The sequence below is a fragment of the Acomys minous genome (assembly GCF_964271855.1).
Source record: "Acomys minous genome assembly, chromosome: 5".
Taxonomy (NCBI): domain Eukaryota; kingdom Metazoa; phylum Chordata; class Mammalia; order Rodentia; family Muridae; genus Acomys; species Acomys minous.
The window spans coordinates 116,578,579-116,649,044 of NC_140494.1; the positions used below are offsets into that span (position 1 = coordinate 116,578,579).

The 70,466-nt window shown below is 50.5% G+C and overlaps 2 protein-coding genes and 1 pseudogene across 9 annotated transcripts; 1 reads left to right on the forward strand and 2 right to left on the reverse strand.

Annotated features, from left to right (window-relative positions):
* Positions 1–6,562: 6,562 nt before the first annotated feature.
* LOC311598114 (large ribosomal subunit protein uL3-like) lies at positions 6,563–8,023 on the reverse strand (annotated as a pseudogene). The gene is made up of 2 exons: positions 7,661–8,023; positions 6,563–7,470 (listed from the first exon to the last, which is right to left on the reverse strand). The product of its transcript is annotated as a large ribosomal subunit protein uL3-like (transcript).
* A 10,582-nt stretch (positions 8,024–18,605) lies between these two features.
* On the forward strand, positions 18,606–26,626 carry LOC311598451 (taste receptor cell protein 1-like; the record flags this gene model as incomplete). Its single annotated transcript, XM_084783489.1, has 11 exons — positions 18,606–18,648; positions 19,365–20,770; positions 21,841–21,902; positions 23,316–23,467; positions 23,615–23,745; positions 24,111–24,175; positions 24,516–24,655; positions 25,765–25,889; positions 25,981–26,039; positions 26,124–26,269; positions 26,484–26,626. The coding sequence occupies 11 exons, from the start codon at positions 18,606–18,608 to the stop codon at positions 26,624–26,626; spliced, it is 2,472 nt and encodes an 823-aa protein (XP_084639615.1).
* A 4,317-nt stretch (positions 26,627–30,943) lies between these two features.
* On the reverse strand, positions 30,944–53,103 carry LOC311597820 (uncharacterized protein C15orf39 homolog). 7 transcript variants are annotated; one of them, XM_084782253.1, is made up of 4 exons: positions 45,010–45,139; positions 43,511–43,600; positions 34,180–36,928; positions 30,944–32,182 (listed from the first exon to the last, which is right to left on the reverse strand). In XM_084782253.1, the coding sequence occupies exons 3-4, from the start codon at positions 36,875–36,877 to the stop codon at positions 31,815–31,817; spliced, it is 3,066 nt and encodes a 1,021-aa protein (XP_084638379.1). In that variant the 5' UTR covers positions 36,878–36,928; positions 43,511–43,600; positions 45,010–45,139; the 3' UTR covers positions 30,944–31,814. The 7 variants fall into 7 exon arrangements, with proteins under 7 accessions (XP_084638379.1, XP_084638382.1, XP_084638380.1 ...); XM_084782256.1 differs by lacking the exons at positions 43,511–43,600; positions 45,010–45,139 and adding an exon at positions 52,914–53,103; XM_084782254.1 differs by lacking the exon at positions 45,010–45,139 and having other exon boundaries at positions 43,511–43,618.
* Positions 53,104–70,466: the final 17,363 nt, after the last annotated feature.

The following is a 70,466-nucleotide window of genomic DNA, read 5'->3' on the forward strand; positions in this document are numbered from 1 at the left end:
TCTTTTGTTCTTGCTGGTGTGAGATTATTTATTTCCTGTGTTTTCTTGGATGTAGTTACTCTCATTTGGATAGAGTTTTCCTTCTAGTACTTTCTGTAAAGCTGAATTTGTGAATAGACATTGTTTAAATTTTGTTTTGCCTTGGAATATCTTGTTTTCTCCAACTATGGTGATTGAGAGTTTTGTGGGGTATAGTAGTCTAGGTTGGCATCTGTGGTCTCTTAGAGGCTGCCAGACATCTGTCCAAGCCCTTCCAGATTTTAAAGTACCTGTTGAGAAGTTAGGTGTAATTGTGGTAGGTTTGCCTGTATAAGTCTCTTGGCCTTTTTCCCTTGCAGATTTTAATATTCTTCCTTTGTTCTGTACATTTAGTGCTTTGCTTATGATGTGGTGGGAGGATTTTCTTTTCTGGTCTGATCTATTTGGTATTCTGTATACTTATTGCATGTTTATAGGCATCTCTTTCTTTAGGTAGGGGAAACTTTCTTCTGGTGTATGATGTACGTGTTGTGGGTTGTGTACCTGTGTGTGGTGGAGTGGTGGGAATGTTGGTGGTGTCTGCATTGTGTAGAGTGTATGGTGTGGGTGTGTGGTGTGTGGTGTGTAGATGTTTAGGTATATGTAGACTTAAGCTACATAGCATTACTGGCTTCTCCAGGAGCTTCCTGGCCGAACTTCTGAGCTTTCTCAGTTACAAATGAGTCTCATATTATGGTCAAATGTAACAGAAACAAGCCTGGCTGCAGGCAGAGCTGGAGCAGGAGCAACAGGAGGCTGAGAGAAGGACAAGGTTTATGAGGAGCTGGCAGGGCACAGGGAGCAGGTGAAGGCCATGAAGAGGGGTGTGTTGGAAATGATTCTGTTAGGATGGGGTGGCATTTAATAATAACAAGTCACTGGATGTCCTTGAGTGTTCCTCACTGGAGCCTGCTCCAAGTCTACACTCGCTGTCACTTTCTTTCTTTCTTTCTTTCTTTCTTTTTTTTTTTTACTGTTTTGTTCTCTATTTTCTTTTTTAAATATTTTATTAATTTATTCATATTACATCTCAATTGTTAGCCCATCCATTGTATCCTCCCATTCCTCCCTCCCTCCCGCTTTCCCCCTATTCCCTCTCTATGACTGTGACTGAGGGGGACCTCCTCCCCCTGTATATGCTCACAGGGTATCAGGTCTCTTCTTGGTAGCCTGCTATCCTTCCTCTGAATGCCACCAGGTCTCCCCATCAAGGGGACATAGTCAAAAATGGGACACCAGAGTTCGCATGAAAGTCAGACCCCACTCTCCACTCAACAGTGGAGAATGTCCTGTCCATCTACACGGAGATTCCATCTTACACCCATCAAAATGGCTAAGATCAAAAATTCAAGTGACACCACATGCTGGCAAGGATGTGGAGAAAGAGGAACACTCCTTCATTGCTGGTGGGAATGCAAACTAATACAACCACTTTGGAAATCTATCTGGTGCTTTCTCAGAAAAATGGGAATAGGGCTTCCTCAAGAACCCGCTATTCCACTCCTTGGAATATATCCAGAAAATGCTCCACCACACAACGGGGACATACGTTCAACCATGTTCATAGCAGCCTTATTCATAATAGCCAGAACATGGAAACAGCCTAAGTGTCCCTCAGTAGAAGAATGGCTAAAGAAACTGTGGTCCATTTACATTATGGAATAGTAGTCAGCTATTAAAAACAAGTAATTCCTGAAATTTGTGGACAAATGGGTTGAACTAGAAATTATCATAATGAGTGAGTTCACCCAGAAGCAAAAAGAGTCAAATGGTATATACTCATATCGAGACATTAGCCCAAAGGGCATGTCCCATGAAAATCTTCACATACCAGGAAAGTGGGTCAGAGGGGAGGACATCCTATTGGGACTTTAGGTGAGAAAAGCATGGGAGAATGGGGAAATAGAAGGATCCAGAGGGTCCTAGAAACCTACAAGAAGAACATTATGATGCACAGATCTGGGCCCAGGGGTTCTGCTCAAACTATGACACCAGCCAAGAACAATACATGCAGTAAACCCAGATCTAGCCAGTGGACAGGACATTCTCACTGTCACTTTCACTCAGTGTTTGCTCTCACTACCACACTGCTTTCTTTCTTTCTTTCTTCTTTCTTCCTTCCTTCCTTCCTTCCTTCCTTCCTTCCTTCCTTCCTTCAATACAGTATTCTGCCTGCATTGAGCCAACAGGCCAAAAGAGGGCACCAGATCTCATCATAGATGGTTGTGAGCCCCCATGTGGTTGCTGGGAATTGAACTCAGGACCTTTGGAAGAACAGCCAGTGCTCTTAACCTCTGAGCCATCTCTCCAGCACTCTGCTCTGTCTTCATCAAGTCTTTCTTCCAAGACACACAGAACTTGGACCCCACAGCACGGAACATCCATGGGAGCCTTCAGTAATGCAAGAAGACTGAAATGGGAGCCAGTCAGTAAGTTTGTCTGCCTCCTCACCCCCACATCAGTGAGTAGTAAAAAATAACAGCACCATTAGCAGAACTAAGGAATCATGTGCAGTATTCTAGGTAAGTTTGATAGGGCCTGATGGCCTTCAGATATTTGGTATTGTGGTTACTTCTGCTTAAGAATTGTAATCGTTGTGGTTATTATGAGGGAAGGCCATTAACAAGAGACCAGTTGGACCCCCATTAGAGAAACTTCACACACACACACACACACACACACACACACACACACACACACACACAGTTCAGGAATCCCAAACTGCTAGTTTCTGACTGCTATACACTGCCAGCACAGAACTGCAACCCAGCACCCTGGAACCAGACCCTTGGACCAGGGCTGCTATTGTTTGCATGACCTGATTTGCACAGCCCTATTTGCATGGCAGAGGTTGCACAACTGGAAAGTACGTGCACAGTGGCTCATATCAACCTCTTAGAGCTGTGTACCACTCAGTCTAATGAATTACATGCCAGGAGGCTGTACCCAGAGAGCCTCACCCTAACTGTAAAGAGGATTCTTCCCAGTGGAGACCCCCCTCCCCCTGGGGTAGAACTCTCCTTACCACTCACTCTGATGGCCTCTTGTTGTATACTTATAATCTGTTCTTATTCTAAAGAATGAATTCACTTATTGTCTATCAATACTTTCTCCTTTAAGAAGGGACTGTATTGTAAGTGCATGGTAGTTATATCATTTTTCAGAAACAAACAAACAAACACCTGAAGTTCTCAGAGAAGTGAAGCTATGTCTATAAATATCCTATAAGGGAGGAGTTGTTCAGGTTTTTGGAAGGATCAAAGTTCCTTTGACTATGGCAGCTAGACTCTGAGACCGTGAGGGTTATTATTATTCCCCAGCTTTGTGTCAGTGCTGACAAGTCACCCATATGGAAACATTAAATAATAAATGGCCATTTTCTGTCTAGGTCCTGACCCAGCACTGCTTCCACTGCAAAGGGGAAATCCAAGGTGGATCATGGAGCCTAAGTCACTGAGCCCTCAGGGGAGAGCACAGAGAAGCACTCAGGACTCCACGGTAGCTGAGGGTCCATCTTTTCACCTCACAGGTCAAGATGAGGCCTCTTACCAGGACAGAATCTTATGTCTTCCAACACCAAGACTCACCTCACCTCTGTCTCCTCCTGCCTGCAAGCTAGCTAGGTGTTCACAAAGATGTCTCTCAACTGACAGAGGGTTGCAGCATCATTTCCAGAGCTATAACGGGTTTGGCTGGGGAAGGTACAGGAGGACTAGCCATATCACACAGCTATAGATGGGGACACACACCTAATGCCAGCCCCATCACAATCGAAGCGTGTCTCACAGTTCACCTCCCCAAGCTAGCAGAGCCCTGGGCTTCCACACCCTACCAGCCAACTCCTCCTACCTGGCTTCCCTGACTAGCCCTCATCCCCACTGGTGGGAAAAAAGGAATTGGAGAAGGGTCTTAGGAAATCCACTCCAGAGAACTGAGCTCCCCTTTGGTTCACTAATCCCTGAGGGGTGGACACGGTCTGCTCTTCCAGCCTGGTTTTGTAGGTGGGTCAAGAAGAATCCCAAGATGTGCCCTCTATTCATATAAAGTTTGACTGGTAGTCTGAAAGCTGTGGGTGGAGTTTCCCACCATTGGGTGCAAGGGCGGTCCCACTGCAGGAGCAGTGGCTGATGTGAATGCAGAGGAGGTAGAGGCAACTACAGGGTGGTGTATCCTGGCACTAGGCTGCCAGGTGGGACAGGCAGTCTCTGCTTTGTCTGGAAGGCTCCCTGGGAATGCCAACTACAGCTCTAGCTGGGTCCCAGGCTGAGGCATCATGCTGCTTTTTATGAAATGGCATATTTAATATATAACTAACCCGGGATGGTATTGTGTGCTTGTCATCCCAGTGCTCAAAGCAAAAACAAGGGGATCACAAGCTTGAGGACAGTCTGCGTTTTGTTTTGTTTTGTTTTTTACATAGTGAGTTCCAGGCCAGCCAGGATTACATAATGAGAACCTCTTGTCAAAAAGCAAAAACAAACAAACAAACAAACAAACAAAACATAGTGTAACTAATTGTGTTTAGTGTGGGAGGAAGGTCCAACTGTGTGTGTGTTTCTTCCCCCAGGCTTTCACGTGATTTTACTTTCTCCCTTCAGCCATAATAATATGATATCCAAATTTTGTCTTAAGTGGTAGGTCTGTGCACACAGGCTTATCCATTCTACTTACGGGCAAGGCAAAAGGCATTGCCACCACCTTTAGGGCCCTAAGATTTCTTTTTTTACAAATATATTTTATTTAATCTTTAATTTATGTGCATTGGTGTGAGGATGCCAGATCTTAGAGTTACAGACAGTTGTGAGCTGCCATGTGGGTGCTGGGAATTGAACCTGGGTCCTTTGGAAGAGCAGGCATTGCACTTAACCACTGAGTCATCTCTCTAACCCCCGGCCCTATGATTTCTTGTCAGGACAATCACTCCCAGAGCCTGCACCTCCTTTTCCCTCCTTTTTCAGGTCCACTTTTCCCCTGTGGTGGCATCTCTTAAGCTTGTCGTTGAATACTCAACTTTTCCCCCAACTGTGTTCTTAAATGCTTGATTTCAGTGCCTTCAGATCTGGTTACCGCCCTGTTGTGAGTGTTGTTATGAATGTTGACCATCTCCTGTAACCATGTGATGATAAGGAATGTTCCAAATTATCCCTGATTGGCTGAATAAAGATGCTGAAGCCTATGACTGGGCAGAAGAGAGGGAGGTGGAGTTTTAGGTGCCTGGGCTTGGATTGGAGGGAGGAGGAAACTGAAGAGGAAGAGGAGGAGAGAAGGAGAGTGCAGCAGAGCATCAGGAGGGGAGTAAGCCAGAGAGAGAGAGGAGTTGCCATAAGGCAAGATGGCACTGAGTACATGCCTGTAGGAACAGACTGACGGAGCAGAAGCTGTCCTGGGGGTCTTCAGATTGCCAAGTAGTTGGTTTTTATATGGGTTTTAAAAGTCTTAGGATTAGAGTGGCTCAGAATCTGCCCATCATAGTGCTTACCGCTTAATAATAAATCAATCTCTCTGTGTCAGTCATTGGAAAACTAACTGGTTAATGAAAACTACTGCCTAAATAATTTACGGTATGGATTAATATAGAAAGACTAATTCATCTTTCTGCAGTTTGGTTTGGTTTGGTTTGGCGGCAGGTTCCTACATCAGCTCTTGCTGGTCTGGAGCTCACTGTGTATTCTAGGCTGGCCTTAACATAACCCTCGTGTCTCAGTCTCACAAATTCACATGATTACTATTGTAAAACTGACAAAACTCTCATCCCTCTTCTGCAAAGATCTGCTTCTGCAACTAACTTGGCAAGAATGATACTTAAAGAGCACTCACTTCCCTCAATTTCAGCTACAGACTACTGAGACAGTGGGCCGCAGAGCATAGACACTTCCCTAGGAACCTCACGCTGAGAGAAGGAAACGACTGAAGCTTGGTACTACACAGAGACGGGAGCTGCCTCAGTAAAAGACACTTCACGGAGTGCTAACAATTCAGACCACCCACAGAAGAGCCTGGAACAGCCACAATGATGGGCATCAGCATTCCCTGACCAGGACCATTACACCTACACACACACACACACACACACACACACACACACACACAACACTGAAATAGTTTTAGTTTTGTTTCTACTAATAGCTTTTCACTGTTGTTTGTGAATAGCTCTCTCATTGCCTGTTGAGGACTAATTGCTAAGCTTGGCACGTTAGAGCTACCAGGGCACAGGCAAACTCTGACCTTAACAAGGCTGGTAAAATGCCTACCACTTCTTCTTGCAAAACTAAACACACTAGATGGCTCCCAGAGTACTATGTATCATAACCTTGTGTTTGGTTATTAAAAGACAGCTGTAGAGAGATGGAAGGCAGAAAGAGAGGCTTGGTCTTATAGCAGGTCCCGACCTTAGCACAACTGACTCCATGATGGAAGTGCCATTCAGGCTGTATCCCTCAATGTCCATAGTTCTGAGAAAGTCTCTAACTGTACTAGCCTTGCTTTTTTTTACTTCTGTAGTTCTGTTTCTGACTAACTGTTCTTGTTAACTGAAATTTGTCAATCCAAAATATGATATTTCCCCCCACTGGAAAAGTTTTTATTGAGACTCCACCAGCTGCACAAATTGCTTCTGTCATTAAGCACCTTCCTCCTTGGCAATGCGGTCTTTTGTGAGAGGCCCCATGAATGCTTTCTTCTCCTCCACGGTCTGGAAACAACTGTGGCCAAACTTGGAAGTGGTGTCGATGAACTTCAGGTCAGTCTCCAGAGCTCGCCATTTGGTCTGCTCCAGCAAGGACTTGCGAAGAGTAAACACTCACTTCATGGGTCTCACCACACAGCCTTTGGGCATGACGAAGCCATTGGTCACCTCACCGGAATGCGCAAAGCCACCCAGTGGGTTGATGCTTTTGTCAGACACGTCACAGTCAGTAGATGCATTGTTCCTGATCAGCTTACCTTCCTTGATGAGGTAGCCTTGACCAATCTTGTAAATCTTCTTGTTAATCTCTGTTCCATGGTGGTAGCCTTTCTGCCCAGCTCGAGCCACAGAGAAGGCCACACGGGCAGGGTGCCAGGCTCCAATGCAGGCAACTTTGCACATCCCTCTGTGGGTCTTCAGGGTAGTTTCTTCTAATGCTAACAACTGGTTGCCCCTTTGTACCTTTTGCCTTTTGTCACCCCGATGACATCGGTCATCTCATCCTGTCCAAACAGCTGGTTCACAGGACCCTGCTCCTCCAGCCTCTCTCTGGCCCAGTCTTGCTTCTCAGCCACAGTGCCCCCGGTCACCTGAATTGCATCAAGTGTGCCTTCTTCTGGCACAGAAGAAGCAGACACATCTGAGTGTGAGCGATCGTGCAGATGACCTGGCAGTACTTCATGCTGTTGAAGTCCTCCTCCAGCTGTTTCTTGCCCATGTCATCCTGCCATTTCTTCGGTCAAGGCCTTCTTCTTGGATTTGTGCCAGTTTTTTTTTAAAATTTATTTATTTATTATGTATACAATGTTCTGTCTGCATGCCAGAAGAGGGCACCAGATCTCATTACAAATGATTGTGAGCCACCATGTGGTTGCTGGGAATTGAACTTAGGACCTCTGGGAGAACAGCCAGTGCTCTTAACCTTTGAGCCATCTCTCTATCCCCGGATTTGTGCTAGTTCTTATAGAAGTGCCTTTTACACTCATTGCTGATGTGCTCAGCAAATACTGTCATAAAGGTCTGGAGGCCTCATGGGGTTTCTACATATCTCACAATGCCCGCAACCACCATGGGTCGGGTTTCCACAATGGTTACAGCCTCCATGACTTCCTTCTTGTTCATCTCAGATCCTGGCCTGTTGACTTCCCAGATGATGTGGGTCATGCCAGCCTTGGAGCCTAGAAAGGTTGAGAGGTGAACAGGTTTGACAGGGTCATCCTTGGGGAATCTCTTCACTTTCCCATGATCCCAGCTGTTGCGTTTCTAAGGTAAGAAGCCCACGGACCTGTGCCTGGGAGCAGAGAATTTCCTGTGAGACATTACGACCATTGCACACCGATAGAAACTAAAACAAGATTTTTTTATGCTTAATAGCTTACCCCAAGAAAGGCTCAGGGCTACACCAGAATCCTGAACACCCAGTGTAGTCACCAGCCAGCCAATAAAGACTCTCTACCGGCTTAAACCCACCTCTGAGCAGTCTTCTCTGGTGGACACCCCACAAAAGTCTGACCTTTGATGGGGCAGTGTCTATTCCTGATGAAGCAGCATTTTGTCACCCATGTGTGCATATGGCTAAAACACCTACACGGGAAGATGGGGTGGGGAACCTTCTAGGAGTGGAAACGCAGAACGACTTCTGTAGTCCTCAAGGGGAGCTGAGAAAGGCAGTCTTTCAGCAGGAAACTATAATTCCTAACTCTTGAGAAGCTATCAGAACGAAGGGCAGGGGTGTTAGCGTTATAGCTGTGCTCTGTGAGGAAGGGCTGGTTCTGAGTCCAGTGAAGAGGTGAGTGTCTTAACTTGATTGGCTGCAGTGGGTCATGCAATCGTCATCCATGTTGGCCTGCACGCCGCCATGCTTCCTGCTGGGGCGATAATGGGCTAAACTTCTGAACTGTAAACCAGCCCCAGTTAAAGGTTTTCTTTTATACAAGCAGCTATGCGGTCGTGGTGTCTCTTTACGGCAGTAAAACACTAAGACAGAGCTGACTCAGGGAGACAGTGACTGGTCCCACTGCCAGGACTGCTGCACCAGAATGAGCGAGCAGAAGTGGCAGGGAGCTCCAGAGCATCAAAGGAAGGGAACAGGAGAGAATAGAAGACTAACAGAAAGAATTGTATCTGGCCCGGCATGAAAGAGACGAAGGTCCCTTTCAGCCAGATTTTCTCCACAGCTTCTAAAAGGTCTTTTTGCAGATGTATCGGGAACAAGTGAAGCTCTTGTAGGGTGCACGCTACTTGGGGAGGGGGAGGGAGAGAGCTTGTGTGGTACATTTTGTTTGGGTATAAAGTGAAGCTCTCGTAAGCATGAGGAGAATGAGGAGGAGTGAAATGATTGAAGGGAGGAAGCGGAGCACATCCATCCATGAGGAGGCTTGTTGATGCGTTTCTGTTTGGATCCCTGACTCTAAGCATCATCTCAAGCCAGTTAGGATTTGATGGCACGAGAGCAGTATTGCTCATGGAGAAGGGCACAATTCTTGGAGTAGCACATCAGTCAAGGAGGCAGGCTGGTCCTGAGGATGTTAAGCTGTTTCGGGCTGGTGAGATGGGTCAACTGATGCCAAAGAGATTCAGACTAGCTGTTTCAGCTCTGAGTCCCCAAAACAGTGTCCAGATGGCAAGAAGAGGGATGCGTTGCACGGCCCATGGCCCATCAGTCCCCTTTCAGAGGTCGCCTGAGCGCTCTTGGTAACTGCCTCATGGAGGAGCGATGAGGGGAGCAGCAGTTAGAGTGTCTCAGAAGATAAAGCTTGACAGTTGGCAAAGATCCGGAACCTAAGTCAGGAGGTAGTGACTGTACAACTTTGCGGGGAACAATAGAGAAAAGGTTATGTGAGGAAAACTCTCACCAAGATTAGCATGAGTTGAGTGCAGCTGTACACTGGCTGGACCACACCCAAGCATGCTGTAGAGGGATAGAGAAGTGTAAGCAGCCAGACTCCTGCACAAGGAACAAGCACTTGGAAGCTGTGTCAAAGTCAAGCGAAGCCAGCATCCAAGGAAGGACTCTGAACAGAAAGTGTCTTAGTGATAGTCCTTGCTTTTACATAGAATGAACTCTGTACTTTTGTTTCACATATTAACAATACCAGCTATTATTTAATGAACAAAAATAGAGCATCTCAAGTAAAACACAATTTTTGGTTAGAAATACTAAAGTAAAAGATTTAAAACTGGGACTATTATCTTAAATGACCATATCTAGTACTTGAAAACATGACAATACATATTTTCCTTAAAATCAAATGTTATGCCTATATCCCAAGAGGCAATTTAATTCTTAGTAATATTTCCCAGTTAGCCTCTAGGACCAGCATTGGCACCACTTGGCATCTTAACAGAGATGGGGACTCTGACTTCATGAACCACTGAATCGGAACGTTTGGGGCGGAGCCAACACCTGTGCTTCCGGGCCCTCTGCATGGGTCGCAGCTGGATGACATCTGCAAACACTGTCAGTAGCTGCGGTGAGCTCTTCTGATCAGTACTGGCATCTACGTTTCCAGACAAAGCGTCTCCTGGAACCATTTAGAAACAAAGCCAACAGCAGTTTTCCATGTTTCTTCATCCATAACAAATACATCTTTAATTGTTTTAGGGGGGTGGGTTTGAAGCAGGCTCTCATTGTAGCCTCAAGCAGCCTTGCCTATACCTCACCAATGTCCACAGCAAGTGCATCCCTGCGTCAGCAAGCAGCACCTCGGTGGGGTTGGCGTTCACCGCCATCTGATAACTGAGCTCCAGAATCCCGGTCCAGCGCTATTTCTATATTGCCGGCTTCAGATTCCCTCAGAAGAGCCCGCGATAAAAGCTGTGGGTTCCAGCAGCTTGCTCTCCCTTCCACCTCGGGTGAGGTGGGGAAGATGGTACCAGGGATTGAACCAAGGGCCTCCAACATGGTGATACTCCTTAGTGAGCTACAACCTTCTTCAGGTTTGAAACAAGGGTTGTGCTAAGTTACCCAGACTGCGCTGAAACTTGCGTTCCTTCTCCCTGCACTTCCGTCCTAGGCTCTAGCAGCTTTCTGAGGGATAAAATCAGAGGAATGAAGAGAGAGTCAGAGACAGCAAGGAAGGAATGGCAATGCCGGGAGTATTGAAATCAGTCCTGTCCCATGGTGCCAGTCCTGTCAGGGTCCTCTAAGGAACAGCCTTACACTTCAGAGTGCCTCTTAACTAAACACATATCCATTGCTTCCTGGCCTTCATTGACTCTGAGTTACCCACAAGGCCACCTGGTTCTCTGGGCCACCTCGCCATATGTCGCACCTCGCTTGACCGGCAAGAAAGACGCGACCACCAGTTCTTCTCCTAAGCAGCTTTATTCAGGCCTTTCTTCTTCACTTCGGTGAAAATCCCCCCAAGCCACTCCCCTCACATTCATTTATAGCACTCAAACAGCCAATCACACCAAGACACGTCTCACGCTCTGATAGGCTCGCGAGCAGCGGCCTTTTTCAAATAAGGGGTTGTTTAAATCGAAACGGCTCCAGCTGCATGCCCGGCGCCCTGTGGAGGCGGGGGTCCACAAAGGGCTCCGTGGCTCTCCACAGCCATATACTCTCTCCTCCACTGAGATTTCTAGGGCACACCTGTTCGCAGGCTAAACATGCTTTCCCAGCTTCGGACCAACCCCCGAGGAAGTCTAAGATCGCTGTAGACTCAAGCAAACCATGCAGCAGACAGAGCTGACTCTCACCACAGCCATATCGGGAGTCAAACAAGAATCAGGAACATGCTTTCCATGAACAAACGCGATCCCCTGGGCACAGGAAAGGCATCAGGAGCCCAGCTTTCCTGTATCAAACAAAAAGATGCACATTTAAACTACAGCTGCTTGGTTTAAAAGAAAGCTTGCCGGGAATGTTCACACACACACACCTTTGGTCCCAGTCCTTGGAGGCATAAGAGAATGGATCTGAGTTCAAGGCCAGCCTGCTCTACACAATAAGAACATGTGTCAAAAATAAATAACTTTGCTGGGCAGCGGTGGCACACGCCTTTAATCCCAGCGCTGGGGAGGCAGAGGCAGACAGATCCCTGTGATTCTGAGGCCAGTCTGGAATCTACAGAGTGATTCCAGGACAGCCAGGGCTACGCACAAAACTAAACTAAATAAATGATTTTTAAAAAACTAAACCATAAAATGTGCTTTTTTTTTTTTTTTTTTTTTTGGCCAGGCATATGGTACAGGCCTGTTATCTCAACCCCTGGAAAGCTGAGGCAGAAGGAAGGCAGACCGGGATCACACTAACATGTAATCTTGAGGCTTGTTTTCTTTTGTTGAAACAAACTCTTGCTATGTAGTGCTTGGATGGTCTGGATCTTCCTATGTGTAGACCAGGATAGCCTCGAATCTGCAGCTATCCTTCTGTCTCTTCCTCTCACCTGCTGGGATCACAGGCCCTGTGCCCGCCACTTCCAGGGAGCTTTAAGTTTGAAAAATATGGCAAGGGGTGGGAAGGCATGATTAAGAGTCTTGGCCAATGTGTCATACAGTGGATCACTATCTCAGATCCGCTTCCCCGTGGTAGTTTGAAGAAGTTAGCACTGCTGTCATGTGAGAAGGACAATTTGGTTCCCATAAGAAGATGACTCACTTCTGCCTCAGCATGGTGGCTCATGCCTGTAAAAATTCCAGCGCTCGGGAGGCAGAGGCAGGCAGATGTCTGTGAATTCGAGGCCAGTCTGGTCTACAAAGTACAAAGGGAGTCCTGGACAACCAGGGCTGTTACACAGAGAGACCCTGTCTTAAAAAAAGGAAAAAGAAAAAAGAAAAAAGGAGTTCTAGGCAAACCTAGATGTGTGTGCTTGTGTGTGTGTGTGTGTGTGTGTGTGTGTGTGTGTGTGTGTGAGAGAGAGAGAGAGAGAGAGAGAGAGAGAGAGAGAGAGAGAAACAGACAGACAGACAGGTAGACAGACAGAGACAGAGACACAGAGACAGACAGACAGACAGACAGACAGACAGACAGACAGCACATTGAGCAGGGTAGTACATACCTTTGATGCCAGCATGATGAAGGCAGAGACGGTCTGAGTTAGAGAGACACAAGGAGAGACTCGGTCCTGCTCTGGGGTCATCTCGCCATAGAGTGACATGTTTTTCAGCTTCAGTGTTTTGCAATCCAAGGTAACTGCAGGATTAAGACAATGACTAGGCAGCTTCAGGCGCATTTTAGGAGTCCGGAGCAAGACACTGTAAACGCTGACAATAAGGGACCTCAGGTCCTCTTCTTGCTCTGCCTTTAGCCTTGAAGTAGGATGAGACAGCTTAGATAACATCACCGAGTGATTAGCATGTCTACACGCACGGGGAAACAAGTGACTCAAAGTAAAGGAGATGCATAAAACAAAGGAGGAGGTCCTAGGTCCTATCTTGCTTTTTGTCACATGCAGGCCTAAGAGGTATTGATGCTGTTTACCAAAAGCACCAAAAGTTTCTAAGTATATTTCAGGAATATCTGTGCTTCGCAGAAGGCAAGGAAATTATTAAAGACTCCTTGGGGGTCATATCAAAACTCAAAACCAAGGCCAGGGATAGAAGTACAAGCTTGTAAGCCCAGTACTTGAGAGTAGGCTGCTGTACTGAGGTCATTCTGAGTACATAGCAAGTCTGAAGCTAAAAGCAGATACACAAGACCCTGTCTCAAAACAAAACAAAAACTCTCAAACACAGCCAGCTCGGCCTGTAATCCAGACTACACAGGAAGGGTAAGACTGAAAGTTCAGATCTAGCCTGGGATATAGCATGAGTTCAAGGCCAGCCTGGGCAGCTCGGGGAGAACATGTTTCAAAAATAACAAAGTAAACCAGGCGTGGTAGCGCACACCTGTAATCCCAGCACATGGGAGGCAGAGGCAACTGAATGGCTATGAGTTCAAGGCCAGCCTGGTCTACAAATTGAGTCCAGGAGAGCCAAGGCTACACAGAAACCCTGTCTCAAAACAAACAAAATAACAAAGTAACCTGGGTGAGACATTTCAGACTTGGAATCCCTGAACTTGGGAGATGAAGGCAAGAGGATCAGGCGTGCAAAGCTATCCTTAGCAACATTTTGAGTTCCAGGCCAGTCTCGACTACAAGAGAACTACGCCAACAAAAACAAATTTCAGTTTTGGGGTAGGGTCTTAGGTAGCTGCGGCAGTCACTGAAGTTCGGATTCTCCTGCCTCTGCCTCCCAGTTGCAGGCACCACCATGCCCAGATCAGTGATTACATAATTCCCTTCTCTTTCACACCCAGGCAGTAAGGGGAAGTTGTCAGGCCAGGTGCCAGCCTGGAAGAAAAGAGCAGGAAGAGGAAGCAGAAGCACCTTTGGAGGGAAGATGCAAGTCTTGGGTTGGAGCCCCAGCAGGGTACCATTATTCCTCAGGAAGAGGAGCAGCATCCAATGAGTCTAGGGATAGGCCAGGACATCCTGATGAGAGCCAGACAGACTATCTAGTTCAGTAGAACTAGCCGATTGACCTAACTGCTGGCAGGGCTCACAGAATGCTTCTAGCTCTCACAAACAGCTTAGGAGATGGACGATGAGCCAGGAACCTGGATGAGAAGATAACAGGATGTTAACCACAACCTTTCCTAGACCCTGGAGGATCTATGACTTGAGCCGTGAGATCAACAGGGAATCAAAGATTCGGGAATCCTGGGATTGTGTCTTCCCTCATTTGTATATACATACACACACACATACACACACACACACACACACACACACACACACACAGTGACCCAATTCACCCTTTTACCTGTGGGGCCTCATTTTGGCTGTTCTTCCTGCCTGAAACTCTTGTCCTGGAAGCATTGTATAGGCAAGTGATGAGGCAGTCTCTCTCTGTAGCATAAACATGGCCAGGATATGTGGGAGGAGTCAGGCTGGTTCTGGCCTGGAATTGACCCAGTACTGAGACCTCTAGTGCTACATGCAGAATTTGGAATTAGAAAGAGACTGGGAGTGCTCCAGTGGCACAATCAATTAGTGCGAGGTACTTATAGAAAGAGACTGGGGGGCTGGAGAGATGGCTCAGAGGTTAAAAGCATTCTTCCAAAAGTCCTGAGTTCAATTCCCAGAAACCACATGGTGACTCACAACCACCTATAATGAGATCTGGTGCCCTCTTCTGGTCTGCAGGTGTACGTGCAGGCAGAACACTGTACACATAATAAATAAATCTTTAAAAAAGAGAGAGAGAGAAAGAAAGAAAAGAAAGAAAGGCTGGGCAGGGTCCTAAGCACCCCAGTTTTTCTACCTGGTCTTCATAGGAACCTCTAGTCTTGTCCTTGCTGGGCTAAGCCTCATAGGGCCATTTCTGATGACTAAGATGACACCCATGCACTAAGGTCTTGAGAGTAGTGAAAGGTTCCATTCTGCTCTTTCTCTAGGATGCAGGAAGAGGGTATCAGGAAGGGGAGCCCATCTTAGTGCCCCATCCCTGCAACCAGGAAGGTTCCTGTTGGAAGATACTTAGGCAAAGCCGAGCATCTACTGGTCCAGCTGCCCGTGTGTCTAGGCAAATGTCTACCTGGCTTAGAACCCACCCCCAGGAGGCTCCACATACCTACTAACACCTCTCAAGACCCTTTGAGTATGTGCACACTCTGTCTTTGAGACAGGAACACAGGAAGACTGTGCGCAGCATCCTCCTGCCAAGGGTACCAGGTAGGACACAGCCTACGGGAATCCATAACTTGGCCACCAGAGTAAGAGGTCTCCCCAGCACTTGGCTGTATTAGGGTCAGGGCTAGAATGTGTCAGGAATAGGGAGCATTAAAGAGAAGAGAGCCCTGCTAGAGAGCCGAGAGAGTCCTTACCAGAGGATCAAAGCTGACTCACAAGAAAAATATTATCAATATTATCAAGCCCTTGAGCTAGACCTTGGTACAGTCTAGCACTTACAGATCTCATTCTTACTTTGTTGACATTTTGTGACATTGGTACGAGGCCAGATTCCGTTTAATTTACTCCAGGTGTGGGTGGGATGGGATCTAGCCAGGGACTAGAGTAGGTTGGGGGAGCAGGAAGTGCAACCCCCCTCCCAAGCCAGGTGGAAACTTGCCTAGCCCTGAGTCCACAGTGAGCCCAGACACATGTCACGGCCTGAGCACCGATTCTGGCTATAGGTTAGCTCGCATCTTTCAGACATGCTGAATCCTGATCTCATTCCCTTCCCACTGGGGCTTGAACCCAGAGGCTTTGCAAAATTCCGGGCGAGGACTCTGTTACTGACATTCACCCCTAACCCTCTCATTTACTTATTTTTGAGACAAAATCTTGATAAATTGCCTTGGCAGGTCTTGAATTTATCATCTTCTTGCTTTAGCCTCCTGAGTAGCTACGCTTCTGAGCCTGCGCTATCCAGGGCTGGCTTGGTCTCATTTACTTATTTACTTACTTTATCTATCTATCTATCTATCTATCTATCTATCTATCTATTTATCTATCTATCATCTATCGGCAGGGATTCACTATGTAGACCAAGCTGGCTGTCCTCAAACTTGTGATGATCCCTCTGGGCTCAAACTGTCAAAGTGGAGAAGTTCATTTGTTGAAACTACAGTGGGAAAAGCTGTAGCCACTGAGGGGGCCAGGCATATGCTATACACTTTCAGTCCTAGCACTTAGAAGTCAGAGGGGATCATCATAAATAAATAAAAGGCTGGGAATATAGCGGGTAGATAGTACAACAGGGCAAAGTCCTGCTTCCATAGTCTGTTGAGCTGAGCAAACAGACAGACAAACGAACACCTCCATTTGGGAAGAGGTGTGCTCAAGTACAAGGAGCTGGGGGTTGGCAGGATCCTAGCTGGGGCTCCCCAGGCCCAGTTGCTATGGAGGAGTCTCTCCTTCGGGGTTCTAGTTATTTTTCTCCTCAGCAAGCCTCCACTGACCAAGAACAGTAATGACCCCTGGGGCAGGGCTGATCCAGTGACAGCAAGGAGCCCTGAGGCTCAAACCAGGAAGAGTTAGAGGGCAGAGGCATGAGCCTGCTCCCTTTTATCCCTGAGCTGGGAGGGTGCTAAGGGGTTCAAGGCTGCTTAGGCCAGACTCCTGTAGCGTGGGTGGGCATTCCTTAGGTTTCTGTCACTATGACCAAAAGCAACCTGGGGAGGAAAAGGTTGATTTGGCTTGTGGGTCACATCCCATCATCAGCTAATGAAAAGGCAAAATTTAGAGCAGGAACTGACGTAGAGGCCATGGAGGAGGCTATGCACTCACTGGTTTGCTCTCCATGGCTTGTCAGCTTTTCCTTTTTTGTTTTGTTTTGTTTTGTTTTTCAAGACAGGGTCTCTCTGTGTTAGCCTTGACTGTCCTGGACTCGCTTTGTCGACCAGGCTGGTCTCGAACTCACAGTGATCTGCCTGCCTCTGCCAGCCAAGTGTTGGGATTAAAGGCGTGCGCCACCACGCCTGGCGCTAAACCTGCTTTCTTATACATCCCAGAACCACCCGCCCAGGGGTGGCGCCACCCACATCAATCATTAAGCAAGAAAATGCCCACCAGCCCGACACAGTGGCACACGCCTGTAATCCCAGCACTCAGGAGGCGGAGGCAGGCGGATCTCTGTGAGTTTGAGGCCAGCCTGGTCTACAAAGCTAGTCCAGGACAGCCAGGATTACAAGAGAAACCTTGCTTCAAAAAAACCAAAAGAGGAAAAGAAAATGCCCATAGACTTGCCTATAGACTAATATTATGGAGCTATTTTCTCAGTTGTGATTCCGTCTTAGATGACTCTAGCTTATGTCAAGTTGACAAAAACAAAACAAAAACAAAAACTAACCAACACAGGGCATGACCCAGAGCTGGAGCTTGAAAGGGGGGTCTTCTACCCAAAGCCCCTGCCACCCCCACTTACCTAGTACAAGGCTCTGAGCAGAACTCTAGGTAGGGCAGCTGGCACGAATGGGGCTGTCTCCTCTGATGTGTCTAGTCCAGCCCCTCCCAGTTTGGTGGAATGGAACAGTAACCACGCTGAAGCAGAGCTGAGGCAGAGCTGAGGCAGGGGCAGGGTGAAACACGCACAGCTCCCATACTACAGTCAGCACCTGCTACCCTCAGGACCCCTGTCTGACTACCACTGTCACTGCATCCCCCACCACCAGAACACCACTGGAAAGGATGCACTGCATCCTTCACAGCTCCAGCAACTGAGCTGATGGGGGTGGCAGAGGAATAAAGCAACGACAGACATACAGTCACATGCACAGGAAAGCTGGGATCGGATGGCCTGGGTTCTCTGATACAGAAGCCAAAGCACTCTGGAAAAGCAGCACATTTATTATGTACCGTTGAACATGGAGGTGGGCGGGGTTATTACCTACAGCTAAACAAGGAGTTCAGCTTGGGGCTAATACACACAGATAAACAAGGAGTCAGAGCTATTATATGCAGCTGAACAAGGAGGCGGGTTTGACAAATCCCACTGGAAGCAGTCTGTAGGGGAGCCTTGCCATTTCCCATGGGGCAGAGGCATTTGCATCACACTCACTCGGGACTTAACTCACCCAGGGCTCCCTCCATGCCCACAAGGACACTTAACTATTCCTCAATTTAAAAAAAAAAAAAACAAAACATAATGATCTCCAGGCTGTGAGAAAGATATATCTGTTCCCACTTGAAGTCTGCAGCCCCACAAGACAAGGGCTTTTCAGGAGGCCCCTTGGTGACTAGGGCAGCTTTAGGGCACCTTGCCATGGAGACAGAACTCTGGACAGCTAGTGACAGAAGTGGACAGCTGGATGATGTGGGTGGAACTCAGGGCCACTGGCATTTTAGGCAAGAGCTATACACTGAGTTCTATCCAAGCCTGTTGACTCCTTTCCTGAGGGGACTTGCAAAGGGCATCACGGTGTCTGTCGCCTGACGCCACATCCTTGGAAGTCTTGGCAGGAGCCTGCAGCATGGACAAGCAGTGGTTTCCTGCAGCTGGAATTCTCTTGGCTGGTAAGTGAACGTGGATGGGGAAGATGAGCTGAGGTGCCTTCTTGTAGGGAAGGGCGGGATCCTTCTCCTCAGTGAACTCCAGGACTCTCACTTTCCTTCACGGTCCTGGTCTTGGTCAGCCAGAGGGATGCTAGGGAAAGACCTCAGGCTCCTTGAGGACCCTCAAGATCACCTGCTTGGAGCTCTAGACACATGTAGGTGTAGGTTCGGCATTAACCCCTTCAAAGGTTGCCCCAAATATATGTTCTACTGTCCAGTCTGCCCCTAGTAAGAACCCTGTATTCAGGGAACATGGTCCAGTCACAGTCTCATCATGGAGAATCAGACAGACTTCCAGCTCCATCAAGTTAATCTGAGATGGTTTGAATAAAGTAGGCAAGACTCTTGACTCCTGGCAACCACTTGGGTCTGGGAGACTTCTCTTTGTGGGGGTCCTTGACATGGGGGTTGTTAGCATGGAGACAGACAGACACATCCTAAAGGCATTTTCCTTTGTCCTCACAGTGTCTATATCTGGGTAGACGTGCGGGCGTCCCTGTGTTAGTTGGGCTAGACTCAGAGAGGGGAGATGGCTTGAGTGAGGAGCTCTGTGGTTTGGGGTCTAACCAGCTCTCAAGAACGTAAGTGAGCAAGATGTAACATGGTGAGATCTGAGAGGCTGGGGGCCAATCCTTCCCGGCAGACATTGGAAAACCGGGCCTTTCATGTTTTTACAGCCTTTCTAACAGGCTCTGCTTCTATCCTTCTTTCTACTCATGAAGACCGTGACCAGTTTCCTACAGCCTCTGGCACATCTGCTCGGCAGAATAACAGCATTCGACTTGTTGTCCTGACAGACACTTCTGGTGGTATCAACTCCATTGAGAGGGAATTGGAGGCCCTGGGGAGGAGGAGGGCAGGAGCCCTTTCTACGGAAGCAGCTGGGGGTCGGGAGTCCCCTTCAATGCCTGGCCCCTCAGGCAGAATCAAACCTGAGCCAGCTGCCTCAGCCCTGACCACATCTGCAGCCCACCCGGCTGTTGAGTCTCAACCAGTGTCCTCTGAGGCTAAACCTCTAGAGGAAATCTTGGCCCCTGGAACTCTAGAAGCGAATGCTATGTCATCACCACAGCCGTCTCCTGAGCGTGGACCTGAGCGGAAGTTCATCAAGGCTTCCACGTTGCGTGGGACAGCCCCTGCCTCTGCTACACTGGAGAAAATCGTTGCTGCTAAACCAACACAGCGTTTAATTAGAACTTCCCTTTACCCCATATTTGTAAGACCTCCATGCCTGTTATGTCACACCTCTAGTCCCACTGTCCAGATACCAGCACCTGGCCAGAGGGACGGCCACTCCAGGCCAGAGGCATCCTCAACTGTGGCGTTGGCTCCAAGAACCTCCTCAGGACTGCCTACCTTTCCATGTACACCTAACACACTGAAGGCAACAGAGCCCCTGTTGCTTTCATCTTCTGGGAGTTCGGGGCTGGACCTCACCTCCCAAGCCATTACCATGGGCTCCAGGTCATCTGAAAACACTATAGCTTTGGGCACACACCCAGTATTCAGTGGTACTTCCGTGCTGCTGTTGCCCTCGGCAACATCGCCTTCACATCCGTCCTCCCTCTACTCCCCACCCCATTTGTCAGCATCGCCTCCGTCTTCATCCCCACCACCTACCTCTTTTTCATTCTTTCCTCTACCATCCTCAGTACCGGTCCCAGGTTTCCCAGTTGCCAGAGGAGCCAGGAACTCTCCTAAACCTTCCGTGTCTGTGACTGCATCCTCAACTACAGACTCTTCCATCAGAATCTCAAACCTTGCACCCCTTAGGGCCCTACAACCCAGCCGCCCCGGGCCTTGGCTTCCTATCGGCCCAATCCACATGCCCAACCTCTCCCTCCAACACTTCTCCAAGCCTCCCTCTGCCCCACAAAGCTTTACAAGGTCATCTGGGGATCCTGATCCTACCCAGTCCTCTCCCCTGCCTCATCCTGGCCAGGATGTGTCTTTGCAGGACTTGAGTTCCTCCGCTCCAGGACCTAGTCACGTGATCCACTCTGTGAGCTTCAGGATCACAACAGCTGTCTGGAACCTGGTACCCATGGAGCGCATGCTGTTGAATAAGCTTATCTGCTACCAGGTGCGGCACCTACCGGATGGGGAGAGGGATGTAGATGAAGGCAGTTCCTCCTGCTCTGCCTTCACAGTACGCCAGGCATAGCCATGACACACACTCTACAGGCCTTGGCTCCTAACAGCAGCTAGACACAAAATAGGAAAATCTAATGAGTACCATGCTGTGCTCCCGGGAGGAGTCTGAAGAAAGGCTAGACAGAAATAATTCTTTGAAATCATTACAGAGGGGGGGGGGGGAAATCTCACAGTGGGGAAGAACTCACCTACCAGAAATGGAGCAGGCTCTTGCTGTGCAGCTGCCGGCTTTTTATCAGCACACAGTACACAGCAGGACCTAGGAACCCTGATACCCTAGTAAAGTGAAGCCTGGTTCCTGCCTCCATCCCGGAACCAGGAGCAGGGCGGCCATCTTTCACTTGTCATAAGGGGCACAGTTTCCTCTCTGCTTATTGAATGACTCATTTCTATGTGCAGCTCAGAAATGAACAAGAACCAACAGGAGCTCCTGCCATTGGAGCTCCAGTCCTCGGGTCTAATCCAGACCAGTTTATAATCACAAACCGTGGCGAGGAGGAAAGCAAGCTAGCCAAGCGCTGGGTGAAGTGCTGTGCACACACTAGGTGGCCACTTTACCACGGCAGTAGATCCTCTGTCTCTTTTTCTAAGTTTTTGGCCGTGGGCTGGTTCTAACTGGAATAGACAGAGAGTAGCCACATCAAAACCTAGGGATCCCCAAGCACCGGGGCAGAGAGAACACGGTTTAGTTGCAGAGGGGCTAGCAAAGGATTCGGTGGCAAATGAGGGTGGGGCTGGCAGCCCAGGCTGGTGGCTGTTGGGGTGCAGAGCCCAGAGTACTGGACTGCGGAGGTAAAGCCAGCACATGCGCAGACCCTGGACAGATGGATCCCAGTTATGGTTTTCAGTACAAAGCAATCACAAACCTCAGGCTGCTAGGACCCAGGAAAGGCCCAGCTGGACCAGGATCAGGGATGTGGACCACTGCAGAGGCCAGGACAGATGTAAGGACACAAGGCAGTGGTGGCGGGCAGACTGACCCTCATGCCTCTGCCTCAGCTCCAGCTCACCTACCATGAGGCCTTCTCCAGCTTCAAGAATGTCAGTGCTCTGCTGTTTCGGTGAGTGTATGCGTTTCTCAACTGACCTGGGCCTTCACAGCACAGAGCCCCAGCCTGCACTGCTCAGCCTCGCCTGAGTGTCCAGGAACCCCTTTGCCCAGACTCGGGGTGGGGGGGGGTGGGGGGGGAGGAAGTGTGGGGGAGGTCAGGAGAGGGTTATAAGAGGCCCACATTTGGTTCTGCTACCAGCTGTGCTGCATGACCTCAGTTGGCCTTCCTGCTGTTTCCTGATTCCAGCTGTTGTGTCTGGACAGGATTGTCTGAGTGCCGTGAAAAAAAAAAAAAAAAAAACAGGCAAAGAGAGCATCAAGCTACTTATTCTGGGAACACAGTCATGTAAAGGATATGTAAATATATGTAAATCCTTGGGTGGGACTCTCTCATTCCAGGCTGCTGGGAACTTGAACTACTTCTAGGGTTGCCACAAGGCCATGGCCCTAGCTGCTTCAAAGCTGTTTTCCCTTTTAATAAACTGAAGTCCCCTTCTGTGACTTCCCCCGGTCCCGGGCCTGAGCTAGCTTATCTCCCCAGGCCTGGGATGGCACGGGTGCTCACAGGCAGAGCAAGTGTTATTTTAGGTTCTGAGGCTGTTTATTTGCAGGTCTTGCCATGAGCGCCGCCTGAAGGCTGCCTCCCTCAAGATGTGAGCTCCAGCTCCTTTAGGCTTCCAGAATTCCTCTGGCCTGCCACTTCCCTCTCCCCAGAGCCCCTGACTTCTTGAACTGCAGCTGATGCTATTTTTCTGTGTCTACTTGACCTCCTGAGAGCTCCCAGCCAGCTGTGACATTTTTGCTTTTGTTTTTGTTTTTCAAGACAGGGTTTCTCTGCCGGGCGTGGTGGCGCACGCCTTTAATGCCAGCACTCGGAAGGCAGAGGCAGGCGGATCGCTGTGAGTTCGAGGCCAGCCTGGTCTACAAAGGGAGTCCAGGACAGCCAAGGCTAACACAGAGAGACCCTGTCTTGAAAAACCAAAAAAAAAAAAAAAAAAAGACATGGTTTCTCTATGTAGCCTTGGCTGTCTTAGACTCGCTTTGTACACCAGGCTGCTCTTTAACTCACAGCAATCCGCCTGCCTCTGTCTCCTGTGATCTTTGAATAACACCTTACCTGAGTCTTTCCCTGGATGACTCCCAGTGTCTCTGTGAGAACCAGCTCACTGAGGAGTCCAAGGGAACTTACTTTAACCAGGCACCTGCCAGGTGCAATCCCACCCGCATCCTTCAAACCTCCCAACAACCTTCTAGGAAGAGTATTTTATCCCCATTTCCCAAGGAGCCCCAGCACTGCAGGGGTCATGTGACCACTTTAGTCATGCAGGGAAAGTTTTATCTGCAGCCTGGAGCTGCCCCTGCACGCCTCTCCCCCTCAGTGCACCCCCTTCTGCACCCTTGTCCCCACTGACCTCTCCTGCAGGCCTGGTTCTACAAGAGTGAAAGCCTCCCTCGTGTTTGGTCTGCCTGATCCCTCAGCCCTAGAAATCCTCTGGGTTTTGTATCGCAAAGTGAAGTCCTCCAGATGGTCGCTTGGGCACCTGTCCCTGGCTGACCACAGCCTTTCCTCTGATGGTGAGTCTAGATCAGTGCCCATCACCCGCCCATGGAAGATGCTGGCTGGGTTCCGTGAAGGATCCAATTGGGTCTGCTGAGCAGGCCGTGATGAGAAAGGCAGCTGAGCTGTTCCAACTCCCCAGCCTGTTGCATGTGACTCTGCAGGGTACAACCTGACAGACCTTATGCGGGAAACCATCAACATCAGTTTCACAGTCATGAGGCCCTTCCTGCCTCAGCTGCTGCTGCCTGGCTCTCAACCTTTTATCCTGTTGGAAAAGCACGTCCTCCAGCTGGTGAGGTGTCCTCTCCCCTGCTTCTGGGCCTGGGATGTTCTCTCTGCCTCCCTTGTCAGAAGGCCTCTCTAGCGTCTAGTGATAGCTACAGTGATGCCCAGTGGATGGACGCAGCACCAGCTTGGCATATGTGGGAAGGCAAGAATGGAGGGAACCCAGCCGTGCCCTGAGGGTAAAGCTGGCTGAGAGAGGAAAAAGCTCTGAGGAAGTCAGTGGCCAGCCTAGCACCAGATGCCCCTGCCCAGGAGACTGCCCTGGAGAAGGCTCTCCAGTCCTGCCTTACCTTGTCTGGCACCTGACTCACCCTATACTGGGCCTTGGGACAGGCAGCTCCCAGCCAACCTGACCTCCAGGACTTTCTATAGGTCACCCACGAGGTGTCAAGATTCTACAAGGCTGATCCCCAGGACCGGCCCCTGCTCCTATTCAGGTGAGCTGACTATTCCATTCAGTTTCCCAGGCAACCCTCGCTCACCCCCCCATCCCCCCACCCCCCACCCCCCCTGTTTACCTAGCTACTTTCTTGGAGGTATTTCTCTAGGGCAACTCCACCCTTGACCGAAAGCCCAGGGGGTGGGGGTGGGGGGGGTACAGATGAGGGTTGGAGAGCACCAGTAAGAACGTTGTCTAAACTGGCTAGATCCAGCCTCACAGAGTTCTGCCCTTAGAGGTAGGAACCTAAGAGTGTATACTTAGGCGCTCAATGCTTGCTTCTGGAAGCATGTACGGGCAAAGAGCCCACACTGCTGCACTCTCCCATCCTCTCCTAGCAACGTGAAGGAGTGGGTGAGCATTTACATGGAATACAAGTTCAAGAGGCCCATCCCCACCCACCTGCAAGGCCTGGCCAGTCACCTGGCCCGTCGAATAACAGATCCCACCCTCCAGAAATCCAGCATGGTAGCAAACGGTGAGCTTTGAGCCCCCACCCCCACCCCCCACCGTCCATGTATGGCTCTGGGCCAGCCACTCTCTCTAGACCTCACTGTCCCCTCAACAGCAAAGCTTGCGTGCGAGGCCTTAGGGAGGAAGTGGGTCCAGAGCTCTGTGGGAAACCTGGGCTCAGTGATACAAGATGGTCCGGTCCCACTCTCACTGCTCACCTTAATCCTCTGTCCCTAGAGAGGAGACAATAGTCGTCAGCCTCTCACTAAGGTCAGAACTGCATCTGCTTCATGAGGCCCTCCCTGAGCAGGCTAGTACATCCATACTGGAGAAATCCAAGGTCTCTCAGTCCCCAGAAGCCATAATCTGGGGCTATTCTTCAGTGGGCCTTCAGCCCCCAAAGTCCTGATTCATCAAGGGCTGTCCCAGCCACCTCCCCTCTGCAGCCTCTCAGGTTGAGTGTTACCATCCGGGAGCTGTGCTCGGTAGCTTCCAGAGACAGGGCCTTGGTTTGTCTCTCAGAGCACCAGCCTGAGAGGTGTGCATGCCCAGTCAGTGTTGGCCTCAGCATCCCCTTAACAGACAGCAGAAGCAGCCAATCCTCTTTCAGTAAGACTGTGTTATGCATGTCTGCACGTCATTACAGAGCCCCTCCTGAGAGATCAGGAACAGTAAAGAACGCAAGGCTTTCTGCTGTCAAGTCTGTGTGAACAGGCCATTGCCTCACTCTTAAGACAGATTAGAGCATGGGCTGTCAGGTTAGCTTTGTGGCTCCTAGCTCCTCCCTTACAGGGAGAGGATAGCCAGCCCTTCAAGGTATGCCACAGCAAGAGAGCTGGCTGCGGTCCAGTACAATTTCATATATAAATGTGGAAATTGTGTATCAGATTCTTTTTGTGCTATACAACTTCCTACTGCTGATGTTTTTCATGCATTTAAAATATAATTCTTACCTCACCAGTCTAACAAAAGCTGGCAGCAAAGACACGCCCTCAGACAAAGTGTGCTGACCACTGGATGGGAGCAGTGGAGTTTGGGCAAGCAACCCTAGGCCAGGGTGTGGTCCTATCCCACAGCTCCCAGAAGACAGGAGTCCTGGGAGCTGCTATCATCATAACCACCCCATCCCTTTAGGGAAGAAAGCAGATCTGGTGCTTTATGAGACGTGGCTTCTGATCCTGGGTCACCCTTTCACCAAAGCCTTGGAGAACAAGACTAGTTCTGAGTCCCAGGAGCTTCGTGGACTGCTGACAAAATGGGTGATGTGAGGGGACAGAGGCAAGGAGAAAGGGTGAGTGGCTGGGCTAGGCTGTGTAAGGCTGTGACACTCTTGGTTTCTCCTGACCTCAGCTAACCTCAGCCCTCCAGCCTCTGCAGAACTTTGGTCAAGTGGTGGTGGAGGAATTCTGGTGAGTCTCCAGTTCAGAGGGTGGGTCCTGGGGCTGGATGAAAGAGCCTCTCTGCATCTCTCCAGCCCCCATGAACTCTCCTAGGCAGGAACCATTGAGTGCCAGAGTGCAAGCTGCCTTCTTCGGGGCTGCACCAACCCTGGCCATCATTCAAGACCACATGTGCCAAGCCCTGAGCTCCCTGCAAGACACTGAAGGTCTCCAGTTAGAGATGTTCACGCCAGTCCATGGTCAGTGCCTCTCCCTCTGTTCATGCCCTCCATCCTTGCTAGTTCCGCCCCTCTGGGCTTTCCTCTTGTACAGAGCACTGCAGGGCCATGTCTGCTCTTAGCCTTCCTGTGAGCCCCCAGGGTACACTGGCTCTAAGTGTCCTGGGAACCGTCACACCCAGAATGCTCTTGAGGATGGAAAGCCCACCCCACCTTCCCACTCTGTCCCATCCAGGCACCCCCAGCTCCAGAGCCTCCAGAGGCCCCAGCTGTGGGCTTGTACTGAACCTCCAGTTCATCACATCTCTCCTTGTCCTGGTGAGTCTGGCCAGCCAAGGGCTTCTTCCTAAGAAAGAGACAGAGCCTTTGAGAGCTTAACGCAAACAACGCACAGCAGCCTGCTATGCATCTGCACCTGAGTTCTCTCCGCATGCCAGCTAGAACAGCATGCCTTCCGCATTGGGCTTGGACTGGACCCCATGACTGTACCACCAGAGTTCAGATGCCAAAGCAGAGGACCTGCACTGGAAGACTGAAGCCCCCCACAGCGGGGACTGCACCCCACGAGCTGTAGAGGCCCATCTTCTGCCAACTGCCCCGGTTGCCCTGAGATGTGGAGGAGATAGCTGAGTGATCTTCCAAAACTCTCCCTGAGTTACAGTGCTGGGTTGTAGAGTTCACATGACAGGGCAGAAGCCAAGGGGTGGTCAGGCCGAATCCTTCTAGAAACCATTTGAGTGCTAGATATGGGCTAGGGCGACAAGAGCAGAACTTTAGTCGTAAGGGGAGAACTGAGACAGAGACTAGAGGTGTGCTCCTACCACATAAGGATGCTGTCAACGACCACTCCAGGCCCTTAAAAAGGCCCCGGGTGACGTCAGCTCAATTCCTCTTCTCCTGCCTGCCCTCCACCTTCACAGATGGCCAGGTAGATGGGGAGAGGGAATCACCGGACAGCAAATATCTGTGACAGTTTCTCATCATGTAGCCCAGGCTGGCCTTTAACTCACTGCATAGCCCAAGCTAGCCTCAAATCTGCAGTGGTCCTCCTGCCGAAGCCTCCAAGGTGTAGGATTACAGACATGTGCTACCATGCTCCACTTTGGCTCCAGATATCCTTTCAGGACAGGAGTTCACTATGTAGCCATGGCCGGTCCTGGAACTTGCTCTGTAGATCAGGCTGGCCTCGAACTCAGAGACGCGCCTGCCACTGCAATTAAAGGTGTGTGCCACCACCGCCCAGCTCCAGATGTCATTCTTAACGCATAACTTTGTCTTTGCTATACCCCCAGGTGGCCCTTTGTGCTGCTCCCCCTTCACCAAGAAGCAAACCCCCTACCTCTTCTAGGTCACTTTGCCTCACCTCATCTCACCTTACCCAGGGCTTCCAGACAGTGCCTCAACCCTGAGGAGTAAAACTGCCGGAAGCCAGAACAGAAAAGGGCAAGCCTGGGCCTTCCTTTCTTCAAACTCCTGCCTCACCCCAGCTCCACACTGCATAAAATTGGGGATAACGCTCACTCCCATGTCCATGGCTGTAAAGCCAGTTCCTGTTTGGGGCTTCACATACCCTCACCTCCCACCTCTCCAGGAGGTGGGCAATGGTTTCCTTCACATCTAAGGCCATGCCCACAGGCCCTCTGCGGCATACACAAGTGGGGCAGGACAGAAGTAGTCAGGTCCTATGGGAGGTTCTGCCAGGCCCTGCTGCTGCCGTTAACTACCCATGAAACGGGGACCACACCTAGGAATATGAGACCAAGTGCCAGTATGTAAATATGGCATGCAGTTAGAGCCAGGTGAGCATCCAATATGTTCATGTACAGTGACCCCTGATGTGGCGTCAATCAGGCCCACCCTCGTGACTTCACAATGCCTCAGAGAACAGAGCAGAGGGGACCACAACCTACAAGCTGCACCCTCAGGAAGGGGCCAGAGCTTCTGCCATAGGAAAGGGGTTGCGGGCGGGGTGGGGGGTGGCTCTGAAGAAGGTGGTGGCCTTTGACTGATGCTTGGCTCTGGGCCTTTGGGCCAGTGCAGAAGTGAGAAACGGAGGTTGGCAGAAGTTACTTTCAGCTCCAGATGTTAACTTACCTACTTGGCATCAGTGGGAAGGGAGACAGGACTACACAGGAGGCGGCTCACAGTACTCAGGAAGGCTTAGCACCAGGCTAGAACAGTGAGGCCGCATGCAGCAACTCAGCCACTCCAAGTTATAAACTACAAGGTTGCATGGTTATCTGGCCTAGTCAGGGAGTTCTTGGAGCAAGGCTGATTCGACAGCCCAAAGGATCCCCAAACTGCAGGAGAGCTGGGAGACCCTGTGAGGGAAGGGGACTCAGCAGACAGACCGTGAGAGTCGGGTGAGGCGAGCAGGGTTCTAGTCAAGCTATGTAGGTCCACTGTGCCAGATACAGCCTTCAAGGTGAAGAAGGTATTGAGAGTTCCAGGGCTGGAACAGAACGTCCTTGGGGAATGAGCGACCACTGAGAAGGAACACAGTCCACCCACACAGTCAAACTTTGGGCCTGCTAGCCGGCTGAAAAGAAACAAAGAGTGGCCTTGAGATATGAAACGAACTGAGCATCCAGACCTGCCTAAAGTGTGCATCCATTTCCCGGTCAGATTCCTCCCCCGTGTAGATCCAGAAGTGACAGGCACAATGCTCCCTTGGTCAGTGCCCTCTTAGGTTTCCATGCCCCTGAAGGGGTCTAGTTAGAGGACATCAGGTACAAAACCACAGCCATTGGGAATGCCAACCTTTCAGTATGGCACTCCTCTGCCTGGGGCCCCTGGGAGTTGCCTCCAGTGCATAGCTCGGGAAGAGCATCTTAGGGTCATCACATCTTTCTCCAAGGATTTACATCCAGGCTACACAAGGAGTGCTGCCTGCCTGCCTGTCTGCCTGAGCCTAGCACAGACACTCTGGCCAGCTAGAAGGGACTGGCTCTGTAGCCCTTCCTGCTGAAGATACAGAGACCCTGAAAGGGCTGCACTGTCAGTGCCTGGAGGCAGCAGCCAGAGAGGAGGCCCAAAGAGCAAAGAAAATAGCAGCTGGCAAGAAGCCAGGCAGGACTGGCTGACTGGCTGGCTGCCCCCAGTAGTCTACCTGGGCTGAAGTGACAGGTGGGGTTAGAAGCACCCCTCCATTTCAGGCAGGGGAACCAAAGAGGCACTCAAGCCATGCTCCCAGCTGCTTTGAGGGGCTGACAGTGATCCAGTGGTCTAGCCTAACCCTTCAGCACACCAGAAAAGGTCTATGCAGGTTACCAAGTTGAGTATTCCCTACTACGCCCCCTCCTTCCCACCAGAACACAACTTGGGAGATGTTGCAGACTCCTGCTTTGCAGCAAAACTGGCTGCTGGGGCCCTTGGCCTCGTCTTGGGCTTTAATCCCAAATTTCCCCACACTGGAGCCTGAGGCCCCTCCTGGCATCAGGTGGGTGATGTGTGGGTCTAGCCATGCCTCCTGAGGCACTAGGGATGAACTCAAAATCTGGAGCTTGTGAAACTAAAGGGAAGGACATGCAAAATGATGCAAGGCACAGGACTCAAGCCTCTCCGGGCCTGGGCGGAACTGTGGTACCCTTAAGTGCCACTGTCATCTAACAAGGAAACGAGGGCAGAGGCAGAGGGGGTCCGTCCTGCAATGACTGTGTCATGGTTCCTGTTCCCACCAATTACAAAGGCCAGGTGCTGGATCTAGATGTAGTTTCCACATGACCCCCACAAGGGTTCACATGGTGACACTTTATCCCCATTGTGAGGTGAGAGGACAAGAATTTAATCCAGCTATTGTGCTCAGAGGTGGTGTGTTTGGGGTGATTAAGATTAAAATCATCAGGTGGGGCCCCATGATCTAAAACCGGCAGCTCTAAAAGCTGCCCGGAAGACCCACATGCATGTTCCCTCTTGCCATGTGGTGATCCGCCTCAGGATCCTGCCAACAAGAACGCCATCACCAGATGTGGCGGTTCAAACGTGGGCCTCCTGAACCACCACCCAAAACTGAGTGTGATAATGCACGCACGCACACACACCCAACACTAGGGAAGCTGGAGGAGAAAGATTGCTGGAATTTTTTTTAGGCCCTCTGGGACTACAGGGTGAGACCCCTGTCTAAGAGCAAAAGCAAAACCCATGAGCCTAAACAATTCTCATTAAACTGCCTGTGGTGTTACTGGTGATTAGAAAACAAAAACAAAAACAAAAAAACCCAGTTTCCCACATTATAGAATTTCTTGGGCCTCCACAGAGCATTGGTGGGCAGCTGCCACTTTAAATCTAGGCTCGGGGCTAAGCTAATTCAGGCAGCTAGTGTAGCTGGGCACAGACTCCAGTTGTACACAGCCCTGAGCAGCTCTGGTGGACTGGTTCCAGCACAGGTGGAAGGAAGGTGCGTTCAGGTGGGAGATGTTGAGGGCCTAGAACACTCTTAACAGGTTGATGGAATGCACAGGGGACGTGGCAGTTCCACACCTTAACGGGCACACATGCTCAGTCCTAGGAAACAGGCACACAGATGTCTAAGATCCGTCCTAGTCACGGGAAAGCGGCCTTTCCTGGGATGGAGTGCTAGCTGCAGGACCACAGCCGAGTGCTGGTACATCTTGTGCAGGAACAAGGAGAGCCTATTGCTGAAGAGTGATATGCAACATTAACCCACAACCCCTCAAACACAAGCTAGGTCCCAGGTTCTAAAAACAGCCCAAATGCTTTTTAATAGCTGGCCCCCAGGGCCCAGTCTCATCAAAACCCTTAAATAAGGCAGGAGCCACAGCTTGCCAGCAACCAGCTGAGCTCAGCCCACTGCAGGGAGGTGGCCCCAAGAGCCTTGGCAAATACCAAGGGTGCCCAGTGCAGATCTCCCGGCATTGAGCTCACACAGCCTGTCCGGTCCAGTCTCTGTAGCTGCTTGGCTCTAGACGCGTACAACTCTATGCAGTCCTACTGGGGTGTGAGACGCAGCCCAGGTAGGTCACTGATATGAATCCAGAGCAGACATGGGGTTCTCAGGTCAGCCCCAGCCCAGGTCTCTGCACCGCAGTGGACTGGGGGAGGAAGTGTGTGTGAGTCATACACGTTGTACAATGTACCACATGAAGATAAGTGGGTCCCAAGACATATGAAGACTTGACCAGAAGCTTCTGCCAGCCTCAAGTCTCTATCCCACAGCCTGTCCTGGGCAAGAAGCAACCCAAAGCATAACAGTATATGCCAGAAGTCATCCCCACAACAACCCTTGTGAGGTAGGCTGTGCTGTCTTAAGTCTACAAATGGGGAACAAGGGCTTGTGAGACATGAAGTGTTTGCCCAGAACACGCAACAAGGAACACAGCAGCCAGGATTCAAGGCCAGGTCAGATTGGCTCCAATGCCCACAGGTTTTCTCAAGGGAAGGAAACCCTTCTAACAAAGACCTTGAGGTTAAAAAGTTCACAAAGTCTCTGCCCAGTTAGGTGGGCCCAGCCCTAATATCCACTGCTAGCCCTGGGCAGGTGGATTGTCAGGACAGGTACACAGTGGTCCCAGATGGTTGGTTGTCCCAACAACACTAGCAACCAATGTTACAGATGATGGCTCTGGCTGCCCAGGAGTTGGGAGTGAGGCGAAGGACGATCTGGTCCTGAGGCCTTGTGGCCCCAAGTAGGAAGTGCCACACCATTGAGCCAGGCGTTTTCCAACAAGCTCCGGAAGCGTGCCCTCAGGGTGGGGCCTGGTGGGCTGGTGCTGGCGCCAGAGCTGGGTGAGGGATCACATGACCCTTCCCCTGTGGTTGTCTCTGCTTTCTCGGGGCCAGGTGTTGGTGGCTTCCTCCCTGGCTTCTTGAACTTGGGAGCTGATGACTTCCCAGCCGGGGCTTGGCTTTCTGGCTCATCTCTGGTCACCGGGGGTTCTGACGGGGATGAAGTCCTGGCCTCGGTGTCAAAGCCATCTACAAAAGGAAAGCAGAGTCAGACTGCAAAATCCAAACTTCAAGGTCCTGTGTTACAACAGTGGTTCTGCTTACCCCGAAGGGTCACAGTGTCATACACAGGCCACTAACCAGACCCAACGGGAACTTGCTGAAAAGACAAGCTCCTTCCTAAGGGACACCAGAGCTCCACCTGATGAGGACAGAGCTCAGAAGAAGCTGCTTGGGAACAAGGAAAGGTGGCCTGCAGGCCGGGAAGCACTGCTGGGTCATCGCACCATAGAGATGAGTAAACTGAGGTGAGGCAAGAGGAGGCTCTGCCACACAAAAGGGCCATCAATCATCATCTCTGCCACAAAGTCCCCAGGGCAGGAGACAGAGACCAGGCTGCCGGGCTGCCAGGAGAGCACAGGAACCCAGACAGGAGCAAGCCTAACATGCCACCCCTGGGAAAGGGTCATCCCATCCCCAGAAAGGGGGACTCAACCCACAGGCTGAGAGCCGCTGCTCCACGGACACCCACAGCTCAGGGAGGGAACGCAGAACAAGGCTCTTCAAACCTAACCAGTGGGACCTGCAGGCAAGACCATGCAAAGGGACCTGACCCTCTCTCTGCGCCCAGGCAGGACAACAAGCAGGGATGTGGGTCAGCTAGGAGCCTCTTCCAGGGCAGGACTCTGTCTCAGGCCTCCTCCCCGCTGACCAGGGCTGCCCACGGCAGAGTTCTCAGCTGCTTAAGCAAATAGGATACATTGTTCAGAAAAACTTCAAGGCAAGGAGCTGGGTGGCAGACGTGTGTGGCAGCAGGCAGAGATCTGAGAAAGAGTCAAGAATCCAGAAGTTTACTGACACAGAAAAGGCCTGTGTGCGGAATGTGTGTCCTCTAGAACATTAAAAAAAACAGCAAGCTCCAGAGTTGAGCACGGGGCATAGCTCCATAATCAGGTACTAGGGAGGCTGGAGAGTAGGGATGTGAGGACACTCTGAGTTATATAATGGGGTACTTTCAAAATGAGAGCGCCAACTAGGACAATGCATCATTAAGGAAACAGGACAACAATTCTCTAGTTCAAGGCAACACGGTACACGCAAGTGCCAGGAGACCAGAGAAAATGTCCATTGAAAGGTAACAGTGCTGACATGGGAAGGGCATGAAGGTCCTGCCAGATCCTGGGCATGGAAAGCGAACAAGGATGCTTCAGCAGAATTGGAAAGACAGCAGGTGGGAAATAAGCTCAGAGCAAAGCTGAGGCCTGTGGTTACAGAGTCCCCAGCAGAGGCCCAGGTGCCAGGAGACAGCAGGCGGGAGGTTATTTAAGGCTAGTGCTGAGATGGAAGGCATCAGAAGAGAAAACTGCAGATGGAAAACTTGCCCTGGCCTATACAAAACACAGAGGTAGAAAGAGAGAAAGAGTCTCTGGTGGTTTGGTTACGTTTGGCTCCATAGACTCGTGTGTTTTGAATGCTTGGCCCTATGGGAGGGGTTCTATAAGGAGATGTGCCCTTGTTGGAGGAAGTGCGTCACTCCAGGGGCGGGGTTTGAGGTCTTATATGCTCAAGCTACGCTCAGTGTGGCATCCGGTCTCTTCCTACTGTCTTCAGATCAAGAGGTACAAGACTGAGCTCCTTCTCCAGCACCACGTCGGCCTGGACGCTGCCATGCTTCTCACCATGATGACAACGGACTAAACCTCTGAAACTGTAAGGCACTCCCGATTCAAAGTTTTCCTTTATAGGAGTTGCCTTGGTCATATTGTCTCTTCACAGCAATCAAACCCTAACTAAGAAAGGGGACATTCAGGAAGGATGGGAGGGCCAAGAACACGTCCATGCAAACAGTTCTGATACCTCGTGGATCAATAGGGCAAAGGAAGGCCGAGAGCCCCAGGAATCCCACCCCTGCCCCCAGCTCAATTCCAGGAATCACTCAGCCCCATGCCCCTCGTCCATCGTCCACCCAAGCAGCACACACACTCGCTCACCCAGCTCCAGTGGTTACAGGGCTGCCCCGTGCTCACCCAGCTGGCGGCGTACACAGTCATGCCACTGCAGGCCCAGCAGGTCAGGGTAGATGTCGGGCAGCTGGCGCAGTGCCAGCAGCTTCAGCATGCGTGAGGTGCAGCCGTGAAGGGCACGCTCGCGCAGCGCACGCTCCTCTGACAGAGTGGTGGGCCGGAGCTCCACGCGGTGCTCCTGCAGCACGTGGTCCACAGAGGCAGGCGGCAGCTTCGGAAAGAGACGCTCCTTCACCAGATGGATGGGCACAAAGATGGCACCGGCCCGGACCACATGGGGAAAGGGGCACTGCTGCGTGCACACGAACTTCTGCAGCTGGGACAGCAGCTTGCCCAGTAGGCCCTGCACCCCCTGGCAGTCCTGCCATGCAGCCTGGCCCCACGGCCCAGTTGTCTCAAGCCACTCTCGCAGTTTCTCTGGTGGAGAGTGGGCCACAGAGCTGGAGATGGCATCACAGAGGGATGTGTGCAGCCCTGTAAAGTGCTGTTCTGGGGAGCTCTCAGGAGCTGCAGTGGAAACCTGAGCAGAGGCTGGAGCAGGGCCTGCGGCCGGAGCAGGGGCAGGAGCTGGTGATGGAGCGGGAGCAGAGGCTGGGGCCGGGGAGGCCACAGCTATGGCTGGTGGGCTAGGCAGGGCCAAGTTGAAGCATGCCACTGGCAAAGGCTGAGTGAGAATCTGCAGTCCCATGGGCACGGATGGGGGGTTAGGCGCGGGCTGTGCAGGGGCAGGAGCTGGGGCAGGTGGGGATGGGACGATAGCCGCAGGCAAGGGTGCAGGACGGAGGATCTTGAATTTCCGGAACATGAAGGCCACAGAGCTGTGGAAGTTGGTCCTTGGTGTGGCTTCTGTGGGCACTTCAGACATTTCTGTGACCATCTTTTTTAGGCCCGGCAGACCCGACACTGTATTTTCCATAGCTGGCCCATCTGCAGCTTCAGTGGGCTTCTCGTGCACCTGAGGACTAGCGGCCTTGACAGGAACAGCCTCTGCCACAGACTTCTTCACACTCAAGTCCAGCGCCACCTCCTCACGAAGAGAGCAGTGAGGCCTGGAGGCTCCATCCTGGACAGGCAGGGCCTCCTTGCAATCTTTGTCTTGGCTCTTACTGGTCGCTGGAGCAGAATCCTGGTCAGGTGGGGGCTCGGGTGTCTGCACATCCAGGTAGTCACGGTAGGGGGCCAGACTAAAAACGTTGTCAATCACAGGCATTGGTGGAGAGCTGGGAGGCCTGGCACCCTTCTGCGGAAAAGGCTGGCGCTCCTTGGCACAGGGATGCAGTGATGGTGAGGTGCGGGGAACTGGACTGTCTCGGATGACAATAGGTACCCCAGGACGCTCACTGGGCCTGGGCTGGAGTTGCTCTCTCCTGCAGCTGGGCAGCCATATCTTCTCTTGAGTTTCCGGTGTTGACTTTTCTGCAGGTCTCACAGGCTCAGAGCATGGCTGGTTGGCTGGCAAAGGCTGGCACGCTCGCTGGAAGGCACTGGGCTGTGGCACATGCTGCACACTGTTCTGGGAATGGGAAGGCGGTGTTCCTCCAAGCCCTGGGGATGCCCCATAGAGAGAGAGGTCATCCCTGGCATAAGGAAAACCCAGAGTTTGGGGGACAAAGTCCAGTGGACACCTTGGAGCAAGAGGGGGCTCCAGCTTGAGGCCTGGGGAGGGTGCTGGGTGGGGTACAGTGGAGTAGGAATAAGTGTCTATCCCAGGCGGTATGTAGGGGGTCTGGGATGCCTGCTGCCTCAAGTAGGGGCTACCCAGCCCACCAGCTTGGTACGCAGCAGCCCCCTTGTGGGGTCCTAGAGGTGGCAGTGGGAGCAGAGAGCCATAGTTTCCCTGTTTCTCTGGGTGACGACAAGATGGAGGGCAAGGCAAGGCCTGTGGAGGTGGGGGCAGTGGGTAGTGGGCTGGCACTGCATCCTGGCAAGGTGGTCCTAGGGGCTGGGCAAGCTGGGTCCAAGGACTGGAGGGCCCCTCGGACACTGCTTGCTTGGAATCTCCAGAATAAGGACTGGTGTATTTGGAAGCCAGGAAGCCTGTGCTGTGCATGGTTCGATACTTCTCCAACAGTGCCTGGCACGGGGAAAAAGGGAGGGAGGAGTCTTTGCCAGGTGCCCCAGGTGGTAGCCCACGCAAGAACGTCGCATCCAGAGACTGGCCCTTGCCAGGAGCTGTAGTTAGAGAACAGGGTGGCTCAGCAGAGGGCAATAGGGGCCCCGTCACCAAGGTCCAGTCAACATCCAATGGTCTCTTGGTTCCTCCGTCGCCTAAGCAAGTGGAGAGTCCGTAACACAAAGGGCTCCGGTAGACAGGCTTGGGCGCTGCCAGCGGTGGGCCTGGGAATGCATGAGCCTGCGGACCAAAGGGCAGGAGCTCACTGGAGTCCTGTATCTTTTCAGAGCCTTCTGTCGGAGGGCGGTAGAGCAGGCAGTTGGTCAACAGGTTGTCAGCCCGGAGTGTGGATCCTGCCACACCAGTGGGGTATAAGGGTGGGTAAGGGGTCCAGGATGCCAACCGCTCAGGTCCTGACTTGGGATTACCCGCTATGGGGCAGGAGAAGTATGAACCCTTGTAATTGCAGGAGTCCTGGTTGCCAGCAGAAAGGGGCAGGCCATGGCCTGGCCCTGGGTCTGGCTCCAAGCGGGGCAGCTTGCCGTACATCACAGGCCCCAGAGGGCCCAGGGGCCGCTTCTCTGCCATTACTGTGAAGGTGCCAAGCCCTCCAGAACCTCTGCTACTTGACTTGCTGACCTGGGAGAGAAAAGAGGCAAAGGTGGTTAGGACACGGGTCACGTGTAAGCAAGCAGAGGCCACTCAACTCATGGCTGAGACTCTGGCCCTTAGCAACACTCGGGTCAGACTGGAGAGGCCACACATGCAGGTTTCTGGTCCTACCTTTCATTTCCGGTTGTAGTTTGGTTTGATTTTTTGTTTTGTTTTTCGAGACAGGGTTTCACTGTATAGCCTTGGGCTGTTCTAGAACTTGCTCTGTAGACCAGGCTGGCCTTCAACTTAAGAGAGATCTGCCTGCCTCTGTTTCCTGAGTGCTGGGATTAAAGGCCTGCGCCACCAGTGGCCAGCTCTAGTTACCGTTTTTTGAGGTACTGAACAAATATGTATACTTTGGCCTTATACACAACAAGTCTATAGTCCACCGTAGGAGCCCTAGGGGTTCTGGGGAGTTCTAGAGGGTCAGTTGCCTTGGCTCCCTGCTATGCCTTCCCAGGAAAGACCCATCTACCCCAAAGTCACTGATGAAGGTGATGGCACGAGAAGTGGGCTACCCTTCTCTACTGCTTCCTATTCCAAGATGCCACAGGTCTCAAAAGTCTCCAACAGCCAAGACATGGAAGGAATCCCAGCACTGCCTACAAATTCCAGATTCTTCTAACATTTTTTTTTTACACTTTGCTGACATGTTTTTCTTACCAAAAATCAAAACCTCAAAGCCAGGTCACCAGAACCAGAACAAACCAGCCCTGAATGGATAGGGCAGTCCTTCCAGAGAGGTATCTGGGTAACTCTCCAGTCCTACCCAAGCTGACCAGCAGATGGTGCTGTGGTGCCAGCAGGAAGGTCCCTGGCTCAGGGTAGGAGTGTCTGTGTGAATCTCCAGGCCTTGTGCACACATGGATACATGGAAAGGGAGGGAGAGCGTGCCTGGGGAGGTGGGAGGCCCCAAGGGCCCAGAGTCCTAGCTGGCAACTACTTCCACTGTACTGTACTTTAGTGCTGAGGGGAAAAACAACAACAACACAGGTATTCTTCCCCGGGAGCCTTTCTCACTGTCCCTTCTCACTTTTCCTTAATAAATTTAGGTTCTATCTGAAGGAAAAACAGAAGGCAGCAGCAGCACTGAGGGGAGTCCAAAGACGATGGGGATCAGTGTCCACCGTGAACTTTCTTAATCCAAAAGGCATCCGATGACTTATGGGTGGCTCGTCTGAGGCCTGTCTTTTGGGGTTATCAATGGCCCTCCTCTCCCTCCTCCACTGAGCACTCCCATCCCCCACCCAAGTAGGCCACAGGTCAAGTGTCACACGCTTCTGTCACCTGCAAGCAGGAACCAGCTTTCTCCTTTCTCAACACTGTCCAGTGACAATTGGGGCTCAGAGTGACAACAGCAAGGAGAGACAAGAAGCAAAAGATAAAGAGTATGGCCCATTCCCACCCCAGCAGATAGCAAGAAGGACCTATGTCCTAGAGGAAAGGCCCCATGCTGCACTGTAGTATGCTTATATGGTTGGTTTTGGGTTTTTTGTTTGTTTGTTTTGTTTCTTTTGATTGGGTCTCACTGTTTACCTCTAGCTGGCTTAGAATTTACTACGCAGATCAAACTGGCCTTCAACAGAGAGCCTCCCGCCTCTGTCCGCTGCCCCAAGGCTTGCATGGTTCTGAGGTTACCCAGTTCACTCTATCCCTGGGGAGCTCTGGGTTAATTAAGGGCTGGCTCGGGTCTCACTTCCACCAATGCTCCTTGGGACCTGCTCTAACCACCTATATCTCAAGGGCCCTTCTCTCCAGGGCTCAGCCCAACCAGTGCCCTTTGCCCTGGAGGCTTCCTGAGAACCAGCCACCTGGGACCCTCAGCAGTCTTTGTAGGAGGAGTGAAAGCTCCAAAAAGCCAGGCCCAGACCACGCCTTTGAAAGGTGTGGAGATAAAATTAAGTCCTGCCAGTAGGATGGAAAGAAAGCTCCCTCGGCTGGAGGCCCCACCCCCACTTAAAGACAGCAGCCAAAACGAAGGTGCCTTGTTTCCGGACACCGAGATGGCCTCAGGGGCTTGGAGAAAAAGGTAGGGCCACAGGTGATCCTTCCGAGGAGGTGTTACCTTCTAATAGGGTTTATATGAGTTCTAACCTCAGCCAGCACCTAGGGCAGGGTCAAGCGCCTATGGTCGCAGTTCTTTCCCAAGGGGGGTAGACAAACAACTCCACGGGTGCATTTCCATCTCCACGTCACATCCTTGGGGCCTCAAGAACAGGCGCTATCCCAGCCAAGTTCAGGCAGGCATCAGTATTGTCTCGACTCTAAAAGACACCGGTCTTCTTACAAAAACAAACAAACAAAAAACTCTGCCAGCTGAGGCTCTGAGGTCTCCAGACAGCAAACAAGGGCCAGTCCAGAAGTCCCAGTTTGAGAGAAAGGGTCTCTGGATAACACCATCACTACATTTCCCGATCCTGGCCCCGCCTGTGACCATCGTGCCTGCGGCCCACAGCCGGCTTCGGTATGGAACTGGCGCCCCACCGACACACCAGGCTTCCGGGTGTCCCCAAGCCTCACTCTGCAGCTCTGCGACGCACGTGCACCCCAGGATGCTGACAGACTGCCGCCACGCACGCAAAGCCGTTCCTGCACGTACGTGCATAGCCTGGATGTGCACATATGCCCCCCCCCCCACCGCCCAACTGTGCTCTTCCCTAGTTCAGGCACACGTGTGAACGCCAAGAGGTTCGCACTCGGAGCTCAAGGATTGACGACCGCAGACTGCAGTGAGGTCCATCCAGAAAGGGGGGCGCGGGGAGCAGGGGTTGGTTGTCCAGCCGCAAAGTCCAGGCAGCCACATCCTTCGGGGCGATCCCACCAGCCTGGGCTGCGGCCAGAGAGTGAGTCAAGCAGTGGCTAAGAAACCGCAGGCGGTCCTGTTCCAACAGGGTTCGTCCACGGCCCGGCGGCACCTCAGCGCCCGCCACCACCGATCCCAACCCCCACCCCCACCCCCATCCCGAATCGGCGCCCGGCAATCCGCGTGAGCCCGGTCCCGCGAGAGGCCCGAGGGATCCGCCTGACTCTTCGCCAGCCCTACGCCCAGGCATTGCTGGGGCTCCGGGGCTCTACCAGGCCCAGGGAGCATCCAAGTCCTGGCAAAGTCTGGGCAGCTGTACGACTGGCGCGGCAGCCCGACCGCCCCAAGCCTCAGCACCTGGGCCCCCGACCCCCCGGCGCTTAGTCCCGCAACCCGCCGGTAGGGGCGCCCTGGGGCAGGGCCACCCGCCCCTTGCCCACGCGCCGTCCGCAAACTCGGCCCAAGTTTCCGCACCCGCCGGGCAGGCGAGCTCCTACCTTCAGAGCACCAAGCTTCTGGCTGCCGCCACTCGGAGCCGCGGCTGCATCCTCCAGCGCCACCTAGGCTGCGGGGTCCCTGTCCGGCCGGCCTTGCGCGGGAAGTCGCGGCAGGCACCTAGCCCAGAGCCACGCTCCGCGCTGCCGTTCGCGCCGCCGCCGGGCGCCGTCTGTGGTCCGGGGCGGGGCGGGCCGGGGGCGGAGCGGGGGCGGGGCGGCCCGTTGGGTGGGGGCAGAACCCGGCTGTGCCTCTGGGAGCCTGCGCTCCCTTGGGCCCTCCCGTGCTGAAGGCCTGAGTGGAACCAACTTTCCCGCGACCCGGCCCTTCTGGCTTTGTGCACCGCCTTCACTTGCCCCTCTCCTCAAACTTGGTCTGCCCCGAGGGCAATCAGTAAGCCGTCATTCAATCATTCCGTTAGATCATTCATTCCTTGCTTTTTTTTTCTAGCCATGTGACCTTGAACTCTAGCTTGTCTTTTGCTACTTTGGGGTTTCTTCTGTCTCCCAACAGCATCTTCTCGAGATCAACTGCTTTCTCTTTTCACACATCTCTTTTCTGTACCAGCTGCTTTCTCTTCTCAAACCCTACTCAATCTCTCTCAACTTCTGCTGGCTTTTTATATCTTCTGTTCCCAGAAATCCAAGAGGCAACTGACATTGAAGGTCATAGAGTCAAGCAGTTCTAACGGCTAAGAACCCAAGGGATCCTTTAAAGAGCTAGTCACACACGATAAATCATACTACACTTAACTTCCACGAGCTTCAGTTTCCTCATTTGTAAATGTGGTATTCTGTCTCATAGAAATGAGGCTATCAGGCATCAAAGACATATATGGCACATAAATTGAGGTATGATACATAACTAAATCCTAGCGTTGGGAGGCTGAGGCAGGGGAATTGTCGCAAGTGGCTGTGGCTATCTGGGAACTCACTAAGTAGACCAGACTGGCTTTGAACTCACAAGAGATACCTGGCCTCTACCTCCCAAGTGCTGAGCTCCTACCAAGACTCTTAACAATAAAAATTTTGAAAAGAGGCTTTAAGGGGGCCCTGATCTCTTTGACTACTAGTTGCATTAGAAAGCTGGAGGAAGGCTTCCTGGAACTCCGAGGCTAAGCATATGATTGATTTCCAACCTCGGGAGTTGTTGCCAAGTGGCCTTGGTGGGTATCTGAACCTTTCTGGCAAATAGCCCTCTCCTGAGCCAGCCTGAGCACACGGCCGCTTGGAAGGCTAATGGGACGAAGTATCCCTAGTCAGGAGGATGTGCCGTAGAGACGGGGTAGGAGCCCAGGTGTCTCTGTTAACCCAGGCCTCTAGCCACCAGGTTGTGGAGCCTTGCACCCCCCTGAGCACTACTCCTTTCTTGGAAAGAATCTGATCTCTGTAGTTCCAAGACTGCCCAAAGGCCATGGCAGGATCACAAAGTGAGGGAGAAGGACAGGTGAACACCATACGGATCAAAACGAGTTCATGGGGCAAAGCCACTCAGGACACCACTTTGAACCACAGGTCAGGACTGCTGAGTCAGAGCAACGCTGGGCTGAGGGCACAGGTGTGGGAGCAGCTGGAGCTAAGGAGGAGGGGCTGGGTTCCAGGTAGGAGTAGGAAGAGGAAGTGAGGTCACTCAAGGAAAGAGGGGAGGGTGTCTCTTGGATTAGAACTGAAAGATTTTTTTACTTACAGAGACAGAGAGGAGAGACTCAGAGGTTTGGGGCTTTCCCAATCACGCTGCAGGCTGGAACAAAAGCCCAAATTGCCTGGGCTGTTTTGTATTTTAACAGACACACTTCAACCCTAGGAAGGTGTATCTGTACTGTGAAAGCTGTGGGCCATCTGACAGCCCCAGCCTGCAGTACTCTCTCAAGGGGATATTGTTTCCTGCTCTCACACCTCACTGACTCTGCCCTACCCTCCCTACTACGTAGTCTCTACTCCCACTCCTGACCTGCTTCTAGGAGTGGGTTTAGAGGAAGACAGTGTCCTTGGCTCTTGTGGTTCAGAACCAAGGAGGATCCCCATCAGGCCAGGGTGAGCCTGCAGGACCCTAGGGCTCAACTAAAATGGCAGCCCCGTTGTTTTGTCTTAATTCAGAAACATCTCTCTAATCAACTTGTTTATTCCTTTTTGACACCACTTAAACACGCTGGATTACCAAAAAGAGAAAAAGAGAGTCATAGGATGGAGGACTTGAGAGACACTTTGCAACTCCCAGGCAGCCACCTGCCTGTCAAACTACAGTGTCAGCATCCGGCAACATCATGAGAAACTGCTCATAAACTGTAGGAGACTTGGCATGCCGGGCAGCTGTGAACTCCCGACATCTCTGGCCTTGGCCTTTCCCTCTATGCTCCAAAATCATGTGCAGAGATTCTAGCAAATGAACACAGAGTCCTTTCAAGGTGACTTGAGAGGCCCCTTGACTTTCCTAACACTGTAACCTTGGAGAGATAGTACTGTTTTGTCTGGAAAGTGAAGTCACTGAGTCAGTAAAGAGTTTAACTTGTGGGCACGGGGTTGGGGGCGTGTGCGGAGGGGGCGGGGGGGGGGGGGAGTAGAAGCCTGGCACGTGTAATCTGAATGCTCAGAAGGCTAAGAGACGGGGATCTACTGTATCAAGGCAGGTCTGAGGTATACAGTAAGTTCCAAGCCAGCCGGGGCTACAGCACGACTGTCCAAAAAGCAAAATAAAAAGCAACACAAAGTATGACAGTAAAGTTCAAAGAGGGTACTTCTTCACCTGACCCCAGCCCTACACAGGTTGGAAACAGGTGCATGCCCTGCCCCCTCCCCCTCCCTCACTGACCCAGACTACTTCTCCATAGAAAGGTAAGGTAAAAAAAAAAAAAGGTCAGCTTCCTGAACCGCAGCTTGTCATGCTATGGTTATAAATAATAACGCCCCTCCCACTGGTGAGGTCATGCCTGTTAGTTACGAGCATCTTCCCTTCAGAGGAGTATCTCACTCACCCCAGAGGAGAAGGGGTGATGGAAGCCACCCTACAGGCAGCAAACCAGAGAAACTCCAGACGCATGCGGTGATTCCTTCCATCTTTTGAGTTCCGGCTATAGACACTGCCTCCTCCAGGGAGGCTACCCAGACTATTACCACTGCCCTCTCATCTTCGGCAGAGGATGATTTTAGTGCTGGTAGGTGATGGGGCAAGGAGCTCCTACGTGGAGCTGGTTCTGTGCCAGCCACTTAATCAAGAGTGTTTTACTTAAGTCTTAGAACCAGATAAAGAATTTGAGAAGCAAGCCAACTCACCAGGTATGGTAGTACATGGTGACAGATGGCTATAATCCCAGAACTTGGAAGGCTAAGGTAGCAGGACCAGGGGTTCAAGGAAGACCATATCTTAGAGAAAAAAAAATTAAAAATAGTCAAGGGAACTGAGTTTGAGCTTCTGAGCTGTGTGACTTAAGCAACCTTAACTTCAGTTTGCACATGAGCGCAACAGGCAGAATTATGACATGTCACAGGACACTGATGACTTCACAGCTTAGTTCATAGTAAGCCTTGAACCACTTGCTCTAAGCATGATGGCGAACTAGGATACTGGTCCTTAAGCCAATAAATGGAGGAGTAGGATCTCCCTTCTTGGAGTTACTACAAGACTCCAGGCCCTCCTGAGAGAAGGCTTGGATGCATCTGGTGGCCGGAACCCCTCTGCCTGTTAAGCAAAATCAGCCTGAAGTTGTGTTGTACTGGCAGCCATTATTAGCCTGAGCTTGGAACACCTTGGGAAGTGTAGTAGTCTATAGCCTGGAAGGTTTAAGGCCAGGGATCGCAACTGAGTGAGGCCAGCTGTTTTCCAAAGGCGTGCAGGACGCTGGGAGGCAGTCTCTCTTCAGCCTCAGAGTCCCCTGCGGTTCCCAGTCTAGATCTACCTGTCCCCTCCATTGTCCCCCATAGCCTGCCTGCAAGAGCCTCCCCCAGGAGCCAACTGGCTCATTAGGCTCCTATATGCCTTGTCTCTTGGTCAGTCTTTGTTAACGAAGGCTAATGCCCTCCAGGATGCCTTCCCTGATCTCTAGGCTGGTTTGGGCTCCCTGCCCCCCTCCCAGTCTCAGATCCCGGTATTCAAATGGCTTTGTTTCTAGCTCCCCCATGAGACTGGGGGAAGGACCTCCTCCAGGACAAGAGTCCGGCTGAGCACTGGGATGCAGTGCCCAGCACAGAGCTAACTCAGGCCATGGCTATGGAGTCACAATTTAATACAGGAGCATACTGCATATCTTTAAGCAAAAAAAGAAAAAAAAAAAAAAGGCCAGAAAAACTCAGACCTGTTCATTCCAACACTTGGAAGACTGAAGCAGGAGGATCACTGTGAATTCAAAGCCAGCCTAGGTACATAATAAGTGCCACACAGCTTGGGCTACACAGTCTTGGAGGTAGCAAGGGAAAACAAAACAAAACTGATCCACCACAGGCCCTGGCCCCTGCCCCCCGCCCCCCAACCCCAATCACTTTCTTCCCTGTCGCAAGTCTTTTTCCAAGGCTCCTCTCTCCCAGCCCAGGTGCCCCTGGCAAAAGCATACACAGCTATTTCCAGGATAATGGTTTGGGTAGAAAGTTCTACCCACTTCCCTGTCCTGACAGTAGTAGCCCAGCGCTTGTTCCTCTGTGTCAAGCTTTGGCCTCCAGCACAGATCACCTTCCTCCCAGTCCCCTCCAGTTCAAAGGTTTAAAGGGGGGCTGCCAACCCAGTTCCCTCTCAGCTTGGCACGCACCTTCCCCCAGTGCTAGGGCACCCCCTCACACACCACGGGCAAGGCAGGGCAACTGTCTTCGAAGTCTTCCTAAGGCTGTCTGAGGTTACAAGTTCTGGCCAGGTGGTTGGCTGGCTGTTGTCCCCTCATTAGCAGCCTGCTGGGGTTTCTGTCACTTAGGGCTGGTTACTTAGCAACCAGCTCCAAGAAGGGCTTGGCACTGGACTGGCAGAACAGAGTGGCTGCTGAGGGGGAGGACAATAGGCCAGTGACCAGTCAGGGTCATGGTTACAAGGTTTCAGAGTGTAGGGCTTCAGAAAATCCTTGTCATAGTGTCATCTTAGAAACTCACAGCCTGGACCAAAAAAAAAAAAAAAAAAAAAAAGGTCCCTGAACCCTTAACCCAAACATCACACTCAGAGCCCTTGAGTTTCCTAGAGATTGTGGGGCAGGGGATATGGGGGGGTTCTGAGAGGAAGTTGAGGAGGCACTGTTCCCCATTTCTGGACTAGAGAGATAATCCTGTGTCTTTATGCAGCCCTGTGGTCTGAGGTATGAGACAGAGAGTCACATATAGGTCTTAAACTTTGAATAGGAAGTCCACCTTGCTTTTTAACCATTGTATGCTTATATGGCTTTTATGGGGGGGGGGGGTGGAGGGGAGGTAGTAGTTTTGGTTTAGTTTGGTTTTCAGTTTTTTGAGACAGGGTTTCACTGTGTAGCCTTGGCTGTCCTGGACTTGATTTGTAGACTGGGCTGGCCTCGAATTCACAGTGATCCGCCTGCCTCTGCCTCCTGAGTGCTGGGATTACAAACTTGAGCCTCCGTGCCCAGCATTCAGTTTGAGTCATGTCTGTTTACTTAGTTTTTTGAGACAGGGTCTCAGTATAAAATCCGGGCTGGCCTGGAACGTGCAATTCTCCTGTCACAGCCTGAGTGTTTTGATTACAGGCACACACTGCTTTGCCTGGCTGGTGAGCTCATCCACTGCATGGGTGGGTGGCCCCATTTCAGTTCTCAGGGTGCAAAATGCTCAAGGCAGCACTGTTTACGCAGCCTGACTCGGTCCCTGTTCCCTTGCTCAACACCAGGCTTCCCACGCTGTAGGGAGAAGGGAGGGAGCCCTGTAGATATCCACCATGTACCTACCATGTGCCTACCATGTGCCTACCACGTGCCAGGTGACCAAGGAATGTGTCATCTTCTTGTCCAGCCCTGCTCCTCTCCACTTCCAGACTGATTTGTTTTGTTTTTCTCATTTAACAAGGATATCATCTTTTCTATGGAGGGGAACGGAGTTAGTTTGGGGATTTTTTGTTTGTTTGTTTGTTTTTAAATAGTGACTATGTAATCTGTCTAATGGATTAAGTCATTAAATCCATTTATTTCATTAATCCATTTCCTGGATTAAATGTAGCAATCTTGAGGTGACAGGATAGAGGACAAGCCACACCACCCTCCCAACTTGGCACTTGTGCTGTGTCCCTCGGTTGGGCACCTGCTCTTGCTACAAGCAGCATAGGTCGGTGGTATAGCCACAGGCAGGTCAGAGTTTTAGGAAGAGCAGTGACAGCTAATTAAAATTTTAGCTCAGGAAGGCCCCCTAGGGCCAGGGATTGCCTCAGTCAGCTTCCTTGGGGGAACCCCCTAATTGGACCCCTGGGTTCTAGCAATGATGCAAACTCACCAGGCAGATGATTACAGGCAGGCAGGGAGGGGACAGGAGGGAAGGAAACAGGTTGACAAAAAATAATAATAATAACAACCCCTCCCCACACCATTGTGAGTAGTGACTTTGAAGTCCCCAGACTGTCACTTAGGAGCTGTGTGACAGGAGATGCATTGCTTGGCCTCTCAAAATCTCTTGTCTCTTTACTGGAAAAATGGAGATTAGAAAACTTCCTGCCCTAGAGGTGTACTGGGAAGAATTATGCATGGAAAATACAAAACATGATGCCTGGCTCAGAACTGGGGACCCATAAAGCCTGAGCAATTAGCATCACAGTTACTAGACCTTGATTACCACCCAAGCCTTCCCTACCCCTGACCTCATCAGCCCTCTGTGCCTCCTCAAAGGAAAGAGAAAGGAACTGGCGGCAGGGGTTAGCTTTCTCCGTAGCCGGCAGGCATGGGAGCTTCACAGTTGCAATGCTGTAGGAGCTCAAACAGGCAGCCGAACAATCTGAGATGCCTACAGCACCGCAGCAGGCTGCAGAGTGGAAAGAGTTTGACAGAAATGGGCCAGAGGACAGAGAGGCAGCTAAAGACCAGACAGTGCAGTGTGTGCGGTCAGGCACCACGGGGAGTCAACAGGGCTACTAGAGGAGGGCATGGCCAATATGAGTGACAGCCCGTGCTGCCCTGCTGGGAGCTGAAGGAGAGCCCAAGTGCCAGGATCTGGGGGTTGGAGGAGGGTACCAGCCTTATCCTTCCTGGCAGTAGCAAGACGAGCTCCATCCAAGTCCCCCACCTGTGTCTAGAAAGCAGCCAACTGATCCCCCAGCCTGAATCCTCCCTCCATAGTCACAACACAAGGTCATGTCCCTGGCAGTCTTGGAGGGACAGGGTCCAGTCCAAGATCCAGAAAAGGCCGGGGTTAACATAGGTCTCAGTCTCTGTGTCTCTGTGTGTGTCTGTCTATCTCTGTCTCTGTGTGTCCGTGTGTCTGTCTGCCTGTCTCTCTGTCTCTGTCTCTGTCTCTCTCTATGTCTCTGTGTGTATGTGTGCTCCTTTCAGCCTAAGCATCTGTGAAGGTGACCGCTGGAGATGAGAGGTGGGTCCACATTTCCCTGGAGCTGGGGCTGGGCTGGCTAAGAGGCCTTCAGAAACAGACACCCCTTTCCTCTCCATCTTCCCCAACTGCCCCCCTTCTCTCTCTCTCTCTCTCTCTTCTCTCTCTCTCTCTCTCTCTCTCTCTCTCTCTCTGTCTCTCTCTCTCTCTCTCTCTCTCTCTCTCACACACACACACACACACACACACACCAGAAGCATCAGAAGCATCCCTGCTCAGTGATGTCACCTGCAGGTTGTGTTCACTGCTGTTGGTCAAATCTGTTCTTTCAAATGTTGAAGCCTTCATCTCCACATATGTATGTTGATGGCATTTGGAGATGGGACCCTTGGGTTTAGGGTGGTTGGGTCAGGAAGGCTCTGCCCTTGTGAGTGGACTGACCTACTCACAAACAAAAGACTCTTGACAGTGGCTGCTCTCAAAGTGGAGTGTTCTGGCAGGCTGGTTTATGTCACCATGTGATATCCTTCATGATATGGCACAGCAGGAAGACCCTTTTATCCAGTGTCCAGCAGCTGCCAGCACCAGCTTCAAGGTACCACTTTCTAGAACCATGAGCTAAGAAGAACAGATTGCGATCCCAACCCAGTAATGCGCCTGCTTGGACCTAGACTCCTCCCTTCTCCATGGTCACTGCCCTGCCCAGCAGAGTGCTCTTCCCTAAATGCTCCATAAACCCATTTCAATAACCAGTGGCCTCAGAACACAAATATTTTCACAGAGAGAAAACCAGAGCCAGGACAGGTGTGGAGACAAGGATGAATTTCAAGGTAGCTGGTCATCTCTAATAAATCGATGTTCTCTCAACAAACAGTCCTGGGCTCGGCCCTCTGCTTTCTTTGCGGCATCCCCAGCCTGCCTCCCAGTTGCAGCCCCTACCTCCTGTCATCCAGGCCATCTGTAGCTCGCTCTGGCTCCAATTAGCTCAGCAATTAGCACCTCATCAAGGCCTGTCTGCCTCTGAACAGCTCCCCTGAGCAGAGTCTTCAGGAGGTCTCCATGACCTCAGGGCCCAGAGTGGTACAAGTCTAGGCCTGTCTTACCACCCCCACACCTCCATACCCCCACACCCCCACACCCCCATGCCCCCATATCCGCACACCCACATGTCCCCCACCCCCACACCCCCACACCCCCATACCCCCATATCCGCACACCCACATGCCCCCCACCCCCACACCTCCACACCCCCACATCTGCACACCACACCACCACACTCCCATGCCCTCACACCCCCACCCACACCCACACACCCACACCCCCCCATACCACACACCCACACACCCCCATACCACACACCCCTACACTCCCACACCCCACACTCGCACACCCGTAAGTTTCCCTGCTTCCTCGGGTGCCTCTCACAGCATAGAACAAGAGACTGAAATATCTCCCAGGAAGTGGGTACAGGTCTAAGAGGAGACGATTCTGACTCAAAACAAGCAGTCCCCAGACCCTGAACAACCACCCTAACACTCTCCTCAGCCATTGCTGCTTATTTAGCTGGTGACCCCAGGCAGCTGGGGTGTCAAGGAGATGGCAGAGCTGAGGGATAGCCCAAGCCCAGTGGGAACAAGTCACCAAGTGGCAGGCAGATGCTCTCCAAAGTCCCCCAGGTAGCTCAGGGTTTAGAAGTTAGTTCGGCTCACCGCTCGAGTCATTTAGAGAGCCATCAGCTCTCCAGTTTTATTCACTCTTTTGGTCACCTCTCAGTCCCTTAAAGGAAATGGGCCAAGTGCCCCCAACCCCAAGCCTTACAGACAGGCTGAAGAGACAGGAGGAAGGGGGAGGGGGTACATGCACGTGTAATTGTTCCCTCCTCCTCCTCTTTCTTGTTGTTGTTGTTGTTGTTATTATTATTATTATTTGTTGTTGTTGTTTGTTTGTTTGTTTTTTGAGACAGGGTTTCTCTCTGTAGCCTTGCCTGTCCTGGACTCACTTTGTTATCCAGGCTAGCCTCGAACTCACAGAGATCCGCCTGCCTCTGCCTCCTGAGTACTGGGATTACAGGCGTGTGCCACCACGCCCGCCTAAATGCTGCATTCTTAGGAGGCTGTGGCAGATGGGTAAAGAGTTCCAGGCCCATCAAGTCAGAAAGACTTTGCTGCCAGAGACAGCATGGGCACCACAACACAGAGCACAGCTCTGGGGGTAAAGGGCCATTTGAGATGTCTCCTTCCTAAGCTCAATGTTCCCATCTCAAACAGAGAAATACTAACAGTAACAGCCTCGGCCCAGGGATGTAGTTCATTCAGTAAAGTGCTAACCCCAGCATACACACAAAGCTCTGGGTTCGATGTCCAGCATCTCCTAAATCAGATGTGGTAACACCTAACTATAATCCCAACATGTGGGAGATGGAGGCAGGGGCATTAAGAAATTCAGAATCATTTTCAGCTACAAAGTGAACTCAGGGCTAGCCTGTGCCACATGAGACCCCAACTCAAATAAATAAATAAATAAATAAATAAATAAATAAATAAATAAAAGTAAAGCAAGAGCCCTATGCCCCATAGAGGGTCACAGAAGACATCTGCCTGAGGGGAGGAGATAGATAAGCATCTGAGAGAAGCACCTGGCCTCTTCCCTCCCTCAGACACAGGGCAGTTAGGCCAGGGAGAGAAGTCACATGGGATAGGGGGAAGCCACAAGGGTATTTTGTTCAGGCTCAAGGAATGGCACATGCCAAAACTGGATGACCACTCTGAACAGGAAGGCGAGAGGCCCAGGGGACCCAGCTGAACAGAAGGCCCACAGACCAAGAAGGCAAGCCGTTGCCGACCTGAGCTGCTGTGTCAGTCTGGAGCTTAGAGCCTCAGCAGCAGGAGCCCAGCAACTCTCCTACAGCTGCGAAGAAGCTTCGCCAGAAAGCCCCAGTGAAGAGAAACTGCTGTGTCGTCGTCGCCGCCGCTAGGGACCGAAGCCACTAGTGTTGCACGCGGAGAAGCAGGGCCTTCTCAGGGATACTTGGGTATAAACGAGGCTCCTGAGCCGAAAGCAGGCTCAGATCCTAAATCTCAATTCAACTGTGAAATCTGGGGAAGGGGAGTTTTCTTTCTGGTCCCCGAACTCTAGGGCACCTACTTGCTTGCTTACTTGCTTGCTTTGTTCGTTTCGATGCAGCAGCAGCTAGCCTAGAACTCGTTATGTAGACCAGGCTTACAGACATATGCTGTCATCCTCAGCTCTAAAGGAGCCTTGACTATGGGCGAGAGGTGGGGTGGGGGGAAGGATGGGGGGGGAGAGAGAGAGAGGGGTGGGGGTGGGGTGGGGGTGGGTGTCCAGTGATCAGAATTCTGTGAGGTCTCGGCGGAGTTCCTGTCCCTCCTGCTTCTGCTAGCATGCTAGGGGTGGCTGGGCTCGGAGCAGGTAAGAATCCTGGTCTGCTTTCCTTTCTCTGAGAAATTCTGAATCACTGCAGGAATGCCCAAGAGGCCAAAACCACGCTGCCAGCCTTTCCTCCAGAAGCTCAAAGCCAAGGGCAGTGGGTGGAAATCCTCGTAGGCCCTCTGTTTTAGAGCCTTCTGCCCCCACACCAGCGGCACCGACTCACCACCCTCCCACCGCATTCTAATCCCCGCCCTGGCTTCCATTTCTGTCCTCGCTCCTGTCCTGGTTCTAACGCAGCGGCCGGGACACTCATACCAGATACCTTGAAATGCTTTGCCTTCCATAGGCAGTCAGTGGGGCACCCCACAGTCAGGGGTACCTTGGCCCAAGCCTCTTCACCCATGCTATAGCTTCTAAATGAACCTCCTCCTCAGAAAGCCACAAGGACTTCCTGTGACCCACAGCCCTGGACCCTGTGTGCTGACAGACTAACCACAACAAACGGGAGGGCAGAAGTGTCAGACTCAGCAGCTCAGTCGGACCCCGCCTGTGACTGTGAACCCAGTTAGGCTCTGAAGGGGCAGGTGTGAAACTCTTGAGGGCAAAGGACCAGTAAAAACATGAGGTACCTGGGGAGATGCATTCATTTCTCAGTCAAGCGGTGGGGCTATGGGCAGCAGGTTGAAGTGTTGAGTACCGAAGGGTTTAGACATGAGAGACCTAAGCAGGCTTCTGGGCACTCAGTCTACGCCATTAGGCAGACTCCCCAGAACGTTGAATGTACAGCCACTCTGTGGCCTTATAAGGATCCCTGGCTATCTGGCCCTTGTAAGCCTCAGGCTTAGAGGAAACACAATGCCACTACCCTAAACTCCATCAGAGCTCTGGCCTAGGGTGTGCTTCCTCATACCTCGATGAGTCAAGATAGGTCTCAGGAAGCAGGCAGGCTCTCCCTGAACTTGAAAACACCTGAGGCTGAGTGGCAGACCGAGGCCAGGGTAGCCACCATCTGTGGGGAGGGGCTGTGAGCTGAGATTAGTGTCTATCTCCCTGGGTTCGAATCCCACCTCTGCTTGATATCTGTGCTGCCTGGGCAAGACACATCACCATGCTGAGGCTCAGTTTACACAAGTATGAAACTCAGCATGAAGCATGTGGGAGCTCCCCTGTGGGCTCACTGTGTGAAAGACTTGGGATTTGATCCTCAGAACCAAACAAATAAACAAAATAGATAGAAGATAGATAGATAGATGATAGATTGACAGACAGATAGATAGATAATAGGTGATAGATAATAAATAGATGATAGACAGATATATAATAGACAATAGATAGATAGATAGACAGACAGACAGATAGATAAAAAGGTGAATTATACCTATAACCTCATAAATTGGGAGGCAGAGATGGGAGGATTGTGTGAGTTCAAGGCTAGTCCAGGCTACATACCGAGTTTCAAATCAGCCTAGGTTACAGTATAAGAACTATTCTCAAAAATGCATTTTAAAAGGGCAGGGGAATAGGGTAAAAGTGGGAGGGAGGAACGGGAGGATGCAAGGGATGGGATAACAATTGAGATGTAATCTGAATAAATAAATTAAATTTAACTTTTTTAATTAAAAAAAAAAAAAGTCAATCAAGCCAGGCATGGTGGCGATGCCTTTAATCGCAGCACTCAGGAGGCAGAGGCAAGCAGATCACTGTGAGTTCGAGGCCAGCCTGGTCTACAAAGTGAGTCCAGGATGGCCAAGGCTACACAGAGAAACCCTATATCAAAAAAACCAAAAGGAAAAAAGGAAAAAAAAAAAAGTCAACCAACAGTATGCCTATTGCTTACCTCATGGGATTGCTAACCAGATCTGGTGCAGTCATGGAGAGCACGAAGCTGGGCACAGCTGTGTTCGGTGCCTCCCGCGGTAAGTGAACTCTGAGGCTAGGGAAGGAGCCCAGCTGGCCTGCGCAGCTTGTGTACATGTGCGCGTTGGGGTCCAGGTGATCCAGAACATTCAAGAGAGTCTGATGGGGGAACTCCCTGCCCCTCTCAAAGCCTTCACCCTTGTGTGACCTTCTCAGTCCCCCTGCCTTCCCTCCCTCCCTCCCGCCTCTGTGGACCATGTCTAAGGCTGTTAGATCACAATGAAGGACAGGCAAACAGGCCCCTCTTTCCTTTCTCCTCTCCCCTAGTCCCGCCTTCCTCTTTCCTTCCCCTCCCCCATTCTGTCCTCTCTTTCCTTCCCCCCTTCCACCCTAAGTCTACCTCAGGCAGGTGTGTGAAACTTCCCTGGGCTGTCCACAGGACATAGTAGCTGCCCAAGGCAGAGGGGCCCCTGGAAAGGCCCCACCCCTGGAAAGGCCCCACCCCTGGAAAGGCCCCACCCCTGGAAAGGCCCCACCCCTGGAAAGGCCCCACCCTTTCTCCCAACCCAATAGCAGACGCTAGGAGAATGGTGATGGGTGGTGGGGCTGACCAATCACCACCACCCACCCCCAAAAGTCCTCCCCCAGCCTGTTCCTGGCACCCATTGCTTTAGGGGTCATATTTATAGCTAGTTTGCCTAGTCTGTATCCTGCCTGCACCCCAACCAAGTCTGTCACCTCAGAAAGCCACTGGATACAGCTGGCTGGGTTTCATCTTTAAAATGGTGCTATCTCACCCCCCCCTTTTTTTTTTAAGGTTCTTTATTTTTGCAAACTTTATTTATTTGGGATTGGTGCTAGCTTTCAGAAGTCAGTTTCGCCTTCCATTGTAAGGCCCGGTATTACACACAGCATGCTTGGACAGCAAGTGCCTTTACCCACTTAGCCATCTCACCAGCCTGGTTCATCTTTCTCATTAGGTATGGAGGGAAAACAGACTTGAAAAACAACTAACATGCTAGGCACACACCTGTGATCCCAGCACTCAGGAGGCAGAGGCAGGAGGGTCTGAGTTCAAGGCCAGCCTTGGCTATGTAAAAGATTTAGGCCAGCCTGGGCTATTTGGAACCCTCTCTCAATGAGAGAAATGGGGGAGAGGAAAGGGAAAAAGAGAGGAGACAGTGTTGGAGGAGATTGACTTACCAGCTTGCTTGTCAGGCCTGACCCCCCTCCCTCTGGACAGCTGCCCCTAGGGGTGGCTGGATGCTTGGCTCCCTCACTCTTGTTCCCAGGAGAAGGAAATGTAGAATAAACCAGTTCACCCTCCAGCTTGTTCCTTCTCTTTCTGTGGGGACCTCCCTGTGGGGTGATGCTCCTAGCCTGCCCTCCTAGCTTCATGTACCAGGACTCCAGCTCCTGCAAAGCCTCAAGGGCATCCTGTCTCCTTCCTTCCCCATCCTTGTCCTGAGCTCCCTGCCTTCTCTCACTCCAAACCCATCCATCCCCAAGTGACTCTACGGTCCACAGGCATTTCTGCTTTCTTTCCTCATCCTCTCTTCTGCTTGATAGTCCAAACTCAGCACTTGAACCAGCCCCAAGCTAAGGAGAGATATAATCTTGTCAGGGCTGATACCCCAGCCACCCCTTGAACCTTGGTTTCTTCTGTAATCTAAAAAGTACAAATAAAGATACCTAGAGGTAGGGCTGGCAAGATGACTTGGAGGTTAAGAGTACATACTTACTGTTTGTGAACATATTCAGTTCCCAGCACCTGTATTTAGTGGCTTACAACCACCTGCAACTCCGGTTCCAGAGGGACCAGCAGTCTCCAGGGCCACATGTATTCTGTGCACACACACACACACACACACACACACACACACACACACACACACACATTATTTTGGAAACTGAGGCAGAAGGATCACTGCTGGACTCCAGAGCAAAACCCTGTTTAAATTAAAAATAATAATAAAGTAGGGACGAGCTCAACGGTAGAGTACTTGCCTAGCACATATGTATAAGCCCCTGGATTTGATCCCCTGCACCATAACACACACACACACACACACACACACACACACACACACACACACACACCATAGCCCCAGTAATCCCAGTACTCAGGAGGCTGAAGCAAGATTATCAAAAGTTAGAGGGTAGTCTGGTGTACATAGAAAGCTCCAAGCCAACAAGGGTCGCAGAGTGAGGCCTTGTCTCAAAGCAAAACAAAACAGAAAACCTGTTGAGAAATGGATCAACAGGTTAAAAAGGTTCTTGGTGCCAAGCCTGACAAGCCTGAGTTTGAACCCTGTGACCCACGTGGTCGGAGAGAATGGACTCTGGTAAGTTGTCTTCTGACCTGCACACACACACACACACACACACACACACACACACACACACACACACTTAAAAATAGTAGGGGCTGGATGGATGGCTCAGTGGTTATGAGCACTGGCTGCTCTTCCAGGGGACTCAGGTTCAATTCCCAGAACCCACACAGCAGCTCACAACTGTCTGTAACTCCGGGTCCAGGAGATACCTTTACACCGAGATACATGCATGCAAAAATACCAATGCACAGGAAATAAAAAATTATTTAAAGAATTTACTCCTTAAAAACAAACAAACAAAAAAAACAAACAAAAAATAACCAGTAGTCTTCATACTTAGAAAGCTCTGGCAGAAGGACAGCTGAGAGTTCAAGGCCAGTCTGGACTACACCAGCGACTTCCAGGCCAGCCTGAGCTACAGTGTTTGATCCTGTCTCAAAAAACTCAAAGAGGCTGGTGGATTTCTGTGAGTTTGAGTCTAAAAATGAGTTCAGGGCAGCCAGGACTACAAGAGAAACCCTGTCTCAAAACAAAACAACAACAACAAAAATTCAAAGAGAAGAAGAGAGTAGAATTTTAAAAAAAATAATAAATCAAATGTCCCCGATTAACAAAATCAAGCTGTGTGTGGAAAGTGAATGGCTTGGCCCTGTCAAGGTGCCTCCTTCTCTGTGCCTCTGAAGTCCCAGGAACTACATAGATAGGCTGAGACAGGCCACCCAGGATGGGGAGGAATAGGTGTGGCTGGCCCTACCCAGTGGAAGAGGCTGAGCTTAGAGTGAGGACGAGGCCTTGAGAGGCTGGAAGGGTTTTCCCTGTCTCTGGAGGGCCTGGCATCACACTTTGTATGGGACCCTAGTGGCTGCTGTTTGAGAGTCCAGGGCTCAGCTTTCACCAGACTCCACCAGGAACGTATGCCAATCCACAGAGCTCTTGGCAGAGTCCCACACCAGGTGCCTGGTGTGAGAGCAGAGCCTACACTACAGTTCAGGGATTAGATGCCACTGTGGCCGGACACACTTGGGCCCTGCCCAGACTGTGTCTGGCAGAAGCCCATGTTCTCCCAATAACTCTGAGGATGGCAGGCTCTCAGTCATTTCTGCAAACACTCTTCCCACTCAACAACTTTCCCTGTGCCCGTGGCCCACAAACTCTCAGGCCTCTCTAGCTGGATGCCCCCTTCAGGCCCTTAACCCCTTCTCACTGACGGGCACACAAGTCTGTCTTTTGCAAAGGATCATGGGTGAAGAAGGATGTAGCTTAGCACATACCATCGTCTACTCCCTCTATTGTGGTTTAGCTTTCAAAAACTATATCTATTCTTTTATTCCCTCTATATTTTTTTTCAATTTTTAAAAATGTGTATGGGTGTATTGCTTGCCTGTATGTGTGTCCACTGTGTGCATGCTTTATACCTGCAGCAGTAACAAGAGAGCCTGGGGCTGGAGTTACAGACAGCTGGGAGCTGCCATGTGCTGCTAGGAATCAAACCTGGGTCATCTGGAAGAGTAGCCAGTGCTCTTAACACCTAAGTGGTCTCTCTAGCCTCCATATGTGGGCATTGCGTGTGTGTGTGTGTGTGTGTGTGTGTGTGTGTGTGTGTGTGTGTGGTTTTTAAAGTATGTGTCTCACTACATAGCCCCAGCTGGCCTGCCTCTGCTCCCCAAGTGTTGAAATTACAAACATGTGACACTACACCTGGGTTGTTGTGGGGTTTCTTTTCTTTTCTTTTAGACAGAGTCTCATGTATGCTAAGCTGGCCTCCAACTTGCTATGTAGGCAAGGACGACACTGAACTTTTTCTTTTGTGTGTGTGTCGGGGGCAAGGGATATGTGCAAGTGTGTGTGTGTGTATGTGAGTGTGTGTGTATATATGTGGGGTATATGTGTGGGGTACTTGTGCAAGTGTGTGCATGTGCATGTAGAAGCCAAAGGTTGATCTTGGGAGCCACCCTCAATAGCTCTTCCATTTTATTTATTGCAACTGGGTCTCTCTGTGAAATGCAGAGTTTGCTGATGTGAGTAGATTTTGCTAGCTAGCTTACTCTGAGGGGGGTGTGTGTGTCCTGTCTCTACCATCCAAGGCTGGAATTACTGGCAGGCTGCCATGCCCACCTGGCATTTATACAGGTTCTGGTCCCCCACACTTGCACAGCAAGCACTGTACCCACTGGGCTGTCTCCCCAACTCAGCCTTTACCTCCTGACTCCTCAGTGCTGGGAGTGCAGGCGCGTGCCGCCCTCCCTAAGCAAACCGTCTACCAGCTGAGTGCCACCCATCCTCTGGTGCACTCATTTCTTAGGCAGGACTTTTTTTTGCCCGCCTACATAGACCTATGGACAAAGAAGTCGCATTTATTTTTAAGATTTGTTCCTCTTTCCCATGAGTTTAGTCACTGCTACAGGAGCGACCAAATTGCAGCTATTTGTCTCCGCCATTTTTGTCTTGCTACTAGAGTGAAGAAATTGGGAAGGAGAGAGGTTTATTCTCATTCGTGGTTCTGACAAAGAAGGTGATGGCCTTCTTGTTTGCCAAGGTCCAGAAGCAGCAGCACAGGGCATCATATGGAGGGAGGGAGAGAGGGCGACCTCGCTCAGCAAAACTGCTTTTATAGACCTTTTTTTTTTTTTTAAACATGACCCAATGACCTATCTATCTAGCAATCCCAGGAACGAAATCACACATTCACAAGGCTCTTAAAGGCCCCACCTCCTATTGTTTCATAACGGGGAGTACATTTCTCTATGTGCTTTGGAGAGACAAATCATATTCAGCCCGTATCGCCATCCTGTGTAAAGAAAGACCCACCAGCTGCTTCCTGTCCTGTTGCTCACCACACAAGCCACAGCTTGCTGACGTCTTCCTGGGTTTCTCTGACCACCCCCCCCCCACCACCACCACCACACACTGCTATGCTTTCCTGTGTGAAGGATATGTTCTTTCATTCTCACTCTGGGCAATTCGGCCTACACCCTCCTCCCTCAGCGAGCCAGGTGTCTCCATCTCAGTGGTTTGCTAGACTAAGGGTGCCTATCAATGCCACCTGCTGCTGCTGAGGCTGGTCTTTCTGCAAGCTGCACCCATGCTCGGTACCGTGCTCTGACCACCCAAATAGGAAAAGAGACACAGGAAACATTTGTTATTCCCAGGATGTTGTTGGTGTGTGTGTGTGTGTGTGTGTGTGTGTGTGTGTGTGTGTGTGTGTATGTTTTCCTTTCTCCCTCATGATGAGTTTGGTCACTTTTGCACCTCATAAATTTTGGGTGTGTTTAGGTTACTCTCTGACCCCTTTTGGATTGTGAACATATGTCTCAGGTTTATCATGAGCTGGTGAGTCAGGGAACAGTTAAGGAGAATGAGGCACTGGATTCCTCCGACATTCCAAGAGGGTAAACACTGATGCCAGAATGCTTGGGTGTCCGTTCATTTTCCCTGTCTTGCTGTGTGACCTTGCACAACTTCAGCTGACTTCTCTGTGCTTCAGGTATTTTTCCTCTGTGATCAGCAGCTCGAAACACCTCATGGGGTCATTGTTGAACTGATACATGCAAGCTCCTAGCCTAGTGCCTGGCACACAGCAAGCACGCTAGGAATACAGGCTGTTTATTATGAGCAAGTTTATATATGGGAGGAAGAAGGAATGTTAGATAAGGTTGTTTAAATACACATAGGTCTGGCCAGCTTTTCAGGACCGTAAAGCTGTCACATTCATATCAGCTGCAAGGGTTAACCCCAGGTCACACCAACCAGGACCATCTCTTAAAAGCCAGGTGTGGACTGTGACTCACAAATAGCAGCCACAGAAACACTTGTCTTATTTGTTTTGCTAAAGTCTGAGATAGCTTTCTTTCCTAGACCTCAGCCCGCATCTCTGGACAGTTATCAGAACATCTTTTAATCAAGCAGGGCCTGGCAGAGGGTAGGGAGAGCTGGGGAGCCCATCACTGCCTGGACAACCAACCAGCTGGTATCAGCAGGGTGAGCCCAGGGTTTTGCTGCCACTAAGTGCCAGCCAGGAGGGACTGGGCAGGGAGGCTTGGGACTGTGCAGATGAAAGGCTCCTGTGTAGACCTGGCCATGAGACTAGTCCTCAAAGACCAGGCAGGGTTCCTGGCCATTGGCCACACTATCTTCAGAATCCTTGGCCTACATAGAACTTCTTCCTCCAGCACCCAGAGCCTTAGCAGGCTCCACAGGCCCCCTGCCCTGCTTTCCTGTGGGGTAGGGAGGCCAGACAGCAAGAAAACCTAGCCAGGTTGAACAGGTGGCCAAGAGGGGGGCTTAGCAGCAACCTGTGGACACTGGCACCGAGCCTCTCTCTCCTTCACCTGCTGCTGCCCAAGAAGCTTAGAACAGCACACAGGACGCTCAGCTAAGAGAGACATGCTAACGTTGTTTGGCAAGCTCAAGCCCAAAGAAACAAGGTCACTTGACATTTAGCAGTTCTAGCCAATGGAAACATAATATGAACCCATATGTTACTTGAGTTTTTTCTAGTAGATGCTAAGAACTTTTTAAAGAACATCTCTTAAATGTGAAATTAACCTCAGTAATATGCTTAACCCAATTTACCCCCAAATTATCATTTCAACACTTATTGAAGTATTATTATTTCGATATACAATATACTATCAAGATAATTAAGGAGGCATTTCTTTCTTTCTTTCTTTCTTTCTTTTTTTTTTATTTGTTTGTTTTTTGAGACAGGGTTTCCCTGTGTAGCCTTGGCTGTCCTGGACTCACTTTGTAGACCAGGCTAGCCTCAAACTCACATCGATCCTCCTGCCTCTGCCTCTCGAGTTCTAGGATTAAAGGCGTGCGTGCACCACCACGCCCGACATAAGGAGGCATTTTTTACATTTCTTTGACCCATGCTAAATCACATAGGTAACCCACATAGCCATGTGTAACAGGAAAGGGAAGCCCTCTCCCCTTCTTCTGCAAGTGCAGTAGGCAAAGCAGATTAACAGGAAGATGTGTACTTAAGCACATAACACAGGGAAGGATTCTTGCTATTTTGAGACAGCAGCAGCATCTCCTCACTCTATAATTCAGGCTGGCCTCAAACCCACAACAATCCTCCTGCCTCAGATCCTGGGTGCTGGGATACACGTGTGTGCCACCGTATCTGACTAAAACTAACTTTAGTCAGTTAAAGTTAAGGGCATATATAATATGTTGAGCCAGGCATGGTGGCGCACGCCTTTCTTCCCAGCACTCTGGAGGCAGAGGCAGGCAGATCGCTGTAAGTTGAAAGCCAGCCTGGTCTACAAAGAGAGTTCCAGGACAGCCAGGGCCATTACACAGAGAAACCTTACCTCAAAAAAACAACAAAACAAAACAAACACACACAAAAAAATTATATATTAACTTAGTAAGTAAAGGGGAGGGAGAGAAAAGGGCAACCAAAAGGAAAAACAACTACTTTTCTTTAGGAAAAACAAACGAGAATGAGAGACAGGTGATAACGGTCATGACTACCTATGTGTGTAGATGCGTGGTCTTTCCGCCTTCTTTGGGGCCATAAAACTTCTGAGGAATGGAAATATATGGTATTCGTTTCCCATAAATTGCTTTTATTAAAATAAAGGAAGCGCCTACCACGATTGGGGGGGGTAGGGGGCGGGCATCTATTGACTCTCAAACATCTTCAGCATAACATGACTTGTATAAACTCTGAGGTCCTGAGTAGGTCCCAGCACCTTTTGAGTGCTCGGCAGTCATACTTGGATAGTGGCTACTCCACCGGACTGTGCAGGTGCAGACCCAGCAGGCGTCCCTTGGGGGGGGGGAGGGGGAAGGGTAGGCGATGCCTGGCTCAGCAACCTGCTTCTGTAGAAGCTGCTGTGGTGTGGATCAGAAAGCTCCCTCCACGGTGTGCAACCCCATACCTTCCCAGCCATTGACACAAAACCACCATGAGTGTGGCAAGCCGGCTTAGCAAGAGGCTCAACACCAAGAGCAGGTGAGGGCAGGTGGATGCTGAGGTACCACAAGGCTGAGCTTCCTCTGGGTGCCTGAGCTCTACGCTCCAAGGAGCCTAAGAAGAGGTGGGGCAGCCTGTGTCCTAGACACGTGGCTTTGCAAGCACCCCTCTAAACCACTCAATGAACCCCGCAAACAGGGCCACTGGTCGCAACCCATCTCAGTCCCTGCTCTGGCTGCTTCCTCCGTACTTTAGCTGGGAAACCCAGAAGCCTGTTACTGCCACCTGGTCTCACAGATGGGGAAACTGAGGTACAGTCCCTGCGCATCCACCCTTACACTCCTCCTGTCTTGGGCCTAAGCCTAGGATTCAACAAAGCCCCGGAAGCCTCAAGAGAAAACTTGCAAGGTTTTGCACCCTGGCACCTTGCCAGCTGCCTGCCCCTCGGACATGAGCAGGCGCAGCCCCCCGGGGACTGGCTGTCAGGGTGGAGCCCCCAGGGAAATGTGATGTAACTCTGCACTCAGTTTGCAGTAGAAACCCCCAGGCACTTCACGGTGTTGTTTACTCCAGCGAGGATGGGGGGGGTGGGGGGGGGGAGGCGGAGTCTGCACACTCTGCCAGGGTACCCATCCCAGCGGTCACCGCTGCGAGCTGGGTGCCCACACTTATATGTCAGCCTGGTTTCAACCTCTGATGACCCAGAGCAGTGACCAACCATGTCTAGATAGACTCTGCAAAGTCCCACCCCCATCCTAACCCCACCCCCACCGTGTTCTCTGTAACAGCTCCACAACAGTTCAAAGTAACATTCAAACAGAGGAGCTTCCATCCCCAGCAGCTAAGACAGGGGTCCTCTGTTCAAACCTCACGGTGGCTAACTGCAGCAGTGGCAGGTCTCCCACGGAACCCACATGGGTCTGTTTGCTTGCATGTCGAAGGTGCAAGGTTTCTGCACAGTGCATCAGTGAGACGGGGTGGAAAGCCCATTTTTGGACGCCCAGAAGCCTCCCTTGGGTGCATAGTTGGAGGGGGTGGGGTTAGCATTTCCCGGGAGTTTGATGCAACATTCTGGAGGGCTGAAAGGCAGCACTGCCTCAGAGCTAGCACACTACAAATGGTCTTCCGCTATCCCTCCCTGTCCGGTGCCCAGCTCTGGATAACTGGTGCCAATGTGAGAGAACAGAGTTTACAGCACCCACCGCAGCTGAACTCTGGGACCATGCACAAGCGTCCACCCAGGGGAGAGCAAGATGACGACGGGTCTGGACAGATCCCGAGCTCGGGCAATGCTGATGAGCCCTGGCAGCTGTGCCCTGTGCCCACTGCCAGGTCTCACCCATAGAGCGTCAGTTCCCAACTGAGTATAGATGAGGAAACTAAGGCCCAGAGAGAGTAGGGGACTCACAAGTCACCTGGTGAGTTAGTGACAGCAGCCACTGATACCCACAGACCCCTGCTCCTGGTCCTTCACGCATCCCGAGAGGACAAGAGTATTATGGGTTGGGGATGCAGAGCTGTGCTGGAAGAGGCTAGGCCCCAGTAAGCAGGGGACCCTCTTTGGAGGTGTTATGAGCAGCGGAGGAGGCTTCCTGAGGTAGGAGCTGAGAAAGGTCGAGACTCTTTTGTGAAGACTGGCTCTGAGAACTATTAAGAAGCAAGCTATGGAAAGACTCGTCACAGCAGAGCTAGGGCCAAGGAGCAGCAACCCTCTTCCAGGCCAGCCAGGGTCAAAGTGAATTTCTAGCAGAGACCACTGGTATTGAGTACAGAGTTCTAATCCTGCATCCCCTCCCTAACTCTGATTTTGAGTGTGAGTTGTTCCCTCTTCCCTGTCCTGATCATAGCAAAACAAACAAAGAAAAAAAGGTTCTTTGTGATCAGCTCTTCTTCCCTCGTGAGACCATGAGGTGTTTATTTACATAACAGTGTGACAAAAAGACCAGGGTCCTGGGAAACTCTACAAGGGGCCTTTTCCTTCCCTGTATTCCTTGGCTTCATATACTTGGTCCCTTGGTCCTGATAGCATAGCTCAGAGGCCCCTCAGCTTGGTAAAGATTGGTGCTTCTGACCTACTTGGTGGCTGCAGCAATGCTCTGTCCTACTGTGTGCTAGCAAGGCTTCTTCAGGCTGCGAAGAGTCCCAAAGAAGATGAAGATGCAAGATTGGGACTTCCAGATCCTCCCCAGAGGACTGACCTACCTGCCTACATGGCCTCAAAGTTCAGAGCCCCATGCAGGACATTGTGCAAGCGACAGGGGACGTGTAAGCTCTTACGAGCCCCTCCTCATGACACAGAGGGCCGGGACTCCAGGTCCAAATGTCAGCTCCATGGGCGTGGGTGTGTGGTCTTGGGTGAGCCCCATTGCCTCTCTGAATTGCTTGCTCACCCCTAAGATGATGAAATGGTTGGATCCGCGCCTGTGCTTAGGAGACTGTTTTCTCCCTTAGTCTTCCCTTTATTTCTCTTCCACTGCCCAATAAAAACCAATAAAAACAACAAAGGGTGTCAGGTGCGGTGGTGCATGCCAGTGACCTCAGCGCTTAAGAGGCTGAGGCCAGAGGATCACATTGTGGTGAAGGCCAGCCTGAGCTATTATCAAAAGACTGTGTTTCAACAACTGCAAAAAACAAAGCAGACCACCACCAACGACAACAACAACAAAAACTCGACAAAAAGATAAGAAGGTTTCTGATACTCGAGTTCTCTGTACAGTGGTGCGCTGGTAAATGTTTAACAGCCAGCTCTAAGAAGGGATTTACAGCATGCCCCCTGTATCTCTGTTGTTAATATGGTCAGCGTGGCCATTTCAAGCTATTAACATGACATCACTGAATGTGGACTTGGGAGCCACCAAGAGTTGCCTGGCCCCAGCACTGTGTGTGGGTGGGATTGGCTTTATAATTTGCAAAGCTCTGCAAAAAAAAAAAAAAAAAAAAAAAGAAAGAAAAAGAAATTGTAGGCCCCTTTGTTTAAAAAGCAGGAAGTGGGCTCTCCCTTTATTCTATGAGCTCCCTCCTGGTGTGATGTGGTATTTATATGCTTTATAATAGCATTCTCCTCTTAGCCCAGGCTGTCCTGGAACTCCCTATGCAGCCCAGACTGGCACCAACCAGCCTCAGTAATTCTCCTGCCTCAGCTTCCCAAATATTGGGATTACAGGCTTTGTGTGCTGGGTGTTTTGTTGTTGCTTTGGTTCTCTCCTCCCCCTGCCCAAGACAGGGCCTTGGCTGTCCTGGACTCACTTTGTAGACCAAGCTGGCCTTGAACTCACAGTGATCTTCCTGCCTCTGCCCCCGAGTACTAGGAGCAAAGGTATGTGTCACCACGGCTGGCAGTTGCTTTGCTTTTTAATACTCTATTTTAGCACACATGAAATGAACACTGGTTATTTGAGCATCTGAAAAGATGCAAGCTCATTTTCGAGACAGGGTTTCTTTGTGTAGCCCTTGCTGTCCTAGACTCACTTTGTAGACTAGGCTGGCCTCGAACTCACAGTGATCCACCTGCCTCTGCCTCCCAGTGCTGGGATTAAAGACATGTGGCAAGCTCTTAAATACTAGAAAAGACTTGTATATTTACTCTTTGCTGACTTCCTGAGTTCCTTCAGATGTTGCCTTGTAAGTTTACTTGTGTATCTCTAGTGTCAAGATAAGGTCCAGAATTTTCTTCTCCTTCTTCTCCTCCTCCTCCTTCTTTTTCTTTCTTTCTTTCTTTTTTTTTTTTTTTTTTTTTTGTTTTTTTTTTTTTTGGGTTTTGTTTTGTTTGTTTTTTGTGACAGGGTTTCTCTCTGTAGCCTTGGCTGTCCTGGACTTGCTTTGTAGAGCAACCTGGCCTTGAACTCACATCGATCAGCTTGCCTCTGCATCCAAGGTCCAGAATTATATGGGCACTCAGAAGAAAGAAATACACTGAATGAATGGATGGTTAAGGAAGAAAAAAAAGCCAACTATTTAATGTCTTACTGTCCCTAACACAGGAATGCCTTGTGGGCCCTTACAGGTAAGTAGGGGCACACATGTAGGGCCTAACTACTATCTGTTGTCTTCCCATCAGCCACCTGGCAGATGTCCCAGAAAGCAGTCAGATGTCTTGATTTCTTTTATTTTTTTAAAGATGTATTTATTTATTATTATGTATATAGTGCTCTACCTGCATGTATGCATGCAGGTCAGAAGAGGGCCTCAGATCACATTATAAATGGTTGTAAGCCACCATGTGGTTGCTGGGAATTGAACTCAGGACCTCCGGAAGGGCAGACAGTGCTCTTAACCGCTGAGCCATCTCTCTTGATTTCTTATGGTTTGCATTCCCAATATTTAAGCCAAGATGCATTAGGTGCCTGGACAGGAACTGGGAAAAGCTCACCCTCCCCAGATCATCCCACTGAACACTCTATTCTGCTGCCAGCCCAAAGCAAGCCAGCCACCACCTACCCCAATCTGGTGCTGTGGGGTTCAGACATTCAACCCTGGAAGCTGAGAGCTGACAATGCCACAGAGCTGCAGAGCAGGATGTGGAAGAGACCAGAACATGAGGAAGCAGGCTGCCAAAAACTCACCCCAGGGAAGCAGAGATATAGAAGAAACAGAAAACAGAACAAAGGATACACACAGACACAGACACACAGACACGGACACGGACACACACACACACACACACATACACACACACACACACCAGCATGCTGTATGACCTCCTTGCACTTACAAAATAGGAGTTTTTATAATCAGATATAAAATTATGAAAATTCCAAGGTGATCATCCATTCCAATGCATTCGCTGTACCGGGGACCCTTCTGAGTGCAGGGCCCTATCTGGTGCCTGAGTTAGTTATACATCTGTGGTGGTTTGAATAGGAATGGCCCCTATAGACTCGTGTGTGTGTGTGTGTGTGTGTGTGTGTGTGTGTGTGTGTTAGGAAGTGACACTATTAGGAGATCTGACCTTGTTGGAGTCTGTGTGGCCTTGTAGGAGAAAGTGTGTCACTGTGAAGGCACACATATGCTACACTTGTGTGGCACACAGTCTCCTTTTGCAGCCTGTGGATCAAGATGTAGGACTCTCAGCTCTTTCTCCAGCACCGTGCCACCATGTTTTCTGCCATGACAATAATGGACTAAACTTCTGAACTGTAAGCCAACCCCAAGTAAATGTTTTCCTGTAGAAGGGTTGCCATGATCATGGTGTCTCTTCACAGCAATAAAATCCACGGACAGAAATTGGTACCAGGGACTGCGGTGTCGCTGTGACAGGCCTGACCGTTCTTCTGTTTGGAGGAACGTGGACTTTGAGACTTTGGATTGGAAAAGCAGTTGGATTCTTTAAGTGCAGCTTAATGGTCCATAGAAGCAGAAGCACGGAAGACAGTGGTGCTGAGGGTGATTTGAATGGTGGGGGCCTGGCTCAGGAGTTTCAAAGGAGAAGAATTTGAGTATGTTGCCTAGAGATCATTCTTGTAATATTTTGGTCAAGAATGTGGCTACTTTTTTTCTTCTGGTTTTTCAAAACAGGATCTTTCTGTGTAGCTCTGGCTGTCCTAGAACTCACTCTATAGAGAAGTGTGTTGTAGCCAATAAAGCTGAAAGGAGTTTGAGATCTAAAGAATGTTTTGACATCAGACATGGAGATGCAGAGTTTGAAGTTTGCCTGGCTTGTTTTTGGTCTTGCTTTGGCCCAGTATTTCCTCACTATACTCCCTTTCCTATCTTTTGGAATGGTGATGTATATTCTGTGCCATTCCATGTTGGAAGTACGTGATCTGCTTTTTTTTTTTTGCTCTGGGGACTTCTGAAGTTAGACTGAATGCATTTCTGCATTATGATACAGATATAAGCCTATGGGGGCCAGGGAGTGGGATATGGTGGCTTGACTAGGGATGGCTGCCACACACTCATGTGTGTGAATGCTTGGCCCATAGGGAATGACACTATTAGGAGATGTGACCTTGTTGAGTAGTGTCACTGTGGAATCTAGCTTTGAGGTGTCATATATGCTCAAGCTATGCTCAGTGTGACACATAGTCTGCTCCTGCTGCCTGCCAAAAAAAATGGACAACTCTCAGCTCCTTCTCCAGCATGATGCCCACTTGCATACTGCCTTCCCACCATGATGATAGTGGCCTAAACTGCTATTTTTCTTTAATAAGAGTTGCCACGGTCATGGTGTCTCTTCACAGTAATAAAATCCTAACTAAGGCAACATCTATGAATGTGACTCTGTAGTCACCCCAAGTAGGGAACACTCAGCTCCCCTCCACCCCCACTGCCCACCCCCACCCCCACCCCCCACCACTGTAGGAACTTTACTGCCCATAGCAAAGATATCATTGGGTATGAGGAGCCATGCTAAATTCAGCCATGCTAGAAATCCTGTGCTTAGGCTACATGCTGTGACCTTTGATTGCTGGCCTTTGCTAAAGGAGGTCTTGTGTTTAGGCTATTTTTGGATTGTTTGCCTTTGAAAGAAATAAGGAAATTCTTATAGAGAACTACCGAGAGGATTAAGGAAGTTCTTACAGGGAGCTACTCAGAGGATTGCATTCTGGCCTGTGGGATAGAGGAAGTGAGACTCTAATAGAGCTTGTAGTGACCTTGCTATCTAAAGCTGTATTTGCATGCAATAAAAGGAGTCTTGATCAGGAATCTCCAGACTTGACTCAGTTTTTCTCGAGGCTCTGTCCCCCCTCTTTCAGTCTCTACTCCCTCTTCCAGGGAACCATGTTTGACCTGTCCCACAGGCTGGGACAGTTGGGTTCTGTAAAGAGTAAAAGTCGTAGGACTCACCCTCCTCAGAAAGAAATCACCTCATTTTAAAGAAGTATTTGCAGGGTACTATAATTTGACAAAAAACGTGGCACATGAGTAAATACAGTCTCTGGGCTTGGGGTTTGACCCAGTGGTAGAGCATTGCCTAACAAACATGAGACTCTGGATTAGGGGAACTAGGGACTAACACACACACACACACACACACACACACACACACACACACACAACATATAAAACTGTAATCCCATTACATTAGAAACTGAGGCAGAAGGATCACTGCTGGACTACAGAGCAAAACCCTGTTTAAATTAAAAATAATAATAAAGTAGGGATGAGCTCAATGGTAGAGTACTTGCCTAGCACATATGTATAAGCCCCTGGATTTGATCCCCTGCACCATAACACACACACACACACACACACACACACACACACACACACACACACACCATAGCCCCAGTAATCCCAGCACTCAGGAGGCTGAAGCAAGATTATCAAAAGTTAGAGGGTAGTCTGGTGTACATAGAAAGCTCCAAGCCAACAAGGGTCGCAGAGTGAGGCCTTGTCTCAAAGCAAAACAAAACAGAAAACCTGTTGAGAAATGGATCAATAGGTTAAAAAGGCTCTTGGTGCCAAGCCTGACAAGCCTGAGTTTGAACCCTGTGACCCACGTGGTCAGAGAGAATGGACTCTGATAAGTTGTCTTCTGACCTGCACACACACACACACACACACACACACACACACACACACACACACACATACACACACACACACACACACACCACACACACACACACACACACACACCACACACACACACACACACACACACACACACCATGGCACATAGCACATACAGAGACAAAATTAATTAATTTTTAAAAATTAAAAGAACAAACCAAACCCTTGCCCATTACATAACTCTCAGCCTGCACTTCCATCAAGTCTTCCACTTTATGTCTGCACAGAACCACTGTTCTCGTGGGAAACGCTTTTCTCAAATGCCATCTTATTTTCAAAGAACAAAAGGTAATACTTTCAAATACCCACCTGGTGGCCCAGACGTCCATCACGGAACTGGTCTTAATTACTGGACTACAGAGCACCCGTGCTGCACAAATTCTCTCCATATTGACATTTTTTCCTGGGCATAGAAGCCAAATATTGATCCAGTTTCAGCAAACTTAGATCAGTAGCCTTTTGACTTCAAAAACATGCACAGTGATCATGAGTAATTGTTGATTCTCTAGAGGAAAGACTCCAGGATGCTCCAGGCATTGACTTTCTAATCAGAATTTGGCTCTTGTGTCAGCTTCACCCTCGACCAGGGTGATACGGCCTCCTTGTCTCTAGTTTGGCCAGCTGCTCTGAGCCAGCTGCTAGCAGCAGTAGTGTGAGCACAAAAGACACGAGGGCCTCACAGCCTGTTGACAGAAATACAGTCTCCACTCTGCACATCTGGGCTCTGTCCACTCCTGTGAGCCCAGCCTCAGCCCATGGTTCAAAGAGACCTCAGGATTCCAGGGAAGCACTCACATAACCACACACACATCCAGGCAGGAAGTAACACAAGTATATGTTGATGAACTCCACACAGTAGGATGGCATGTGTGTAGACCCCTACCCACACTCATCAAGGGACAGTAGCCTCCCCTAGCATGTTCTTCAGTAAGTAGCCTCAGACATATTCAACCCACAGACAGAAGCTAAGCCAGATCCTCTTATATGAAGGTTCTCTAGAGTAACAACACATACAGAATGAATACCCCCCCCCTGCACATACACACACACACATATGGGACTTATTAGAATGACTTACAGGCTGTAGTCTTGCTAGTGTAGCAAAGGCTGTCTACCAATGAAAGGTCCAAGAGTGCAGTAGTAGTTCAGTCCATGAGGCTGTTTGTCTCATCTGGTCTTCAATATACACTAGAATCCCAAAGAGGTAGGCTCCAATGCCAGTGAAGAAACAGACTCACGGGGGTAGAGAGATGGCTCAGTGGTTAAGAGCACTGACTGCTCTTCCAGAAGACCCAGGTTCAATTCCCAGCACCCACACGGCAGCTCACAACTATCTGTAACTCCAAGATCTGACACACTCACACAGACATACATGCAGGAAAACACCAGTGCACATAAAATAAAAATAAATTGGTTAAAAGAAAAGAAAGAAATAGACTTGATACCAAGGTGAGAGCAAGCAGGCAAAGAGCAAAAGCTTCCTTTTTCTATAACCTTAAATAGGCATCCAGGAGAAGGTATGGACCAGATTAAAGAAAGCTGTGTCTCCACACAACGAGGACATATGCTCAACCATGTTCATAGCAGCCTTATTCGTAATAGCCAGAACCAGGAAAAACCCTAAATGTCCCTCAGTTGAAGAATGGATAAAGAAACTGTGGTACATTTACACTATGGAATACTACTCAGCTATTAAAAACAAGGAAATCCTGAAATTTGTGAGCAAATGGATGGAACTAGAAATGATCATATTGAG

What these genes read in the sequence shown, in the direction of transcription:
- LOC311597820 (XM_084782256.1), bottom strand. Translation starts at nt 36,877, where the DNA reads ATGGCAGAGAAGCGGCCCCTGGGCCCTCTGGGGCCTGTGATGTACGGC. An exon ending in CTGTGTACGCCGCCAGCTGG is followed by an intron (nt 32,183 to 34,179) that starts GTGAGCACGGGG and finishes TTCCTTTTGTAG; the next exon opens with ATGGCTTTGACACCGAGGCC.